Source organism: Solanum dulcamara, chromosome 9, assembly GCF_947179165.1.
Source record: "Solanum dulcamara chromosome 9, daSolDulc1.2, whole genome shotgun sequence".
NCBI classification, from domain to species: domain Eukaryota; kingdom Viridiplantae; phylum Streptophyta; class Magnoliopsida; order Solanales; family Solanaceae; genus Solanum; species Solanum dulcamara.
This window is the reverse complement of record NC_077245.1, coordinates 3452998-3516245: the sequence shown is the minus strand read 5'-3', so window position 1 is coordinate 3516245 and position 63248 is coordinate 3452998. Positions and strand designations below refer to the sequence as shown.

Sequence of the window (63248 nt, the reverse complement as noted above, 5' to 3'; positions counted from 1 at the left end):
TAAAACTTCAAAAATCTTTATATGGGCTGAAACAATCAGGGCGAATGTGGTACAATCGTCTTAGCGAATACTTGCTAAAAGAGGGATATAAAAATGATCCAATTTGCCCTTGTGTCTTTATGAAAAGGTATGGATCTGAATTTGTTATAATAGCAGTGTATATTGATGATTTGAATATTATTGAAACTCCTGAAGAACTTTCAAAGGCAGTAAAATGTCTTAAAAAGGAGTTCAAAATGAAAGACCTCAGAAAGACAAAATTTTGTCTTGGTCTACAAATTGAATATTTTTTAAATGGGATATTTGTCCATTAATCAACATATACAGAAAATATTTTAAGGAGATTTTACATGGATAAAGCACACTCACTGAGTACCCCAATGGTTGTGAGATCTCTTGATATTAATAAAGATCCATTTCGACCTCATGAAAATGATGAAGAGCTTGTTGGTGCTGAAATACCATACCTTAGTGCAATTGGTGCATTAATGTATCTTGCCAACAATTCTAGACCAGATATAGCCTTCGCAGTAAACTTGTTAGCAAGATTTAGTTCTTCCCCAACGCAAAGACACTGGAATGGAATTAAGCATATATTCAGATACCTTCGAGGACCATTGATATGAGTTTGTTTTACTCGAATGAATCCCCGTCACAATTGATTGGTTACGCAGATGCGGGATATTTGTCTGATCCCCATAAGGGTCGATCGCAAACAGGCTATTTATTTACATGTGGTGGTACAGCTATATCATAGCGTTCAACAAAGCAAACTATGGTTGCCACTTCTTCAAATCATGCAGAGATAATAGCCATTCATGAAGCAAGTCGAGAATGTGTTTGGTTAAGATCAATAACTCAATACATTCAAGAAACATGTGGCCTTTCTTTGACAAAAGACGCTCCAACAATATTATATGAAGACAATGCTGCATGTATAACTCAACTGAAGGGAGGATACATCAAAGGAGACAGAACAAAACATATTTCACCAAAATTCTTTTTCACTCATGATCTTCAAAAGAAGGGTGAAATAGATGTCCAACAAATTCGTTCAAGTGACAATTTAGCAGATATGTTTACCAAGGCATTGCCAACTTCAACCTTTGAGAAAATGAGATACAAAATTGGAATGCGTCATCTTCGAGATATTAAATGATGTCTTCATCAGGGGGAGTATAATACGCGCTGCACTCTTTTTCCCTTAGTCTAGGTTTTGTCCCACTGGGTTTTCCTAACAAGGTTTTTAATGAGGCAGCATTCAAGGCGTATTACCAGATGTGTGTACTCTTTTTCCTTTACTAGGCTTTTTCCCACTAATTTTTTTTAGTAAGGTTTTTAATGAGGCACAACATCAATGGATGTTCAGGATAACTATGTATATATATATTTTTTACTAGCATTTTTCTTTACATGTGTACATCCAAGGAGGAGTGTTAAGTAGTGGATTGTCCATTATTTGTGTGGACACACCACTTTGCAAGTTGCTCAACTTGCCTTCTTTTGTATAACTATAAATATGACCATTCTTGGCCATTGTGAATTGCTAAAAAAACACACAGAATACATATACACGCTACTTTCCTTTCTTTTCTGTTTTCTCTCCATATTCTCTTACTTTCTTTTCTGTTATAATATTGTCAACTTAGTTATTTTATAACAGTTTGTGCTTAATTAAATTTAACGGAGAAATTTGAATTTTTATATTAAAATATAAAAAAGTAAAATATATAAAATAAGGTTAAAGAAATTCAATATAATATATATATATATATATAAATATATAAATACATAAAAAATATATACATATTTTGAATTTATAATATAATTTTATATGGATAGAGAGTCGTGAACTCTTTTATTCCTATATGATTTCGTCCTTTAAGAAGTTGTTTAGCCATGAAAATTACTAACTTCTTTTCATAATAATTATAAATTAGTGATTAGTTATAAAAATTACAAATCTAATTTGGAGTTAGATTTTAAATTTGAAAAAGTACTCCAAACTTATTTTTCAACTCTAGGAACAACAACAGCCAGGGTGTATGTGTAATTTCATTAGTGAGGATCGAAAAAGATGAGTGTACACTGATTTTATTCTTATTTTGTGTGAGGTTCGATAAATTATTGGCTCAAAAATATTCTTTTCTAACTCTATCCATATGAATTCTTAATAAAGTGTTTTCTTTCCTCCTTTTTAAAAGGTATAATCAAACACATTTTCATCTTGTTCTCGTTTGAGGACTGAGCCTCTCGTTAACAGTTAAGAAGAAACATAGGAAGAAGATAAAGATGCAGAGAGAATGAAGAGATGTCTTACTTTCAACATTTGGGCTGAAATGCCCTAGTCCTCTACATTACATGATTAGCTATACATATATATATAGCTAGTTAGTGAGCTAACTAACTAACAAATGGTGGTTAGTTAGTTCTAACTGGATATGTATTAAATGACTATACTACCCTCACATCTAACCAACTCATCTAACTTCTTTAACTATTTTCTTTACATCTCAACACTCCCCTTCAAGCTAGGAGGTGCAAAAATGTTCAAAACCCCTAGCTTGGATAGGAGATGCTCATGTTGAGCTCTAGGCAGCCCTTTAGTCAATATGTCAGCTAGTTGTTCTTGGGTTGGTAGATAGTCGACTTTGATCATACCCTGTTGCAGTCTTTCCCTGATGAAATGACAGTCTATCTCTATATGTTTTGTTCTTTCGTGATACACTGGATTGGCTGCAATTTGAATTGCAGCTTTGCTATCACTATACATCTGCACTGGTACCTCCATTTCAGTCTCAACTTCTTTTAACATTCCCAACAGCCAAACAAGTTCTGACACAGTAGAAGCCATGCTTATATATTCAGCTTCAGCTGAACTCCTTGATACTGTGGTCTGTTTCTTGGCTTTTCATGATATTAATGAATTTCCCATCTTGATCAAGTAGCCTGTGACTGATTTTCTGGTGAGTGCACAAGCTGCCCAGTCTGCATCACAAAATGCTGTAATTTGGTTGTTTGGTTTACTGGATAATAGTATACCTTGTTGAGGTTGCTTTTTCAAATATCTGACTACTCTTAGTGCTGCATCCATGTGGGATTTCTTTGGCTGATTCAGGAACTGGCTTAATGTTTGGGTACTGAAAGCTATATCTGGCCTTGGCATATTTAGGTACAAAAGCTTACCTATAAGTTTTTGATATGCTGCCTGGTCTATAAGGGGATCATGTGATTCTGCTTGCTCCTTATTTACATGTTCATCATACTGCTTTGATGTAAGCTTGATGTTGGCATCTATAGGTATTCCTGCTAGCTTGGCTGCAGTCATCCCCGCTTCTGCTATGAGTTCAATAGTATACTTTCTCTGATGCATAAGTATCCCCTCTGTGGATCTTGTGAATTCAATCCCCCTAGAAGTATTTGAGCTCTCTTAGGTCTTTCATCTTGAAGTCTCTTTGTAGAGCCTTTTTTGTTTCTTCTATCAGCTTTAGGCTACTCCCAGTTATTAACATATCATCTACATATACAAGTATAAGTACAATACCTTCTGCTGACTTGTTGATGAATAAGGAGTAATCATATTAACTTTGTTTAAACCTGAGAGACAATAGAGCTTCAGTAAGTTTATGGTTCCACTGCCTTGGAGCTTGCTTGAGTCCATAGAGGGACTTTGTTAGTCTACACACCTTCTCCCCTTGACTAACAAAGCCCTGAGGTAGCTGCATATAGATTTCATCCTCTAGGTCTCCATGTAAGAAGGCATTAAAGACATCCATTTGGTGAATGTGCCATCTGCTGGAAGCTGCAATGGAGAGGATAGTTCTGACAGTCACCATCTTCACAACAGGAGAAAAAGTTTATTTGTAATCAATGCCTTCTTGTTGACTGTATCCCTTTGCAACTAACCTGGCTTTGAATCTTTCTATTTCACCTGTGGATTTGTATTTGACTTTGTATATCCATCTGCAACCAATAGGTCTTTTACCTGCAGGTAATGAAGTGATCTCCCAGGTATTGTTGGTTTCTAAGGCCTGAATCTCTGTTTGCATAGCTTCTACCCATCTTGGATCCTTGACTGCTTCTTCATAGCTGGTTGGTTCTATCACAGATGAGGTAGCAACAATAAAACACTGGTGAGAGGGTGAGAGATGGGAATAGCTTACATAATTGGACAAGGGATATTGGACATTTAGAAAAACAAAGTCCTTTAACCATAAGGGAGGCTGTTTAGATCTTGTGGATCTTCTAGTGATAGTTGGACTTCCTGAATGGGGTACCTCAGTGTCATTAGCAGCATTGTGTGGCTCAAGTTGCTGCACACATTCTTGCTCACAGCCACCTGTATCAACACATGCATCCCCTTCTGATAGCATAGATGGAACATCACCTGGAACTGATAATGGAGCCAGTTGATAAAGTTGTTGATCTGTCTCACCTAGTCTTTGCAGGTTTTGTACAAATATGTGCTGTTGGACAGACTTATCATCTTTGGAAAATGGAAATATGTTTTCTCTAAAGGTAACATCTCTGCTGACAAAGAAGGAGTTAGTGTGCAAGTCAAATAGAATATATCCTTTATGCACTTCAGAGTATCCCATGTGAGCAGCTGCCTTTGATCTGGGCATGAGTTTATCATGTTCAGTGAGATTTTTAGCTAGGGCTAGACAGCCAAGTGTCCTCAGATGAGATAGCACTGGTTTCTTACCATAAAGTCTTTCATAAGGAGTTTTGTACTCAAGTACACTACTGGAAGTCTGTTGATCAGATAAGCAGCAGCTAGGACACAATGACCCCAAAATTTGATAGGTATTTTATCTTGAAATCTGAGGGCTATTGTGACCTCTAGTAAATGTCTATGTTTTCTCTCAGCAACACCATTTTGTTAAGGAGTGTAAGGACATGATCTTTGATGTATAATTCCTAGTGATTTGAACATACTCTCACATACTGAGTTAACAAACTCAGTACCATTATCAGACCTTAGGACTTTGACTACTTTGCCAAACTGATTCTTAGTATACTGCAGAAAAAGTTTCAGAGATACACATACATCTGATTTTTGTTTAAGTAAGAACAGCCAAGTCATTCTTGAGAAATCATCAACTATTGTAAGAAAATACTTGTTGCCATCAAAAGTAGCTGTATTATAAGGTCCCCAAAGGTCAATATGTATCAAGTCAAAACAGCTAGTACTTTTGATGATGCTAGAAGGAAAAACTGGTCTGGTTTGTTTTGCAAATGGACATACTAAGCAATTAGACACCTTACACATACTGACTTTATTTATAGTAAATAGCTTGGCAAGTACAGATGAAGATACATGCCCAAGTCTTTGATGCCATAGTTCCATGTCTGCCTCATTGCTTGTTGAATGATCAGCATCAACAGTATAAGCAGAGTCTTCTGTAGTGTTACTTGCATTACCTTGAGTTAGTTGTCTCCACAACAGATATAAGCCTCTCTCTTCTCTACCAACTTCCTTCACCTTTCCAGTGTAGAGCTCCTGGAAAATACAGAAATTAGGGAAGAAGGAGACTGAGCAACCTAATTCCTTGGTTATTTTGCTGACGGACATTAAGTTATACTTGAACTCTGGTATATGGAACACATTAGTTATCACACTTCTAGATGGTAGTCTACAAGACCCCAGGTGAGTTACATGAGTTTTACCACAATTTGGTAGACACATATCCTTAGGAGTGTCAAGCTTTATTACAGACTCTTTTAGTAACATCTCCAACTTGGAAACCATATGGTTTGTTGCACCTGTATCTACAATCCACACATCACTATTTTCAGTTACAAGTAATGTTTTACCTGCATTGTTTGCCTTATTGCAGTTAGGTGCAGTGACTTTTGAATCTGACTGTTGGCTCATCATCTTTAGAATTTGTTCATACTGATCTTTTGTGAAGGTACACCCCTGAAGTAGTTGCTTGACATCTTTCTCTGCTTGACTTACAGTCTTGTTAGAAGTAGACTCTTCAGCTGGTGTTTTGATATTTCTGCCCCATACTGATTCATCCTCCACATTTGTATTCACACCATAAGTGAAATTAGCCTGAACTGCTTGATGAGGTTGACTAGTAAGACCAGTAATATCAGCAAATGCCATGTTTGCACTTTGTACCTTCCTTTTGGACTTGAAATCTGGTGGATACCCAACAACCTTGTAGCAGGACTCTTTGGTATGACCTCTATATTTACAAAACTCACAGATAAGGAATGTATTTTTCTTGAATCTATTACTGCTGCCTGAGCTGCTTCCAACTCTAGAGTACATAGCAATTGAATCTTGACTAGATGTGTGTAGTCCCAAATTATTGATGCTTGTGACCACAGCCTTTTGACTCGCATCCCCTGCTATTATAGCATATGCTTGATTGATGGTTGGTAGAGGATCTATCATGAGAATTTGACTCCTAGCTTGATGATAGGAGTCATTTAATCCCATCAGAAATTGGTATAGCTTTTGTCTGTTCATATGAGCTATAAAACCTCTAGACTTTTCACAATTGCAACAAGGTGATGGCACCAATACTTCAAACTCATCCCACAATGATTTCAGTTTTGTATAATATGCTGATACAGAAACTGTTCCTTGTTGTAGAATGGCTATTTCTTTGTGCAAGCTGTAAGTCCTCGAACCATCAATTCTGTCAAACCTCTCTTGCAGGTCTGTCCACACACTTGAAGCACTTGAAGTAAATGTAATTCCGCTAAGTAAACTCTTTGAGACTGAGTTCATTAGCCACGACAACACAATCGTATTTACCTTTTTCCATTGGCCCCATAGTTCTTCACTGAATATTTCTTTCCTGCATGTTCCATCCACTAGCCCTAATTTGTTTCTTCCTAACATAGCAAGTTTAATTGAACGATTCCATAAGGTGTAATTTTCAACACCTTGTAGCTGAAACGATATGATGCTAATACCACTCACATCTGTAGGACTAAGAAATAGGGGATGATTATAGTCAATACCTTGTCTATTGTTGCTTACAGAGCTTATAGACACAGGTATGCCAGCTCTTTGGACATTGACATGCGTTTGATTGAGCTGTTGGACTGGATATGTTGTTGTTGAACCTGTCATTTCTTTAACCTTTTTTTGAACTTTTTGTTGCTGAAGTCAGTGATGATGGCAGTTTTAGCTTCAAAGAAGCTCAGATCTGCAAAATGAACTTGACCAATTTGATGAATCTTTGACTCTACTCTTGAGTCTTTGACTCAACTCTACTCGATCTTCACAGTGATTACTGTGACGGAAGCTCTGATACCATGTTCTCGTTTGAGGACTGAGCCTCTCGTTTACAGTTAAGAAGAAACAGAGGAAGAAGATGAAGATGCAGAGAGAATGAAGAGATGTCTTACTTTCAACATTTGGGCTGAAATGCCCTAATCCTCTACATTACATGATTAGCTATACATATATATATATATAGCTAGTTAGTGAGCTAACTAACTAACAAATGGTGGTTAGTTAGTTCTAACTGGATATGTATTAAATGACTATACTACCCTCACATCTAACCAACTCCTCTAACTTCTTTAACTATTTTCTTTACATCTCAACACATCTTAAATTTCAAATAAAATAAAAAAAAATACTTGAAACTTATGGGCAAAACACTAATAAATTTGTATTTAAAAAAAATTCTATTTAAAATTTAAATTTAAAACTTCTAATTAAACATATATAAAATTATATTTACCGCGCGACGATAATCTGATTGGTGTTGACAAATGCTTCCAATTCCTATATATATATAGTTATTGTTTTGAAAGGGGAAAAGTGGGTTAATGAGTAGAGGGTTTAGTGCATTAAAAAAATTATTAATGGGAACGCGTTATAGACTTATAGTATAGTGTTTTGTAGTGTAGAATAGAAAGGAATGAAAGCAAAGATGAAGCTGAGAGTCACTGCCACTTTGACACTTCAACACTCGTCGCCGTCCTGCGGGCTGCGGTTGCCGACCCAGTCAACTGCTGCAATTTTTGTGATAAGTGATAACAATTGACACGTACCCCCTTTTGTCCCAACTGATAGTATTTCGTTTTCTTCCCGTTATATTCTTATTTGAGCCCTCATTAAATATTACTATTTGAGTTTTATATCTAAAATATTGGATAAAAAAAGTAAATAAGTGATAGTTCAGATGAGTTTTGATAAACATTTGATAATATTTCAGATAGAAAATTTACATAATCTGATAATTTAGATATAAAATTCAAGAAAATTAAAAATACTTTAATGTATTTTTGACTTTTCATTCTTTAATTTTTAAATTTTAATATATTAAATTGATCTTTTTAACTTCAAAAAATGATGAAGTTAATTCTCATATAAGTAGAAAATGTCATGTAAATTGATATGAAGAAATGCAGTAAGTTGTAGTATAGTGTTTTATGTATTAAAATATTTAAAATGTACTGGCAGGTAAATTTATTTAATAAATAGTTTTTTTGATCACGAAAGGTTATCCGTCCTGTCCATATTTTATTTTATTTTATTTTTATTTCATCTGATGTTTAGTATTCATATTAAAGTTTGATTATTCTGACTTTGTGTCGCATAGAGCTCCATTCGAGAGAAAGCGTTTCATAACAATGACTTTTTTATATCTAGAATTCGAACGTGAGAACTCTAATCGAGCGAAAAGCAATCGAAAATATTGATTGTTACACGTTCTGACCATCCGTTTCACTGTCTACTACCACGTAATGTCATTGAAATCATATTCGTTGGTTGAAGGGGACCAGTGACAAAATCTAAGAACAATAAGGAAAAGAAAAGTCTTGCGGGTTTAAAATTTTGGCGTAAGAGCTATTAAATATAAATAGTAATATCTTTTAAAAATACATTATAAAGGAAAATAATATGAATAAATTAAAACAAAGGAAATAATTGTTGATCTAGAATAAATAGTAAGAAACATACTATAAAGAGGTAAAATTACATGGATAATTGAAGAAAAATATTACATTGTTTGACAGCAATTTCTTTTTACAAAGACATTGTGTAAGTTTTTTTATAAAATCAAATCAAGTTGTCCATAAGAATACAATAATACAACAAAGCCGATATTATTATTTTAAAGATAGAGCAATGACATGTTATAATAAGGGGAGAATTGTTTTTTTAGGCCATTTATAATTACATATTATTTTTAATTTTATGACTATTTTTTATAAAAAATCTTTATTTTTACATATAAGATATCTGAAAAGACAATTTTCTTCAATTCATATTATAGTGTTCAACATATGTTAAATCCTTTTGCGTAATAAGTTACCATGTGAATAATATTTGTGATATATGTCCTTGAAACATGTGTAACACCCACATATTATTTTTGATCCTCTCTTCTTCTTTTCTTCATGTTCATACTCCCATCAAAATTCTATATGTCATACCTCGTGAGTAATGACTATCAAATGTTGTTTTTTGTGGGGAAAAGGGGGGAGAAGAAACAGAAAAAACTCTTGTTTATTTGGAATGCCATTAATTATTCTAAAAATAATTTTAGAGTATATTATTACAAGTGAACTTGTTTTGACCATTGAGGAAAAAATGACAAACTCGGTTAAATGGTTCTTTAAATATTAAATTGCTACGGTCCTTTACATTTGTCACTTGTCAGAATAATTTGGCCTCCACTAAATATTACTAATATAAACTTTAATTGTTAGATTTAATAAAACTATGAAAATAAATACAATTCGGGGAAAGTTACATTTGGGGGTGTAACTTATGCATATTCTGCTATTTCTTGGTTTATTTTATAGTGCTTGATGCAATTTTAAGGTATAGTTTCTGCTATTTTTGGTTCTTTTTGTGTAAAGCAATTTTAGGGATTTGATATGACTTTTTTGGTGTTTTTGATCAAGTCTTTTTTTCACAATTCTTGATAAATTCAACAACCATAGTTCATTAAATATTTAATAGACATCGAAATCACTCACTTTTTGTAAATGTAGAAAAAAAATGAAAAATACTCAAGGATATATCTAAAGGACTATATTTTTAAACCTACTTCCAAAACTGATTTGAGGAGTATTTCAAGCTAAATATTAATCTTCACTCACAAATCTTTTATATTTATTTTGCTCAAATAAAATTCATGTATAGACACATTTAACTTCTTAACACTCTTGTTAATTTCAATTTCCAATACTTCTTTTTTATTTTAAACTTCAAATATTTTCTTTCTACTTCATTCAAATATAGCAAAATGCCTACTATAGTAGCTACATTGTGAAAGCAATTCCAATCTACTAAAGTAAGATTTATATCCCTAATAAAATATGAAGTAAGTTACATAATTAGGTAATATAAAAACCAACAGTAGTAATTAGCCACCATAAGTATGTTTAGCTATAATTTTTTTTAATTAGAATACTGGCTATGAATTTGAAACATAAAAAATGTATATATATGATGTAAGTAGTTTGAACTAGTCAAATTAGATTGATCATTGAAATTCGTTTACATTGTTGATATAAAATTTAAGTTCTAATTTTTTTTTAACCAATTATATATTATGCAAGAATTTACATGGCCCTTTTAAAAGATTCGTATTTAATTTTTGACCTATGAAGAAAAGTTGCGAAAATATGTACATTTAGCCGGAAGCTCCCGCTATGTGCAGGATCCGAGAAAGAGCCCGACCATGAGTGTTTATTGTACGCAGCCTTACTTTGTATTTCTGCCAAAGACTGTTTTCAAAGCTTGAATCCGTGACCTCCTAGTCACATGGTAGCAACTTAACCAATTACTCCAAAACTCCCCTTCTTCATTGGGCTTGTTTGTAGGAAAAAAATAAAGTGGTCTATTGATTTTTGAAGATTTTGGCTTGAATCTAATATGTGAAAGTTATTGGGACTGGCTTTAACAAATTAAATATCAAATTTGAAGTTATTAAGAATTGATTTGAAATAATTTTGGATCATGCCACATCACCAAGTTTTCAGCCGCAAATGTTTAAAAGATCATGGTGACATATTATTATTATTATGACTGTATGTAATTGAAATTTTGATAATTCGTCAGAATTTAAAGCAAAACTCTTGAGGATCACTATAACTTTCTTCAAGGCAAGTCAGCCCAATATTGAATAAGAAATTCATACAACCCACCAAAATTTTGCTCTAATTGTTGACAAAATGAGTATTATTTTAGCAAAAAGGCCAACATTCAAATGGTGGTTATTTGTGAATATCACCCATTATTTTGTGTGTCAAAAAGGTCAAGTACGCCCAAAACTAGACCGCTGTTAATTAATGAGAAAATTTTCAAAACAATAATATTTTAATATTTAATAAGACTCTTTAATTATATTTTATTATTTATTGAAAATAGTAATAATTTGACTTGCTATTTAGATGTTTTTGTATTTTTTTTTACTTAATAGAATACAAATAATTAAAAATAGATTGGAGAAAATTATGAGAGAGTATCTTTCAAATATGGTAAATGCTAATTACATTACTTATTAGGAGATACAAATAGGCGAATTCAATGGTCAGTTTCATCTCTTTCTCCATTAAGGAGCTTCAATCTTCTTCCTCATCCTCCATTAACAACTTCAATTCTCGTATAAATGCAATTCGTTTGTTAAAATTTGTGGCTACAAAAAAGAGATCGGTCCGGAAAACACAACCAACATACTTATAGAAAAGGAATATAACTTGAGAAATGATACATAAAACAAAAAGATGGTCTAATGATAAAAAATTGAACCATAGTTCAGAAAAGAAAAAAAAATAAAATAAAATACAAAGCAGGTTGAATGGAATACATATCTACTAGCCTATAAATATTCAGAAAGGATACAAAACAATGCAATGAAATACAAATTAGTAGAATAAAATACAAATCTACTTGTCTATAAATATTCAAAAAGGATACAAAAATGTAATGAAATACAAACCATGTATAATAGAATACATATCTACTTGCCTATAAATATTCAGAAATGATACAAAAATTCAATGAAATACAATTTGCATGGAAAATATACAATACTAAATGATAAATACAAAATAAATGATAGATAAAAAATATCATTTTCGGTTAAACTATAAATATAATTAAAGAATACAATTACTATTAACAAAAATACAGATTTGTTACCTGAATCAGTGGGATTATTTTGAGGATAGATTTTGAAAATTTTGAAAAAAATAGAGAAGAAGTAAGAGAGAAGAGCGGGAATTGAAAAAAATAATTAAAGAGAGAATAGTGAATTGGGGAAATAAAGTGACCATTAAGATAGAGAAGAGTTAATGTGGAAAATAACATGTGTCAGTTTACTATTAATTTTTATTTTATTTTTTTTAAAATGTGCATAAAAAGTAGAGAAAAATTATGAATTAAATTGGGATACTTTTAATTTGCCATATAACTATATATATCTATTATTGATAATTTTTTTAAATTATAATTATTTTCACTAAATAAATTGAGAATTTTGACTAATTCACTATTTTTTTTCTTAAATCATCACGATTTAGAAGGTTAGGAACTTGGGTTTAGTTGGAGATGTAAAGAGAGTTGGGCCGGACTCAAAAATTTGGCCCGTGGGATCAGCACTGGTGCCGATCCGATTAGCGACACATCGGGACACCGATCCAATTGTTTTACATGTGGTATGAAAAATTACAATTAAAAAATTATTATAAAAAAGGAAACATTAATTTTTTAAAACGGATAAGAAAAGTAATATACAAATAGAAATGGATTGACTTATAACATTTATATAATTAAATATGATAATTAGGTTATGACAATTTAATAGATTTATGCATTTTTTTTATCTTGTATATAATCTCTGAATTAGAGCTCCAATTAAATTTCAATGCTTCCAAAAGTATTTTCTTCACGCTGACTCAAATTCTAGTATTTCATATTGAAGACTCAAACCCGATATTTTTAGTTAAAGGTGGAGTTAAATGTAGTTATTATTCCCTCCATTCTTATTTACTTGTCAAATATTTCTTAATTTGATTTTCTTTTTTAGTTGTCAGTTTTATCAAATCAAGAAAAGATAATTTTTTTCTTCATATTATATTCTCAATTTATTAATATTGAGTTAATATATTTTAAAAAAAGAGTGAATAAATATGTTTAAATTTCTATAAATTAATCGAAATAAAATATTATATCAATTATTATTTTCTTAATAAATGTGTAAAATAAAGATTTGATAAGTAAAAAGTAACCGAAAGAATGAGTACTGGGCCATGTGGCTCTTAATTAAACATGTGATTAGCGATTGTCACAGACTAAAAACACCCGCCGAAAAAAATAAGCTGCCAAAGTTCCATGGCATCAGCAGCAGCCGCCCGTTCCGTCGCTGTATTCAAAAGACCAGCTTCAACAGCCGCCCAAGTTCTCCGACACCATCACTTATCCTCAACCGCGGCGGCGGCAGAGATTCACCGGCCGGGGGATTTCTACTGTGACGATAGTGAAGCCGAAGAAAGTGCAGTGTATCAGCATACCCTCAAATTCCAACGCCCATCAAACATAAAACAACACCAGCTTCTCCAAAACTCCGTCAGTCTCATAGGAAAAATCGCTTACCCGTTCAAGAGAGTTAACACCAGAAACGGCTCTTTTGGGGTTCATACTTTACTCAGTGTCTCCGCTTCTTCTCAATTCCGTCCGTCTTTTAAGTGAGACTCTAATTTTACTGCTATTTGCAAATTAATTACTATTACTATTAATTGAGTGATCGTCTGAGGAATATTAACACAGTGCTTTTGGTGGTGTGTGCAGAGTTATGCTGAAGATGTGGGGTGAAATGGCGGAAGTGTCAATGGAGCATTTGAAATCGAATGACTTGGTATATGTTTGGGGTCATTTGGGATCATACACCAAGATTGATGAGAATGGTAAACATAAGAAGAGATACCAGGTTTGTAACTAGAAAAAAATAATTGTAAATAGAAGGGTGTAGCGAAAATTGGATAAAAATTTCATCTTTGATACAAATTTTTCTAGTATTTGTTATAGGATAACTATGATGTAGGAATCTCAATACCTCAGTTAGTTGTCTACCAGAACTTACTTTCATCTTCATCTTGTTGGTGAGGGTTCGATTCCCCGCCTTGTAATTTGTCTACAACATGCAATGACTGTTGTGAGCCTAGCTTGATCCGTAAGGGTCTATGGGCTAGAATTGGTGAAGGAGAATGATTCAGTTGGGATTATTGGGCCGAGTAAAATGTTGGAGAGTTTTATTGGGTATCCTGGCCATTTAGCAACTGGTTAAAGAGGATTGTGTGTTAGAAAGAATCGTTCTATGCCTATTATGTTGAAGCTTTGGCTCAGTCTGTTATCCCCTCGTCTCCCTTCTATGTTATAGTATCTCATCTTCTTCTGGTTACCTTCTTCCCCTGTTATTCTAAGATTTCCCCATTAGTGTTGTTCATTATTACCTTATTGCTCCAATTCTCAATTGTAATTTGGATTCAGTAGATATACTATATTTTAGTGTTGTGTTGAGAAATTCGGATTGTTACAATGACCTGGGCATGTTGGTTATCCAGCAAGCTTAGGACTGCCCTCTGGGCATTGCCCTTGTGTTATGATCCAGGACTATGACAAATTTCATCTATTTGTCAAAAAGCTCGACTGAATTGCAATAAATAGGACAAGAGTATAGGTAGTACTTGGATACAAATTTGCAAGCACCTTTCTTTTGTTTAACAAACTAAGTGACCTTCTTGGTAGGGACACCGAGGTGAGGATAAGATGATACATAAGATTGCACATAGTCTGTTTCCTCTTCATAAGATTATCATTATCTGCCTTATGGCTTATTAGTGTTTCTATAATTCATCCTCAGACACACTTCTCTTTCAAACTCAAGCTATTTTGCTCTTTAGTAGCATTGTGACATTCTATGATAACGGGGGGTGAGGGTATTATTGCAGCATAGCCAACTCATTAAGAGAAATCCAGTTGTCTTCTTATAATGTTCCATTTATTCTCTTTGACATAGCGCACAATTTTATGTTTCAGAGAAGTGATTAATTAGAATTGCATCTGCCATTTGATGTTTAGCTTTCCTGTATGAGCTGCCTTTTTTTTTTCTGGGGTGTGGGGGTGGGGGTGTGTGGATATGATCAGCTTTGAATATCTCCTTAGAGACAAAGGTTAATAGAGAAAGTTGTGACATAAGTTCACCTATTCTTTAACTTTTGATTTTTCTCTTGGATCTTCAAAGAACAAAAAGGATGGCAAATAAAATATACCCTAAAGAAAACACGATCCTGCATTAGATGTGTTCTTGTAAATTTGAGATCCCATGCTGAACAAAATGCTTTCTCATTTTCTTTTATCATATTTTTATGTAGCTTGTGCTGCACAAAAATGTTTTTTCGTTTCATGTTTTCATGTACTGATTCTTTTGTGAAGGTAGATGTCAAGGAAATAAATTTTGTGACTCCAGATGTTCAAGCCTCAGCAACCCCAGAAATTGAGAAGAAAGAATCAGGAGGTACATGTTGCCTTTCTGAGCATTTCTTATTAGTTATGATGTTAATAGATTGTAAGCAATTGACAAACATTTTCTAAATTGGAGTGGAATGGGCCTGAATAGAGCATTGTTGCGGCATTTCTGGATAATTGAAAAATAGCAGACTGCAGGAGGATAACTTCTAAATTTCTAGAACGGAACTTCAGAATTAATACAAATCAAATATTAACTTTTGACACATTCACTATAGCCTAATTTTAAAATCTAAGTATGATACTTGTTGTAGCTTCCACCTTTCAATTCTTTGAGTTAGAATGGATGGCGTGGGAATTTCTGTCCTGACAACAGAAAGAAAGAACAACTAAAGAGACTTTATAAAATGCTTCACATAATCCAGGTTTCCTCTTTTTATATTTCTCTTGCCCCCTATGACCATTCCATTTGGTTGATTGTTGGTACAAATGGGTTACTGAGACGTGAACTGAAATCTGAACTTGCTTGGACATTCCTGCTAACAATTTTGCTGCTTTGAGCGTTGTGTTGAAACATTTGATACTGAATGCTTGATTCTGCTCCTGTCCTTTGAAGTTCAATCACCACTATAATTTAGAGCTACACACAGGCACAGACTTTGATGTGCCAGAACTTTTTTTAGCACCAAACCAAAAAGCGTGGTTACCCAGTAATCCAATTAATTAAGCCTTAGAGAGATTGATGGTGACCATGCCAAGGCATATTGGGTATTGAAATTTACTGATCCGACATGTCCATGCTTCTTCAAACTCGTTAACTCATTTCTAAGTCCATTTACTTGCGTTCTCAGGTGAAGATGAATGGGAGGAGTACAGGAACCGGATCCAATTGTGGCAAATTTTCTTCGCTAGCCCTTTTGAATGGATGGACTTCAGGAAGAGTAAAGTCAATCCTAAATACCCAGACTTTAAGAACAGAGATACTGGTGAAGTTCTCTGGCTCAGAACAGACGATCCACCATGGATAAAACGGCAGTTGGATATTCTAGATTCTAGATTTGCTTACGAAAGCCGAAGACAGTCCTTTTGAAGGGATGCAGAGCAATGCTGAAACCTAGTCGAAGAGAAGTTCCACTGGTTGTTACAAACATCAAAAGGTACTGTTGGCTATGTGCATACTTCTTATAATACAACTTGCTTTGGTAAATAGAACAGGATCCACATTATAAATGAGAAGAAAGCCACTTTGTGTTTATGTCACAAGTTATGTAATCTTGGCAGTTGTACTAGTTGTTTAGTGCTGCTTCTTGAAAAATATGTCTTGTACATAATTTTCTTGTAAGATCAATACTTGTAACATGAAATATCTTGACCGTCTCCATGTTACCAACCTATGCTGGTTCGTTATCATGACCATTATGCTCAGCCCGTTGACCATGTAAACAGTAAGCTCCCCATTGATCTTGTTATTTGTCTGTATGCTTCTTAATTCTGATGATCAAGCGGTAAGGAACGAGTTCATATTGAGGATCAGTTCCTTGTCATTCAAAGAACAAGTCCCTTTTGCTAGAACCTTATAGATTGATCAGCTTGTGCAACGATTATTATTATACTCTTAAATCCCTAATAGTACAGAGCAAATTTAAGCATTTCCCCTATTTTTATATGGAGACTGGGATATTTTGAGGTATAGATAATTTTCTTTATGGTCTTCCAGAAGGATTTGGATTTAAGTGTTAATATTACACTTGTAAAACACTATTATCAGATATTTGAAGTGAGTTAGCAAATTCTTTAGAGTTGACTATGAAATAGGTCAGGTTAAATTTATCCTCGAAATCGAGATTTTTATAATATAAAATACACAGTGAAATTTTTTGATCAAAAGTTTCAAATGAACGCCTTTCGCCCTTATTAGCCTAAAGTTTGTAAGTCTAAATTAGTGGGGAACATCATTTGTTATCTCCTTGTACAATCTTTGCTTTCATCAGTGGAATACAAAATAATCAACTTACCATTTGAGTCTTCATTAAGATGACTTTTGTAGACTTTCGTATACAATTTGGACTTTTTAAAGTCCCTAATATATGTCCAAATAGTGCTAAAGAAAAGTCATGGGATGCCAATACGATAAGTTAATTTATCCATTGGTCTAAATTGACAATTATTACTATATCCTTTAATTAAGCGATAAATAGTAGTACATAAAATATCGCCTACTTTAAGAGCAATTCTGTAGTTTAATATTTTATTTCATCTTCTATATAGCACAAAGTAATACATAGATTTTTGCATAATTTAAAGCATGTATTATTAAATATTGTCAACCAAATACAAAGTAATGTAAAAATTAATTTTTTTGTATGATCAATCAATTATTATACCACTATTGTTTTATGTGAACCTTTTTTTTTCTTAATAAGTCCAACCAAAGCCCTTAGCTTTTCTCTCCTTTTCCCTTCTCCTCTTAAGAAATAAAGTACCAGTAGTTTCTACATAGGCACAACTAATTCAAAATTTAATCTTAGGAAGATGAATTTGAACTATAATATAGTACTTACAATTCCATGATATCACTTAAAGTGCAACATTAATTCTTTCCCTTCGTCTCGTAAAAATTATGATAAAATGGTAAGTATTCCTTCATTTTTAACCAGAGATTATAGGTTCAAATATTAAAAATAGAGTCACCTTTGAAAGGAAGTGGTTTATCCTCAAAATGGACTTTTCAACACAAATTTGAATCAATTTGGTCCAAAAGCGGGCCTTGATGTAAAGATTTTACAAAGTATTTTATTGAGATAAATGTCAAAAAGACATCTAAACTATCACCTTTTTTTGAGTTTCATACCTAAACTATTAGGATTACGAGTTTCATACCTAAACTATCACATTTTTTTGAGTTTCATATCTAAACTATTAAGATTATGAGTTTCATACCTAAACTATCAGTTATTAGTTTGAAAAACATACCTCAGTGGTGTGTAATACACTCTCTGTTTTATTTGAAAAAATCTTGTCACATGGTATTGCACATGAATAAAATATTCCACCTTGACAAAATAAAATAAACTTTTAATATTAGTTAAAAGTTAAAGATCAAAGTATTATTATCCCCCCAAAAATTATTTTTTTAAAAAGAAAATTTAAAATATTTTTCTTACCCAACTCTACCACCTCCTTCCTACCCCATCCACCCCACCCCCACCCCCACCTCCACCCCCCGACAATCCCCGCCCTTTTATTTTTTAAAATTTCTTTCATAAAATATTTTTGATATTTTTTGACTTCACCTCCTCCCCCACTTCTTCCTAAAATAATTGATATGATCTTTATTTTTAAAAATAATAAAATTATACCCACCCTATCAAACCTTCCGCTCCTATTTTTTTTTTTTACATTTTCTCGTTTTGTATTAGATATGTACATATATTTTTAGGAAAATATTTTTTTAATTGCATACCGAATATAACAAAAAAATATATTTTTCAAAAGTCTTGTGGCAAGTAAAAGATATTTATATATATATATATATATAAAGTTGGTGAGATAGAATTATTTCTTTTAAAAAATTAAAACAATATCTAAATTATTATATGAAGGAAGGGGAAGGGGGTAGATGAGTACGAATTCCTTTTAAAAATTTTACAAAGAAAATTAAAAATTAAACTAATTTTTTTTTTTTGGGGGGGGGGGAAGGGGTTACGGTGGGATGAAGTGGTGGAGTGAGGCAAGAAAAATATTTTATATTTTATTTTATAATATTTTTTTGAATAGTATTACTTTAGTATTTAACTTTAACTAATACTAATAATTTTTTTAATTTTTTTTAAGGTGAAATGTTTTATTCATGTAGAGTGCGATATGACAATTTTTTAATAAAAAAGAGAGTGTAATGCACACACCATGATGAGGGTATAATAAAAGAGAGATGTGTGCTTCTCAAACTAATAAATGATAGTTTAAATATGAAATTCACACTCTCACTAGTTTAAATATAAAATTCAAAAAATGTAATAATTCAAATATGTTTTTGATATTTATCTCTATTTTATTTGGACACTACTATTTAAGTTTCACTTTTTTTTAACAAAAAGTTACACATCTAGCCAATTTGGTGCAACTTCACATCCTTTGTCTGTATTAGGTTTTGTCAGGATTAGCTCCAAATACCATGTCTTGAGTCACACATATGCTAAAGTTGAGACAAAAACGACTAAAGTTCAGGCACTGACTGAATTTCAACCACATCTGTTGTAAAGGTGGACATGATAGGATATATATCAAATATTATATAGATACAAAAAATTTGACATCGCAATATAAATATTATGGTATTTTATATGAAATTTGATATGCTTTTTAATTTTTTTAAATATTTGATATGATATTTGACATTTTAAAAATAAATATCGAAATATCATATATCATATCGAAGTTTTATAGTAATACATAGATCTCATATATATTATATTTAAGATTATTATATATATACATATATATCTCCAATTAATAAAATTATATCCACCTCTATAGTTAAATTGAAAGTTGGAATATATATGCTCCTACTGTTTCTTTTGCAAAGTGATTCAAAAGCCATATTCACTACGTTTTCAAAGTATTTCAGTTTTCATGGAGCTACATATGTCAAGATATCGGCCAATGAAATTTTTGGTGAAAAATCATAGAGGACAATGCATAATTTTAGGTATTGTTATTTAAATTTTGCATTTTTGACTACTCGACTGTGATTGAAATGTTTTTTTTTGTGGAATTGTATAATAAAGATAGTTGTAAGTTTAATGTGATTGAGAAGTTTTAAATAAATTAAAATTATATATTTTTTATTTTATGACTATACGTAAGTCGAAGTCAAATAAATTATGGTTATCGAATAATCATACCACAAAATATCATAATCGAAATTAAAAATATCAAACCATACTGAGTTAATTTAGTATGAAAATAATATAGTACTTTTAAATATCGAATATCAAAATTATCATACCAAATTTTAAAATATCATATCATGCCCACTCCTATATGTCTGGACTTCAATCAGATAAAATTGTACACATGCATCTTGTCTCAACTTAGACTTTTATCAAGCTTTAACTTCAAATTCTTGCATGTCTATTTTTTGAAATAAGCAACATTATAAACTTTTAGGCACTATGAATATAATTTAAATGAGAGTCTCAAAATTGAGTATTAGTGCACGTTGGTCATCTTGGACAAAGTGAGAAACAAAAAAATAATAAAAAATACCCACTTGTAAATTAAGAAAACAATGAAAGGGAAAGTTTCCATACAAGGGAAATTGTCCTACCACGAATGTGGATGAAGTTGTTTCTCCCTAAATCAGAAGTCTTGAGTTTGAGTTTTGAATATAAAAAAATTCTTGATAAAAACTGTTTTTTCTTCAAATGAGCCCTTTTGCGGCATAAATTCAGATATAGTTGAACTCCAACGTAAACACTAAACATAAAACAATAAAAGGAAAAAAAGCAATTGTCCTTGTGGGACTGGGCAATAGTATCAGCAGCCTCAAGTAAGATGGGCCCATATAACCGTGTTGACTGGGTCGGTCTACCAATGGACCACATCTTATAATAATAGAAGTCTTTTCCCGATTTCAATTGAATTTTTAAGAAAATAATCACTCAAATTAATTATGAATTAATTCCTGTGTTCTATTTTTAGTGTCCTAAATTATCTCCGACCAAAAATTAAAGAATATGTCTTTTCAATATAATACTTGATGTGAGATGTGTAATAAATTGTCTAATTATATGTTTTAGGGCTTTAGGCCGTACTTAAGGAAATAAATTACATTGAAATTTTATAATTAAAAGAGCAACCCAGTCTTACTTTGCATTTCTGACAGATACTGTTTTCAGGGCTTGAACCCTTATTCCAAGGCTCCCCTTCTGAAATTTTATAATTATATCTGTTAAAAAGATCGTTTCAAATTTCGAAGAATATGTATTGCAAGAATCCATTTCCAAGAACTTCAATTGAATGAGACACAAGAAGGAGTTCCAGTTTTTGTTTTAACAGAAAAAGATTATCAAGAAGTTGTTTTCCATTTTTTTTAATGTGGTAAAAAAAACACAAGAGAGTTCTATGTAACACCCCAATTTTTTTCGCCAAAACTCGAACCATTTTTTATGTGCGTGTAGGATCGAACTCAGTGACTTTTAGTTGTATATATGAGTTAGGATCAATTCTTAAGTATTCGAAGTGTATTAGATGTGTTTTAGGGTCATAAGGGATCCCTAACACCAAGCTGTGTCCAAAGAATTTCTATCGGCTAAGTTTTCTGATGAGTTCGTATAAGGATCAACTTCAAATGATCATATCTCCTAAAATATAATGAATTGGGTGGCGCATGAACTATCAAATTAAAGGTCTTTGAGTCTTCTTTCCAACGCCACCAAGTTTGTCTCATTTGGAGTTCGGAGTAAAGAGTTATGACCATTTTACTGGAGATGTTTTATCTTCACAGAAGTCCGCGATGGATCCGCGACGCGGAGAGGACATAGACTCCACTGCCTAAGACGAACGATGCCCCCTTTAATTTTTAAGGATAGTTTTGCCCTATAACCCTTTGGGGAGTTATTCTAATGTTCTTAAACTAGTAGAAATCGGTTTTCCTCATTAAAAAAACCTCCCATTCACTTCTAAACATTAACGCTTAGGAATTTTCAAGAAAGCATCAAGTTAGGATTCTTTTTCAAGATTCTTCAACAAGTTAATTCCTTCATAGATTTCAAGTTTTTCAATCCAAACTTCTTCATCTATTCATGAATCGCTAAGAGAAATCTTAAATCCTAACCATAGGGTTTTCAAGAAAACAAATCCAAGAATTTCAAGAAAAGGTCTCTTGATTGTTCTTCTTCAAGTTAAGATTTTTCATCAAGATTTATATAGCTTTTAAGGCATGTAAGGCTAACCTAAAATATGGATTGAGTTCTTCCATATGCCCCATAGATGGGTTGGATAGAAATTGTGAAAGACTTGAACCCTCCATGATCGTTTTCTTGAATTTTCCAAAAAACCTAGAATATCTTCACATACTATTAATTGATTGATGATCTTCATGACTTGAATTCTTGAACAATTACTTTTCATATGTTATTTCATAAACTGTAGCCATATATATATATATATATATTGATTGTAAATAATTATGTATATGTATTGCTTGGAATGAAAAACATGAATTGGGATAGCTATGGATGTGAATTGCATAAAATAGGAACATAACTTACTGTTGTTATACAAGTATATCTAACTACTCTTGAAAGATATGATTGGAACTAATTGGATAGTACGATTTGTTGAAAGATTTGATTGTGATAAAATTGATAAATTGATAGGGGTCCACATGAGACTTGTCAATATGATTAGATTGAACTGATTGGATAGAGTTTTATGAGCATTGAGTCTTAGGGGGAGTATCGAGCACCGAATTGGATAAAAGTAAATAATAACTCGAACCCAATAACTACGTCGCCAAACGTAGGAAAGGATTGATTGTGGATCCATGATTGTTGATTTGTTCCTACCCTGGAAAGGATTGGATCGTTAAAGTCGGATGTTTCCCAAATTATTGTCCTGATATGATAAGACTTGATTGATTGTGGATCCATGATTGTTGATTTGTTCCTACCCTGGAAAGGTATGAACGGACGTGACAACAACGTCGGCTTGTTGTACTATCACTGCTCATAAGTGATAGTTGGCGGATAAGAGAAACTCCCATAATAGTCGTGATAGTACTCCGAGTTGGATTAGAATAGATTGGATTGGGTTGCATATGATTGGTCTTGTCTAAATCATATTCTTTTTTCAACTTAGGACATCTTGATTTAGTTGATCCTTCTTCTGAGTTGAGATTCTGGGTTGATTTGATCCTACCTTGATGCATGTTTTATTCTGCCATTTTACATACTCGTACATTCCACGTACTGACGCCATTTGGTCTGCATCATTTCATGATACAGAGATATGTATTAGAGATCATCAACAGGCGCACCGTTGAAGATCTATTCATTTCCAGCAGTTGGTGAGTCCTCCCTATTTTCGGAGGATACCGCCGTTATCTTTTCAACTTTGAGTTTGTTTTCTTTTATTTTGATTTACGGTAGCCATGAATCTGTTATTGGCACCTCTTAAATTGTCGATAGAGGCTTCATGGACTAGAGTGTTGATTTATTTTGTGTTGATTAGTTTCATTTCTACTAGTTGTTGATTAGATAGATGGTTGACCTTTGACTTTATTTATGCATAATATTCTTGTGAGTTGAGTCTTCCGCTGATAGAATGTGGCTGAATGAAAGTGTGATTGGACCAAGTGGTTCGCTTGAAGGCCAACAATGATTTTCGTGTGCCGGCCACGTCTAGGATATCCTTCCGGAGCGTGATAAATCATTTTATTTAATTATTTCAATAATAAAATAATAATGCTAATTAGATAATTAGTTATATTTTAATGTGAATTTGCATTGATCCACGTGAATAACCTGAGTCTAGTTTCTTTAGTAACTATGTCCCTATGAGTGGACTCAATAAAAAAGTTATTAATATCTTTGCGTACCTATTACTTCCATGTTCCATACAATCATTTGTAAACAGTCTTTTTCGTTGTCATGGATTGACATTTAGTTCAAATATAGGTGAGACACCAAGTCACTTTTAGTATGAGCCCGTTTGGATGGGATTGAAAAAAGTAGTTTTTATGTATGAAGTGCTTTTAGAATTTTGAAGTGTTGAAAGTTATTTTTATAAATAAGCAGTTGAGTGTTTGGATAAAAGTGCTTATGATGTGAATTTTAGGGTTAAAAGAATAAAAAAAGGTAGTTTGAGAATTTAGTTAAAATATAAGAGATATAAAAGTAATTTCTATGGTCAAAGAAAATGACTTTAAGCACTTTGGAAAAAAAAGTTAGGAATCCTAACTTTTCATTTTTGACTGACTTTAAGAACTTTATGGCTTAAAGTCAGCATTAGGCAAACACGTCCAAAAGCTAAAAAGGAGCTTTAAGTTGGTTTTGACCAACTTAAAGCCAATCCAAACGGGCTCTATAGCATCACTTTATCATTCACCACAATATTTGATAGATCATATTTTTTTGTTTATTTTTTTTGTCATAAATTACGATAAATCGGATCTTAAAGTGAATATCAAATATAGAATAAAAATATAAAACTTTCAAAATAAGAGAAAATGTTACGAAACATACTTCAACAGTGATCGAAATTATTGTTACATATTTCAACTTTACGGGCTCCACATATCCTATTAATATGCCATACCACATATGTATTAAAGGATGATATGCACAAGTTGCCACCTGTATATTTCATGTTTTTTATTTTGTATCTTAATTTTTTTCCTTTTTCTTTTTTCTATTCATTTTTTATTACTTTTCGTAGATTTTAGAAATAGCAGTACTTACGTCTTCTTCTCTAGATAGTGAGTTTTTTATTCGGTGACTGAGAAAAAAATTTGATAATAAAATTTTATTTTTTATTTATAGATCTCGATAAGTAAAATAAATTAAGAAAATGGTACGTGAGAGAAAAGAAGATTACAAGAAAAGTTTCACTATTACATCCGATTAGGTTCTTCACTTTTTTTAATGCAATTCTCCATCAATGTATAGCTTAAAGTTGAGTTCGAAGAAAAAAAGAGGATTTTTTAGGATAGTTGACCATCTCTAATATGCCTATAATTTTATATTTTACTCTAAAGCTCAAAAAAGAAGAAGACATACTATTTTATGAATGTTTGGCCGGACGAAGATTATCAGAATCAGTTAGTGTCACTATTTTCTATTATAATGAAAGAGGATCTCAAAAATCAATGACTTTTGAAGTGAGGAAAAGAGTGTTGAAGCAGTGTTGCGTTAGAGTGACGATCGTCGCCGCCGGTGTCGGCTCTGATGACTGCGATGGTAGCAGTGAAGAAGATAAGAGATAAGAAAAGATAGAAAGAGAAAGAAAAAAGGGAAAGTAAAAAAAAACTATGAAAATATTACATTTTTTTTGCCACCTAAGCAGTTAGTGGTATCGTAATTCTAGTTAAAAATAATCCAGGAATATCATATGATCCCTGCAAAATTGAAATATATAACATCAATTATAGCCGTAATTCTAGTTAAAAATAATCCAAGAATATCATATAATCCCGCAAAATTAAAATATGTAACATCAATTTAGGCTATAATTGAAGGATGTTTTAGCCACCCACTCCCCCACCCCCACAAAAAAAAAAGTGTAAGCATCATGAAGACTTTGAGACTTTAACATTTTAAATGTGGATCCAATTTCCAAGCTTAATGGTACCAATATATTATTCTCTCCATTTCAAAATAAGTGAATTGTTGAGCCAATACACTTTTATTAAAAAGGACATAAATTAAACATCACTTTATATTTTTATCTTTTTAATTATTCTTAAATTATTCTTGAAAAGAGAAATAATTCAAAGTAAAATCATAAATAAAAATAATTAATTTTTTTTGAAATTATCACATAAAAAATATAAATAAAAGGTAAAAAAATAAAAGAAAATTTTAATAATTTTCTTGAACTTTAAATGATTCACTTATTTTGAAATGAAGGGAGCAAAGTCTTGAAGATAATAATTTGTGATTAATGGTATGATTACACTTTTTTGAGTCTCGAATTGGTAATATGTCTCAGATTAGTATCGAATTTATTGAGCTGGACTGGAGATTAAAAAGGAGAAATCATCTGAAATTTATTTAATTATAATAGAAAATATTGATGCAAAATTACAGATTAAAGCAATTATTGTTAAATCATATAATGACAATTGACATTATGGTGGGCTCCACTAATATGGGTCCAAAATAGCCGTGTTGTTCAGGTTGCTTCTACTTACAAAACAGTTTCATTAAGTTACGTGAAAAATATTTATACTGTCACTTGTTAATGAATATAAAATAAATTATTTACATTATTAATATAATTAGTCTCAAGGAGATCTACCTAACACTGTTCTTTTAAATAAAACTAGCATCTATCAAATTTCTATTGAATAATTGTTACAATATGATTTGCCAACATGGAGAAATTTCTGACGGTTTCATTGAGTTCGAAACGTTGAATTTAGTGGGATAACATATTTGATTTGTGTGCACGGTATTCCAAACGAGTTTCGAGGATCCATTCTGTGATTTTTGGTGCTAAGATGGTTGTTGTCATCTGGTAAATGAGTTCTACCACTCGTAGGAATGTAGACAAGCCGTAGAATGTAGACTTCTTTTCACGACCCGTAAATTTGAGAATGAGTCGTTCCTTTCAGTCGTACGGCAATCACTGTCGCCACTAAAGATTATAAAAATCGTCACTAACAGTTTGCTGAAATTTCGCATTAGAAGCAACTATTGTCGCCACAAAAAGTTTAGTCATCTGAATTGATTATTTTGAATTTTTATCTTGTTGATGAGAATTTAATTTCTGCATTTGTAATCTCCTTTTCCATTTTCCTACCCCTTACTCGGCTACCCTAATAAAAATAAAAGAAATAAAAAATTTGTCAATCTAACTATAGTCTATGAGAACCTTCTTTAATTTCTAATGTTTTCAACTTTATACTACAGCCGGCTTCATTGGTTGTTTATCTTCTGGTGGACTGGACTGCTCAAGTCTTTGAGGTGATATTATTTGCTCATAGACTTGCAGTGGTGGTATATGAGTCTAATTATATTTCAACAAAAATGAACTTTGTTACGAATTACTCGCTCGGAGTTGAGTTTTATTTGTCCTATTTCATTTTGCAAAAGTCAATCTAATTAATCTTTAAATCTAAATTGAATTAAGTTGTTCAAAAGCTATACGAAAAATCTTATAAGTTGTATTATTCTTTCACATATTAATATGATGAAAAAATATATCTTAAAATATTGATCAAAATTTTATAAAATTTGACTTTCGAAAAACTAAATGTGACAAATAAAAATGAATAGATTGGAAGAGTAATTGGAGAATGACAGAATATATCTAGAATTTGTTACTTAATTTGTTGCAATTGGGTAGTAGATTTACAGACTTTATTATGATGTTGATTTTCAGTTAAGATGTACTAATCTTGTTCCTTATACACCATGAAACAACATATATATATATATGTATCAATAACAAAAGAAAGCAATTCAAAATCATTAGTCAAATTTCCTTCGTAAGAAATTTAACAGAATGGTCATTATCAGGCTTTGGTAAACCAACACGGTTGCATTAATTATTGTATTAATAGTTAAGATAAAATAAGTATTACTTCTTCACTATATATATAAAAAATAAATATTCATTTTTACTTGTCTATTTTTAAAAATCAAAAGTTAATTTACCATTTTATACCTACTTTACCCTCATTACTATGTAATAGTCATTTTCAATATTTAAATGACTTATAATAATTAGAAATAACATGGTAAAATTACCATTTTATTTAATGGTGAAATTTTTGCCACAATTCCAAATTACTTGAAATTTGAACGTAGACCCAAAAAAACACTATTTTAAAGTTCACTCTGTCTATGTTCAAAATTTCAAATGATTTGGAATTGTGAAAAAAATTATACCATTAAAAGAGGTTAAAGTTTTAAAACTTTGAAGAAATTATAAGTGTGTCTTGTTGGGTTAGGTTGAATTCGAGTTTAAAAGATATTGAGTTTTGATATCTAGCTCGGATGGATGCTACTATTGAAATTTGAGGTGATTTCGTGAAAAATTGAAGAAGTTGGAAATTTAGATTTTTGGTGTTCTTCGTGTGTTCTTGGTATTCTTGAAGAAGAAAAAGTAAAAAAGTACATTTAATTCAAAACTTCACTAGAAAAATGTTAAAAATTGTTTAGGTGGTTTTGCAAAATCAGGGTTAAAAAATAATGACATAGATGAGCCTTTCTCAAACGGCAATTGCATAGATGAGCCAAACTTTTAACGAATAGCATAAATGAGCTTTTTTTCAAAATTCGATGACATATTTGAGCCTTTTCCCGAAAAAAAATTATGGTCCAGATACTATGAAAAATGTGTGGTTCAAGATAAAGAACCTACAACATGAGTTAAAGAAGTTAAATAATATTAAATTCAAATATATTAGTCAAAAGATTGAAAAGGCGAGAGATGATCTAAAAGATGTTCAAGAGCAACTAGCCATCCATACCACTGATGAACTAATTGATCAAGAGAAGAAGATCATGATGAAACTGAAAAAGTGATCTATGATAGAGAAGAGTGCTTTAAAGCAGAAGTCAAGAACAAAATGGGTTCAATTGGGAGATGCTAACAACAAATACTTCAGTGTTGTCATAAAAGAAAGAACTCAAAAAAGCAAATAAGGAATATTACCTTGACAGAGGTTGCATAATCCTAAAGACATCCAGAATGAGTTTGTTCAGTTTTACAAAGGTCTAAAGGGTACCTCAATAACCAATTTACCTGCCATTGACATTCATGTTATGAAGAAAGGGTCAGTACTAGCTAGCCAACAAAGGATTAATTTGTGTGCTGATGTTTTAGAGGAGGGGATATACAACAACAACAACAACAACAACTCAGTGAAATCCCACATCGTAGGGTCTGGGGAGGGTAAAGTGTACGCAGACCTGACTCCTTCCAATGTAGGACGGTTGTTTCCGAAAGACCCTTGGCTCAATAGAAGCATATAAAAAGGTCAGACAAGAGTATTAAAAGTAGATAAGTAGATAACAAAATAATCAAAGCACAAAAAACAGGATGTATTATTAGATAATAACATAAATACCATAAATCAGAGTACAAGAAATGATAGTGCATTAATACGCCTACGGATAAGGGGAAAAAATGTCACTATGTGCTAGCCCTCTACCCTAATGTGTGTCCTCCACACCCTCCTATCTAAGGTCATGTCCTCGGTAAGTCGTAAATGCGTCATGTCCTGTCTGATCACCTCTCCCCAATATTTCTTCGGCCTACCCCTACCTCTTCTGAAATTATCCATGGCCAACCTCTCACATCTCCGCACTGGTGAATCTGGGACTCTCCTCTTCACATGCCCAAACCATCTCAATTGCGTCTCCCACATCTTGTCTTCCATTGAGGCCACTCCTACCTTGTCTCGAATAGCCTCATTTCTAATCCTGTCGCTTCTGGTATGCCCACACATCCATCTCAACATTCTCATCTAGGCAACTTTCATCTTTTGCACGTGGAGACCTTAACTGGCCAATACTCTGCCCCGTATAACATAGCTGGTCTAACCACCACTTTGTAGAACTTGCCCTTAAGTTGTGGTGGCACCTTCTTGTCACACAACACACCGGAGGCAAGCCTCCATTTCCTCCATCCTACCCCAATACGATGTGTGACATCCTTGTCGATCTCCCCGTTGCCTTGCATTATAGAACCAAGGTACTTAAAACTACTTTTCTTTTGGATGGCTTGGTCCCCGAGCCTAACTTCCGCGCCAACCTCCTGAGGGGTCTCACTGAACTGGCACTCTAGGTACTCTGTCTTGTTCTTACTCAGCTTAAACCCTTTAGACTCCAAGGTGCGTCTCCAATCTTCCAGCTTAGCGTTAACTCCGCTATGAGTCTCATCGATGAGGACTATGTCATCCGCAAAAAGCATACACCATGGAACCTCACCTTAAATTTGTCGCATCAATACATCCATCACCAAGGCAAATAGAAACGGACTAAGAGCTGATCCTTGATGCAACCCCATTACAATCGGGAAGTGTTCTGAGTCCCCTCCTACTGTCCTTAGCCTGGTTTTAGAACCCTCGTACATGTCCTTGATCACCCTTATATACGCTACCAGTACACCTTTAGCCTCCAAACATCTCCATAGTATCTCTTGTGGGACTTTATCGTAAGCCTTTTCTAAGTCGATGAATACCATATGCAAGTCTCTCTTCCTCTCCCTATATTGCTCCATTAGTCTCCTCATAAGATGGATGACTTCCGTAGTTGAGCGTCTCAGCATAAATCCGAACTGGTTCTCTGAAATAGACATGGCTCTCCTCATCCTCATCTCCACCACTCTTTCCTACACTTTCATAGTATGGCTTAGAAGCTTGATACCTCTATAGTTGTCGCAACTCTGGCTATCTCCCTTATTTTTGTATAGAGGGATCATGATGCTCGACCTCCATTCTACGGGCATCATTGCAGTCATAAAGATGACATTAAATACCCTAGTCAGCTATTCCAAATCTACCGAACCCACACTCTTCCAAAATTCTCCAGGGATCTCGTCAGGTCCGGTCGCTCTTCTCCAGCGCATCCTACAAACAACACCTTTAACCTCATCGACCGTAATACTTCTACAACCCCCAATATCGTGACTCCTTCCTGTATGTTCCAACCCAACACAATTTCTCTGTCCCCTCTATCATTCAAAAGTTTAGGGAAGTATGACTGCCATCTTTGTTTGATACGGGTCTCCTTTACCAATACTTTTCCGTGCTCGTCTTTAATGCACTTCACTTGATCCACATCGCGTGCCCTTCTCTCCCGGGCCCTGGCTAGCCTGAATAACTTCCTGTCCCCTCCTTTCTCTTCTAGTTCAACATAAAGGCGTTCAAAAGCTGCCATTTTTGCCGTTGCAACCGCCGACTTCGCCTCTTTCCTCGCTATCTTATACAGTTCCCCATTTGTCCACTTCTCCACCTCATCCTTGCTCTCCATCAACTTAGCATACGCCACCTTCTTTGCTTCCACTTTCCTTTGCACTTCTCCATTCCACCACCAGTCCCCTCGATGCCGTCTATGACTACATGTCGAGACTCCTAACACTTCCCTTGCTACAACCCTAATACAACTAGCTGTCCTATCCCACATACCGTTCACATCCCCACTACTATCCCAGGCCCTCATATCCTTCAATTTATCTCCCATCTCTAGGGCCCTAACCATTGTCAAACTCCCCCATCTGATCCTAGGTCGTTCTTCCCTGACCCTCCTCGTCCTCGTCATCTTAATCCCTAAATCCATTACTAAGAGCTTATGTCGGGTTGTAAGGTTGTCGATCGGGATGACCTTACAGTCTTTGCACAAACCTTTATCATCCTTCCTAAAGAGTAAAAAATCTATCTGAGTTTTAGCCACTGAGCTACGGAAGGTTACCAAATGGTCCTCCTTCTTTGGGAAACTCGAGTTGGCTATCACTAACCCGAAAGCTTTTGCGAAATCTAGAAGTGAGATTCCTCCTCTTTTTCTGTCCCCAAAGCCAAAGCCCCCATGTACATCATCATACCCTTCTGAAATAGACCCGATATGCCCATTGAAATCCCCTCTCACGAAAAGCTTCTCAATAGGTGGTATGCCTACCACTAACTCATCCAAATCCTCTCAAAAGCGCCTCTTATCCTCCTCGCATAAGCCCGCTTGCAGCGCATAAGCACTAATAACGTTCAACGTGATCCTTTCAACGACCATTTTAATCGACATCATCCTATCATTGACTCTCCTAACCTCCACCACCTGATCTCTTAAATCACTGTCTACTAAAATGCCTACCCCATTCTTATACTTCGATTTACCAAAAAATCAAAGCTTATACCCGTCTACCTCCTTAGCTTTAGAGCCTACTCATTTTATCTCCTGGACACATGCTATATTAATCTTCCTTTTCTTTAGAATCTTAACCAATTTTATGGATTTACCCGTTAACGTCCCAATCTTCCAAGAACCTATTCTCAGTCTAGACGCTCCTTTATACATGAATATAATTCATTGGGAATGAAAAAGCTCCAGATATAAATAGTTATAATGCCTTCTTCTTCAAAATACCTGGCAGATCATTAAACATAATGTTATGAAGGAAGTATATAATTTTTTATCACTGGAAAGCTTCATAAATCTGCCAATTGCACTTTAGTGTTCCTGTGTCACGCCCCGAAAGGGTACCCTAGACATGACCGGCACTGAAGACCATTGCTGGTACCCAAGCGAATCACCTAGTCCAATCACACATCCGTTCATTCAATCAATCAGCGGAAGGTTTAAAATAGAGAAATAATTTAGTGGGTAACTCAAATTATCAATCTAACTCAAATAAAGAAAGGCCATGGGCTAACAAATCAAACTCCAATCTATGTCATTAAAATAGTCTGATACGAATAATTCATGGAAATAAAATACTCAATTGACCCATCACTATCTAGTCTATGAAGTCTCTATCACTATTATTTAATGACATGTTCATGGCTACCTCAAAATAGAATGAAAAGACTAAACTTGACGCAAGAATAACATAAGTGGTGTCCTCGAATGTAAAAGAGGACTCACCAATAAGCTGAATATGAATAGATCCTCACTGGTGCTCCTATTGACGATCTCTTAAACCTGTCTCTGCATCATAAAATGATGCAGGTCCAAATGGACGTCAGTACATGGAATGTACGAGTATGTGATATGGCTGAATTAAATGTATCTCAAGGTAGAATAATATCAGTTCAGATATCTCAAATCAAAAAGATAAGAGAGACTCAATCAAGGTGTCATAAGTCTAAAGTAAGAATACATTTTAGACAAATACCAATCATATACCATCTAATCTAATCCAATCATGTACAATACAGTTCAATCAAATCATTTACAATTCGATCCCATCCAATCATATACAATCCGATCCAATCCAATCATATATCATCCGATTCAATCCAATCATATACAACTGGTTCAATCCAATCATATACAATCTGATCCAATCCAATCATATATCATCAACTCTAATTCAATCACATATCATTTAATCCAATCCAATCACATATCATCTAATCCAATCCAATCACATATTATCTAATCCAATCCATCACATATCATTTAATCCAATTCAATCATATGCAATCCGATCTAATCCAATCCAATCATATGTTATCCGATCCAATCTAATCACATATCATCCAATCAAATCCAATCATATATAATCAACTCATCTCAAGTCAAAGGACTCAATTCAATAGATATGCAAATTAAAATTTAGCAATATTTTACAATTCAAGTCAATCATCCACAATCATAATCAAACCAATCATATCATGCACAATCCACTCAATTTGGGAGTTTCTCTAACCGACAAACATCACCTATGAGCCAGTGATGTACAATAAGCCGTCATTGTTGCCACGTCCATTCATACTTTGTCAGGGTATGAACGAATCAACCAATCAACCAAATCAAGTCATATCATTTCAGTAAAATAAAATGGGAAACATCCGACTTTAACTGTCCAATCCCTTCCTACGTTGGCTACGTAGTTTATGGGGTTCGAGTATGGACTATACTCTTACCCAATTCAGTGCTCAATACTCCCTCCAAGACTCAATATGCTCATATTTATCAAGTGAGTAAAATACTCAAAATACTTATTTAGTCTCATTGGACTCTTTCAAATCAACTCATTTAGTCTTATTAGATCCTTTTCAAAACTCAATCAAATCTGGCCTCATTGGACCTTCTTTCAAATCAACTCATCTCAATCATCAAACTCTTCTTTTTAAAATTGATACCATCTCAACTCAATGAATGCAGAAAATATTAGATGCATTTAAAACATAATTTCAACTTCTCAACTCAAACTCAAAATAGACATTTTTATGTAAAAATGCTCAGATCATTTATACTCAAAATACTCATGTTCAAAATGATACTTAAGAGACTTCTCAAATTCAACTCATGCTTAAACTCTTTTTAAATCAAAGATGAAAATAATCATTCTTTAAACTCAAAATAGTGTATAAATAGTTTATGCAAAAATGTTCACAAATCATTTATTTAAAACTCCTTCTCAAACAATCATTTATACTCATATGACTCCAATCAAATCAAATTATGCAAATCACATATTATGTAGTCACATTAGACTTCAATCCATTTCACCTCAAACATCATCATCAACATACCTCTTCATTCACATCATTATCAAACATTTTGCTCCAAAATTTTTATTTAATTCTATGTTCAATTTATAAAGACAAAAGGACATTCTAGCTCTACCAAGGTGTCATTTCTTTTTATGCCATTCACATTCATAACTATCCCAATTCATTCTTTTCATTCCAATCAATTCATATATACAAAAACCATCAATCTCAACCTCAAGACAATTATGACAAAAAAAAAAGAAATCTCATTTTGGTTTTATGTGAATAAAAACATGAATTCATACTCTTAATAAAACTCAACTCGAAAACACTATCGATACGTATGAATTTATATACAAATATTCATTATAGTCAATATGTAACTACGATTTGTGAAATAAATATGAAAGATAATTATTCAAGAATTAAAGTCATGAAAATCATCAATCAATTAATAGAATATAAAAATATTCTAGAGTTTTAGGAAATTTCAAGAAAACCTTCATGGAAGTTTCTAGCCATTCACAATCTTCATCCAACACATCTATGGAGCATATGGAAGAACTCAATCCATATTTTAAGTTAGCCTTACATACCTAGAAATGAAGAACAAACCAAGGGTTTGATGGCCTTACTTGAAGAACTTGAACTCTAGCCCTCTTCCTCTTCTCTAATCTTTGCTCTCTATATTCTTGGGAATTTTGGAGAGAAAACCCTTAGAAATTGATGTGAGGGGCGGAAATAGTGATCCCTAATGTATTAGGTTTAATATAGGATAGGTGAGAAAGATCTAAAATGCCTCTTTTTCAAGAAAAATATGAAAAACGCGTCCAAAAACCTGCAAGTGCTTTAGTGGCGCGTTGCGCCAAGGGCCAAACTACATAGACTGGTTGCTAGCGCTCTAGTGGCGCCGGGAGACACTTTAGCGCCAAGTCTAAACTTTCTGCAGTTATAGTCTGTCGTAAAATAATCATAACTTTTGACTCTGAACTCCAAAAAAATACAATCTTGGTGGCGTTGGAAAGAAGATTCAAAGAACTTTAATTTGATAGGTCATGAGCCACCCAATTCATTATATTCTAGAAGATATGGTCGTTTGAAGTTGACCCTTATACGAACTCATTCGGAAACTTAGTCGATAAAAATTATTTGGACTCGGCTTGGTGATAGAGATCTCTTATGATCCTAAAACACATCTAATACTTTTCAAATAGTTAGGAATTGATCCTAACTCATATATAAAATTGCAAGTCCTTTAGTTTGAGTCTACACACACGTAAAGAAATGTTCGAGTTTTTGTAAAAAAAAAATCCGGGGTGTTACATCCTGGTTCCAAAATGAAATAGTCCCATCACAGTGAAAGAATACAGACCTATTACATGCTACACAGTTTTATATAAAATTATTTCCAAGGTATTAACTAAAATATTATATGATGTTATGCCTACTGTTATAAGTGAAAGTCAAGATGGATTCATTCTAGAGAGAAAAATCTCTGATAATATTATGCTTGCACATGAGTTGGTTAAAACATACACTAGGAAAAATATTTCACCTAGATATATGCTGAAAATTGATCTGCAAAAGGCATATGACTCAGATGGAATGAAGCTATAATGAAGGAGCTAGGATTTTTTGATATGTTCACTCAGTGGGTAATGAAATGTGTTAAAGCAGTTAGCTATGCTATTGTTGTGAATATAACTACTTCCCAAGCTTTTTCAGCTTCTAAAGGACTTAGGTAGGGTGATCTCATGTCTCCATTCCTATTTGCCATAGCAATGGAGTATCTCAGCACATCTCTCCATTGTCTTAAGGATGTTAAGAATTTCAAATTCCATCCAAAATGCTCTAAACAAGGAATTATTCATCTATATTTTACAGATGACCTCCTTAAATTTTCCAGGGGTGATATGAACTCCATCAAAGCCCTCCAGTAATGTTTCTCTCAATTTTCTCAGGCTTCAGGTCTCCAGGCTAATCTTAATAAAAACTCCATTTACTTTGGAGGGGTGGCACCAGGGGATAGGAAACTAATCACACCACAACTTGGAAATTCAGTAGAAGAACTACCTTTAAAGTATCTTGGGATCCCATTGTCTACAAAGAAATTATCAGTACTTAAATGACACTCTCTTATAAATAAGATAATGGCTAGAATCAACTCTTTGACAATAAGAAAACTGTCTTATGCTGGTAGAACATAACCGGTTCAAACTATGTTATTTAGGGTACAATAATATTGGGCACAACTGTTCATTATACCTACAAAGATTATCAAGCTAATTGAAGATTTATGTAGAAGTTATCTGTAGTCTGGGGAATGCGATATAACCAAAAAAGTTCTGATGGCATGGGATAGAGTCTGTTGTCCTAAATTTACTGAAGGCTTAAGACTAATTAATATGCACGTGTGGAGCAAGACACTAGTGATCAAAATATGTTGGGATCTAGCAAGCAAAACAGATAAGCTATGAATCAAATTGATTCATAAATATTACATAAAAGGTTAAAACATATGGCAAACACCAAAATAAGTCAGTTGGATGATTAAGAAAGTCATAGAGGCCAAGAATATGGCGGATCAAATACAGCTGATTGAAAACAAAAAAAATAGCTTGATCAGAAAATAGTACCTCCACATAATAGAAGACCAACCAAGAATGGAATGAAAATGTCTTATGTTCAAGAATGCAACCAAACCTAAAACCTACTTTACTATGTGGCTTATGTTCTATAAGAGATTGTCAACTACAGATAAATTAGCTAAATGGGAAATGAGAGTGCCTCAGATGTGTGTAGTGTGTCAAAATGCAAATGAAATTATAGAGCACTTGTTTGTCCAATGCCAATTTGGCCAATGCCTATGGAACATGTTGCTATTATGGAGTCATAATCATATTTGTAACTATAAAAACTGGGAGCAATTTCTAAGATGGAGCATATAACATAGGAAAGAAAAGTCATCGGCAACTCAAATATTCAAGATTATCCTGGCAGAATGTATCTATGCAATATAGATTGAGAGAAACAATCAAATTTTTGTAAAGAAGTGTAGCAATATAGAACACATAGCAAAAGAGATAGTTTATACTACTAATGTTAGATCTAAGTCCAGCATAAGAAATGCTCTGAGTAACTTTAAGTTTTGAGCAATAGGTATATTAGAGTTCCTGTTTAATGGGTGTTTCAACTGAGAACAAAGCATGTTGTTATAGCTACTTGCTTATAATGATTTGCTCTTGATAATTAAATAACAAAGCTAGTTATCAAAAAATGAGGATTGTGAGTCGGATTAATACTCCTTTGTTGATAACTACACAGATTATTATGATTAGTTACATAGACATTTGATGATGAATAAATGTTATGTGATTATGGTATATCAAAGTCTTGGTGGAATAAGATAAGTGTCATGATGCTTGATTTTCGATAGTGACAAAATTTATTTTCGAAAAGCAACATGTCATGATTTGTGTACACTCTATCGTCTTCAATTATTTTGTTTTCTTTGTGAGGGTTAATTTTGTCATTTACATAGTCTCGAGTAGCTTTATAACATCACTCAAAAGTCCAAGTTCTTCAAGCCTAATGTGAAAATCAAAATCACCAAGTCCCCAACATGGCGGTGACTGACTTTTTTGCCGGCGAAATCGCCACCGAACTCCTAAAATACCTCCTAGCCGTAGTTAAAAAATCCACCTTATGCCGTTCAAGCGCCGAGAATCTCATTGACAGCATCAATGGCCTCCTCCCAATCATCCAAGAAATCAAACAAACCGGTGTTGAACTTCCACAAATACGTCAAACCCAGCTCGACGATTTCTCCAAAATTCTCCGTGATGGCTACGAACTCGCCGGAAAAGTTCTCAACTCCGGCCGTTGGAACATGTACAGGTGTCTCCATCTCATTCGACATAATTACAATGAATTGGTTATTGGTTATTTGAATTGAACCTTATTGAATTGTGCGAATCTCATCTAAAAGTTTAAGCTATTAGAAATTATTACTTAGTTTATATTATGCCTTGATAACAGGAACCTACAGTTGGCTAGGAAAATGGAGAGGCTTGAGAAAAGAGTAGCGAGATTCATGCAAGTTACAATGCAAGCTCATGTACTAGCTGATGTTCATCACGTTAGGTTTAACATGGAGCAGAGATTTGATGTTCTTGAGCATAGGCTTAAAGCTATAAAAATCGGAGTTGACGACAGCGGTGGTGGCGGTGGAGGAGGAGGGTGTTTAGGGGAAGCTGTGAAAAGAATGGAAGAGGATGAGAAATGGTTTGAGGGTAGTTTTGTAAATTTAGGTGCTGGGATTGAATTGGGGAAGAGGAAAGTGAAGGAGATGCTGATGGGTGAACAGGATAGGGGTGTGTTTGAGATTTGTGGAATTGGGGGTAGCGGCAAAACTACCTTGGCTAAAGAGATTTGTAAAGATGATCAAGTTAAAAGTAAGTAATTAATCCCAAAAATTTCTCATGTAGAGCACTTTAGTGTTTTGCGGGGTTGTTTTCTCAAATGTTCGCTTAACTAATAGTTATTATATCAGAAAATTACTTTTTTCCTGATTCCAATTTTGACTTATGAGATATGAACTATTAGTTGAATGATTATCTGTGAAATCGAACTCCTGTTTTCGTTGCTGATGATCGAGTTTGAAGTAATAGTTATTATATCAGAAAATTACTTTTTTCTTGATTCCAATTTTGACTTATGAGATATGAACTATTAGTTGAATGACTATATGTGAAATCGAACTCCTGTTTTCGTTGCTGATGATCGAGTTAGAAGTAAAAAACACGAAAGAGTTTCTCATTTCTCTTTGTTTTTATTTACTCTTCTGTTTATGAAACAGAGGATAAAAGGAGAAAACTTTATTGGCTATTAGCTCTATTTTATCAGTTGAATTCTAATAGACATAAGAGACTTTATTACAGCTTCATTCAATTTTGCATAATGACTCAACAAAAGTTTTGATTGGAGTAGAGTCTGAATTGGTCATAAAACTTTTTTTTTTAAATGACGGTGATGTCTGGGCCATGTTGTTCTAGGTTATTTCAAGGACAGGATTTTCTCTTTCACTGTTTCTCAATCTCCAAATGTGGAGCAATTGAGGAAAATGATTTGGGAAAAGATATCAGGGTGCAATCTTCATGGTTACGGATACGGGGAGATGTTACCCCAGTGGAACCTACAGTACCAATGGAATACTAAATCTGCATCCCCGGTACTCTTGATTCTTGATGATGTGTGGTCTGTACCTGTTCTAGAGTCGCTAATTTTCAAGATCCCTGGCTGCAAGATCCTAGTTGTATCGCGCATCAAGTTTCCTCCATCGATCATCGATTTTGTTTATGATTTGGAGTTGTTAAGGGAAGATGAAGCTATGTCCTTATTTTGCCATTTTGCTTTTGGACACAATTCCTTTCCGCGTGGTTTCAGTCAAAAGCTTGTCAAAGAGGTATTTGTGTATATTTTTGGCAGCATATCTGTTGTTCTTTGCAAAAACTTCTAGTTATACTCGAGTGGTAAGCAAACTAAAGCTTCTTGGACTTTTTAGGTTGTGGATGAATGTGAAGGGCTTCCTTTGGCTCTTAAGGTCATTGGATCTTCATTAAAAGGAAAGCCTGAGATGTTCTGGACAAGTGCAAAAAACAGATTATCACGAAGCCAACCTGTCTGTGAGTCTCATGAACTGCAGTTGCTTGAGCGAATGAAATTGAGTATTGACTGTTTGCCTGGGAAGGTGAGAGAGTGTTTCCTGGACTTGGGTACTTTCCCAGAAGACAAAAGGATTCCTCTTGATGTTCTAATTAACATGTGGGTGGAGCTACATGATATTGACGAGGAAGAGGCTTTTCACATTCTTGTTGAACTTTCAGACAAAAATCTCCTAAATCTAGTCAAAGATACACGGTAAGTGGTGGATTCAAATCTCCTCAAACAATCTTTTAATTTTATATGTTGATAGTCTTCAATGTGTTGTTCATGTGTCAGAGCTGGAGACATGTATACAAGTTACTATGAGATATCGGTGTTTCAACATGATGTCTTACGAGACCTAGCAATTCATATGAGCAACCGTGATGATGTAAATCAGAGAAAGCGATTGGTTATGCCGAGAAGAGACACAAGGTTTCCAAAAGAATGGGAAAGAAATGTGGACGAACCTTTCCATGCACGAGTTATCTCTGTGCATACAGGTATTACAGATCCTTGGTTACTGCTGATTGCTTGATAATGAAAAGTTTATCTTGTGGTATAAACATAAATATTTCTCTTTAATGCAGATGAAATGAGAGAAATGGACTGGTTCAGAATGGATTGCCCAAAAGCTGAAGTACTGATTCTCAATTTTGCCTCATCTGAGTACTTCTTACCTCCTTTCCTAGAGAACATGCCAAAGCTAAGGGCATTGATAATCATAAACTATAGTACTGGCAATGCAATTCTCCATAACATGTCTGTATTCAGTCATTTAACCAACTTGAGGAGCCTTTGGTTCGAGAAGATATCCGTCACTCACTTATCCGACTCCACAAATCCTCTCAGTAACTTGCGAAAGATATCCCTAATGCTTTGTGACATGAAAAACAGCTTAGATGAGTCAGATGTTGACCTCCCTGGTTTGTTCCCACAGCTCTCGGAGTTCACAATGGATCATTGCATCAACTTCAATAAGCTGCCATCAAGTATTTGCCGGTTGCATAAGCTCAACAGCCTCAGTATCACTAATTGTGATAGTCTTTATGAACTTCCATCTGCTCTAGGTGAATTACAAACTCTACAAATTTTAAGGATATATGCCTGCCCACATCTGAAAAGGCTTCCCCCCGGAATTGGTCGTCTGGTTAAGCTGAAATATCTTGACATTTCACAATGTGTTGGTTTGAGAGGTCTCCCTGAGGCCATTGGGTGCTGTAGAAACTTAGAGAAGATTGATATGAGGGAGTGCCCTCAAATTGAGAGTTTGCCAAGCGCTCTAGCTTTCCTTGAATCATTACGTTGTGTAATTTGTGACGATGAAATTTTTTGTCGATGGAAAGATGTTGAGAAGGCTGTACCAGGTCTCTGTGTACAGATTGCCGAGGAGAGCTATACTCTTGACTGGCTATCTCAGTAATCAAGTTTCCAATTCTCTGTTTTCCCTTAACCTAGGGGTTTCGTTCGTGTAAATGTAAGTTTTTTTTCCTGCAGGCTGCTGAGGACTGCTCAGTAGTCAATTTTCCAGTTCTGTATTTCCCCCTTTACATGTGGTTCCTTATTTCTCTTGTAAATAGCATATAGCTATATGTAAATATATAGATGGACTACATCTCATCAATAACTGATCTTGCTGGAAGCAAAATTACTACAGGTAATCCGTAAAAAGTGAGACCAAGGCGAGTTATCTGCTACAACATGTTAGTTTATGCTGATAGTGTAAATCCAGTGCGATGTACATTTTAGAACGCAGTCTCTCAACTCAAGATTTATAACGTCTAAATTCAGAATCCGTCACAGCAGTTTTGACTCTTTACAGTTTTGTTTACAAAGTAAAGGCAGGACTGTAACAATGAACAAACTTGTGCCCAGGACAAGCATGTATACCTGTCGAGTGCTATCAGTGAACGAGATAGTTACATGTTCTGTCAAATCCAGTAACTTGGTTCAAACTATGTATTTATAGTAAGAAATTTACCTAATATGCATTCAGTAAACAAGAAGAAGTGTGACTCAAAATCCATAAACTTAAAATTTTTAATCATGTTTTTTCATCCTGAAGCAGAAAATGAAAGTTGAAGTAAACGCGTGGGCCCTGCGTGCTAATAAGTAATCATGATCACTGAAATTGTGAAAGTAAAGACAATATTTAATATGAGGTTCATGGAACCAAATTTTTTTCAGCAAATCAAATGTGGGGACCCTTTGCTAGTTTTTCTTCAGATGATTGGGAAAGAAGTGAGGTTTGTTCAAAGAATTTGATAAATTTTCCACCAAAATTTGGTAGTGTTCACATCCAACAACATATTGCTTTCAACGAATTTTTGACGAGAAAAAGCCCAAAATAGTCCATTCGATCAATACTTAAAATCATCCTTGAGTTTTCAAATAGAGCAATAGGCACTCATATTTGCATTATTGGTGCACTTTTATTTTCCCAAAATTTTGCCTGATTTTGTCCACAATTTCATGTATGAAATGTTCAATTGTCTTTTTATATATTTAGTAGAAGTAATAATTCCATGTGAGAGAAGGTGAGAAGAAAACCATTAGTAGAAATATTATTGCAGCTATAATCGAGAAGTTTATCACGTCGATTTAACATGAAATAATATAAAATTTTCTTTTCTTGCAACGTCATATATCAAGGTTTTCTTAATTTAGCTATAATAATATTCCTTTTGAACAGAATAAGGCATTCTTCTTCTCACCTTCTCCCACATGGAGTTATTATACTACTAAATATATATAAAAAGACGATTGAATATTTCATACATAAAATTGTGGACAAAATTAATTTTAAAAAATATGCAAAAATTTGAGGGAGGGCCAAAAGTGCACTAACATTGCAAATATAAGAGACTATTAGTACTCCATGCGAAAACTCAAGAATGACTTTGAGTCTTAACCCAAATATAAGAGATTATTTTGGGTTTTTTCTCAATTTTTGACCCATAGACATAGAGCACAAATGTCATTTTAAATGACCCACTCTTATGTGACTTCATTTTCATTAAGGTAAGTTGGCAAAGGAATCACATTCTCATTAGATCAATTTGATCTTCATAGAGTTTTCGACATATTCTTAAAAAAGTTCTATAATAGCACTTGTAACCTTTTCCGATTTAAGTGGACAGCCTAGTAGATGTACGTTTATATGAATTAACTTATTGACTTTCCCAACAGTACTACAAGAACTGTTACTGAACATTCCATTAGCAATTATAGTCCCGTAGTAATAACATATTCATGGTTAATATTCCAGCTGTCCAAAATTATATTTGTTTGTCCATGGCTCAATTTTGGTACAAGTCGAAACGTGAGCTAACTAATAAAACAAATTCAATGAAATGATAACTCATGCCATAAGGGAAGACCATAAACTAGAGAATCTCGACCAATATAAGAAGTTTCATCATAAATTAATAAGTTTTACATTGACTGTCAGACTTATCCAACCCTCCTTTTTATCCGAACCTAGGACTGATGGAATAAACAAAGCTCACACAGGCAGAGTTCAACCAATTTCAAACATCTTTTGAAATGTTAGATCAAGTAAAGGAAATGAATGGAATTGTAACATCTCGGTCGCGTTTTTTCCATTGTCTAACTATCCAGGAGCTAAGACCATTCTAATGCCCGACAACAACAAACACAGTATAATCCCAATAATCCCACAGGTGAAGCCTACTTATGTAGGAGTTAAGACCATTCTAATGCCAGTCTCGCTTTATTTATACTGTACAATTATATAACTTAAAGCCATAATATAAACTTTGCTTAATAACATGAGAAACACAAACTTAAATCCTACTGGCTATGATGCATCATTAAAGCTTGCAGGCCGCAGATGTCTGTTGTTCACAAATTTCATGTGACAAGAATTGAAAAGGAAGAGATAATGGACTAAAGTTTTTAGCCCAAAAGAAATTTTGTCATACAGCTTTGATACAGTCATATACATGGATGTATAAGTTATCACAGAAATCTACTTGGGATGTACTCATTGATTCTAAGAGGGTAACTATAAAACTCATCATTTCTACTATCTCCTTTCCTCCTCTGGAAGGGAACCAACCAAGGAACACCCCTATCGTTGACCGAGTGTCTTGCTTCGAGTGTGTTGTCTAGGAATGTTCCGACAATCATTGCAACAGTTGGAGATGAAGAGAATATCGTGTTCAATATGTCGTTGAACTGCAAGAAACATTAGACAAGTTTTAAGTTGTAAAAGAATGCCTACACAATCAGATCACTTATAAGGTAGTTGCAAGTATATCTTTGATAAGCATTAATTTGTAATCTAGGAAGTAGTATAATTCAACTTCACTATCAAATGCACATCGCCAAACTATAACGAGGGATCGTGTGAAGTTATGTTTCTTACCCATCCAGCTGGAGTTCTAACAGGTCCATGACCAGCAATATCTGTGTTCATCACGAAGTATTGAGGTATAGATATACCGAGGAATAAAGTGATTCCGAGCACGTATAGATTCCTCATGGAGTTTTTGTTTGCGAATTGGATGAAGGAAATACCAATAGCAGCTGCAGAATTTTTTTACATTCTTTAGTTACTGTTAATAAGACGACGAGAAGATCAACAAGCTTAAGGGAGAAAAGCACTTACCTACTATACTGTATAAGATGCAGTAGATAGCTGCAAATATAGGTAAAGGAATTTGAGCAAAAAATGCTCCAAATTTTCCTGGATAATAACAACTTACGTTAATCATTGCTAGTCGTAAAACATAATGTGGGATGAAGAAAGCAAGCGGCAAAACGAGTGAGAGATGGAGGGAGAGAAAATGTCAAACCAAATATGGAGAAGAAGATCATGAAAGCAGTAGAAATCTGAACAACTCTTCTACTCCCAACACGAGTTAGTCCCAGAAGGCCGACATTTTCGCTGCAGTTTTGTATCATCGTAAATTAGGAATGAAGCTCAAAAATAGTGATTTTTTTTTTAGAACTTTTCACGGATTCTTTTCAAGGATTGGAAAACTTAAGTACCTTTAAGCAGTAGCCTACTACACCTAAGTACCCGGATGTTATGTAGTGCAAAAGACTCGATACAATATAAACTAAATCTAACTGAAAAGCATGCCATTGATACTATTTATCAGCCAAATTGACCAATCAAACCCTTACACAGATGCAGTTTTGCCAACAACAGCACCAAAGAACCCATCAAAGAGCTGTCCTATACCCTGGACAAGAAGCAAAGCACAATTGAACGACTTTCTAATGCTAAAAGTAAATCAGAGGGACAAATTAGTCAGAAGGATTGTCTCAAGTGAAAAGCCATCGCTGAATCACTTGGTGGATGTAGCACCTGTAAGCCAATGCTTCTACTCACAACATGCGCTGGAGGGGGCGTCGCCCCTGCAAGCCTTGATGCAGCATAGAAAGTTGCGGTTGACTGCAAATATATTTTTGGTAAATTTGAAAGAGATCATAACAACAGCAACTCCTTTAAGTGGATGCCATAAACAATTTGGATTTCGATCGGTACAAGATCAAGAAGAATATACACAAGACTTAAAGGTGAACAAAATAGAAAAAGGGAAATGGCAATCAAGTGATTATAGCAGAAACCAATCATGGGGTGCAGTTAGAACTCAAGACCTCAGTAAGATCTTCAATCCAATCCGACATATTCTTTAAACCACAGGCGAATTACAACTTCTAGCAGTTATTAAATTAACTAGACATTTTCTTTATTTTAATAACCTTTTACAACTACAACAACAAATACGCCTCAATTCCAAGCTAGTTGGGATTTGGCTGTATGAATCCTCAATATCATAAATGCTCTGTATGGATCTATGATATTTCAAAGGATTATCTAACATTGAGGATCTCTAATATATTCTTGTGGTTAAATCTCCATTATACTACTTAATTTCCGTTTCAACTCAAATAAGAAAATGAAATTCTTTCTTCTTCACTTTAGTGCTACATATCTTTTCCTTTGTTTTGGTAGGATAATTTAATTCATGGATCTTCTCCACGCTCAAACTAAACTAAATGAAATGCAGAATGATTGCTCAACTTTACTTAATTATATTTTGAGTATTTCTCAATCAGAACTGTTTGGCACTGTATTAATAAAACTACTATCAAACGATAATTAGACATTTAGTAGGATCACTTGAACCCTTTACCTTTGTGGCATCCTCACAGGTCCACAGAAAATAAAATGTGTTACTAGCTCTCCAAGCGCCAAGAACTAGTTCTCTTCTAAACCCAGAATTTGTTAATGGAACCAAATACTAGAACTCATGTTTCTAAAAGCAAATTTAATTCAAAGGGCAAGGAACAAAATTTGAAATGATAAGTGAACCTCTGCTGATGAGACAAGTGCAGCGCCCATCATACCAAAGACATGACTAGCTCTGAATATGGGAGTCCCCCACTGGAAAGGGTAAGGGACTTTGATCCTACACGCAACCAAACATACACGTCAGAAGAAGATAAACATTGAGGACATTGTCATTATTGTATCCATCAGCTGAGTACCATGGAGCCGATGACAAGAGGAATGAATGGTCAATTCGGCAGCTCAGCTTAGTTTGCTCCTTTACATGGTTGTAAGCACCGGCAACAGTAAGAATAGCAGCAAAAGCCCAGATAAGCCCAATGCAGAGGAGCAAAGCAAACCTTTCAAGTATGGATTGGGCAACTGGATGAACATATTGCATATACTGCAGATGACTTGACCAACATTACAATCTTCCAGTAAAGTAAAAGAAAAATAGAAAATATAGTCAATGAAATAATATATTACCTGCTGGGAAATGACAAGTAGAATTAACATGGGTAGGCCAATCTCTATACAATCAACCACCTGATAAAATTATAGGATCATCAAGAAAACTGGATGAGGTTTACGAAACTCTTCGAGCAATGAAGTTTTTAGATATTTGGGATAATACCTGAGGAAAGCCCCTACCAAACAAACCAAGACCTACAAGACAGACAAGTGGTGTAATGACAACAGGACTGAAAAACCTGCAGACAAGAAGGATGACATGTCATTCCTTCAACAGGAGAAGTAATAAAACAGTGAAACATAATCGGAAGACAGGAAGACCATTTAAAAGTTCCCAACCAAAACTAATGATCCTTATAATAAGTATTCAGAAGCAGCAAACACATTTTACCTAGTAAGATTTCCCCAGGCTTGGCCATATCCAAATATTATGTTGATAAAGGAAGACACTATCAGCGACCCTTGAATAGCTCTCATAGTGTGCTCGAATCTCTAAAAACAACAAAAGGGTAATGCATCAGAAATATCATCAGCAATTATGCAACATCCATTGTTTTGAGATTTCTATGCATAGTCACAAACCCAAGATTAGGTGTACCCCCAGTCAGCATTGACAACATACTTCACATTAACAACACAAAGCCCCAAACATCGAGATAAACACGGAGGAAGTAAAATCCAGAATCTTAAACCAGGGTGCTCAATCAATATGCAGGCATGTTGAATCTGAAAAGTAGATTAAAGTAACTTTCCTGTTGCTTCTACTAGAGAAGTAAATCCATAGTAGCAGCATGCTTCAACTGTAAGCTTTGTGCACTCTACGTAATTCCAAGAACACCCACTAAAGGACTTCTAAGACACCATGTCTATTTGATTCTTCAAACTGTGGCTTTGACTTATCCTAATTAGCAAACAAGATTATGATATCATCAGCATTTCTGCATATAATCTTGTCTACTACTATGATGCTTCTACTCAAATTATAAGTGAAGCACTTACCAGCTTTTTTTGTACAGGAGAACATCTTGTTTTCGAATATCATCTATAAACAAAGTATTTATCTCTGAACAAACAACTTATCCAATAAAAAGTAGTCATCTGGATCTCGGTCATGCAAAACATAAGCTTATCCCCCAAGTAAGGGCTTGCTTATTTTAAATTGATACGACTATGATTTCATCAGCAGTTTGTATTGAACTTCTGCTTTCCACCAACCTCGCTTTAGCACAAGTGAAGGAAAAGCTATATTATTAGATTAAACTTCCCCACTAAGATCTAGAAATGAAAGCTTTGCCTTTATATCAGCAGAGAGCGCTTTAGATATCCACTTTTTTTTATTTAAACCTATGATTCTAGCTGACTTACATTGGATCTTATCAGTATAATTTGAGAATGCAAAAATAAAATCCACCATACAGTATCAAAGAGTTAATATTAGAGTAATAAAGATAAGGTGACTTATGCTTTAGATGAATTTATGTCTCAAGAATAATCAATGATCTTAGAAGAAATAGAACAAGACCAGACAAGAAGAGAAATGACTTTCTAAGTTGGAGGTAGGAGCCGACTACTTCAACAAAAACAGGAGGTTGGTGAACAAGTGCATCAACAATTGAAAGTTGGAGAGAAGTGCTCCACTTCAACACAAAAATGAAAGCTGGTGAGAATGCATTAACTAAAAGTTGAAGAGAAGTGCTTCAACAATTGGAGGTTGATGAGAAGTGCTTCAACAATTGAAAGTTGATGAGAAGTCAAAATAGGACAAACAAGTTGAAACGGAGGGAGTATTATACAAGTAATAAAGATAATACCTAAACAGAAACTTTATTACCTCATGCTCACTCCTGAAATTACTGTCAGAGAGATCATTAATGACAGACAGGGCCGATATAATGTAAGCAAATGACGGACCCATCACAGTGGGAAGTCTTGTGCCAAAAAGCGTTTGCAGAAGAGTATTCACTCCTGAAGTGAAAAGCAAAGCCTGGATGACTCGAGCTTTGTCACCCTGATCATAAAGATAAAGAGCTCACGATGTCAATATTACATCGAAAAGGTATCTCCAATACTCAACAAGGGAAATGCTAGAGATATACCGGACCCCCACCCATCTGAGGTACCAGCACGGTGGCAATCATTACTGTAGTTCCAAGCATAACTATGTAGTGTTGGAAAGCCAGCAAAACAGTTTGTGCTGCAAAATGTAGAATCATGCAACTGATTAGAGAAAAAGACCAATACGATAATTAGGTTTCAGAATCTGCAACTCAGTTACAGGTGGTGAAAACTTCAAATCGTAAAATCATTTTTCTGGGAGGATAAGTTAGATCCTGAAATTGTTACGCCCGGGGTTTTCTGGAATTCTTTTATTTCTTTATTTAATAACAAAGTAAGAATTCCAATTTTCAGGAACAAGGCAAATAATCAAAAGTGATTGCTTCAAGTGGCCATAGGCGACATAAACAAGGAAACTGCAAACCAGATCTTAATGTTCAATACGGAAACCTTTGATCTATCAAAAGTATATTCCTTCGGACGGTAAAATACAAGAATTGTCCTTTAGCTGAATAGCAGGTGATGTTGAGACAATCTAGCAATGGTTAAGAGGATCTTTTGTCTTTATCAGGATTTAGTCATTTCATGGAGAGACTGCAACTCCTTTTGGTTGGGAAATTATTTATTGGATGAATGCAAATTTTACATTTATGGAAAGCCTTTCATGATACATTCCATACATCTGCATCTTAAACAAGAAGCTTGACACCACTCAACTACCCATAAACAGTTTGATTCTTAAGTCTTCCGATGATAGTCAGCTTCCCCAAGAAAAAAAGAGAACATGTTTCAACTTGATATCAGAAACAAAAGCATTTTACTCGGAGGTCAGAGCAATCTCAACTCCAAACATTGGAGGAATGGGGAGCTTTTGTAAAGTCACCATGCCTACTATGATTACGATTCCTTCACCTGACCATTGCCGTAAAAGCATAAGCATCAACTGACTCACATGAAGGGATCATCACATTGTCTCGTATCATTCAGAAGCTATAATGAATTTTAAGTCGATAACGTCTGCAGAGACTTTTCCTTTTGACAAGTGATTTATAAGAGTTCAGCTGAAATCCAGCCTCCCCATCATTTGAATTACTCACAGTAATTCATTTAGACTTGCCAAATGCACTTCCACTTTTGAGGCATAAATTAAATAAAGCCAAGAAACTAACTCCACCAACCTGCGCATAAAACTCCTCATTATCCTTGAACCCCACTACCCTTGGAAGTGATTAAGCTCATTAAGAAGGTCTACGCTGTTTGAGCAAGTGCCTCCCTCATCCTCTACTCTTTTTGGAAGGTAGTGGCCTTTTCGTCTATCTAATCTTTGGCTCATCTGAATATCTTTAAATTTATTTGTATGTATATTATTCACCATGCCACATTAAAATTTGCAACGAAGATGCATCAGAAAGTGAAGATCCAATCATGCGACGTCACATTCCATGCAAAAGAAGAAAACTTATGACCGGCTTATCTAATTCTATTATCGCACTCGCACATGAAAGGGACTCTTCACTGAATACATAGCTCACGTTAAAAATCGATGACCAAAATGAGTAAGCTGAGTAATGGCATAGAAGCTTGGCAAGCGATATCAATATAGGTTCACAGAATGGGGATTAGCACAATTTGGCAACATTATTGGAGTATTCTGATCAATCCCATTCCATTGCCATCCTGCTATAGGAAACCTCAAAGTTTCAATTCTCCCAGTTGGAAGGGAGACATAACTCTTCAGCAATTCATTATTCTCACAGTTAATCTTACTATAACCTGAAAAATTTAACCTCTCTTGTTTTCGTGATTGTCTTGCAATAAGAGCAAACAGAACAAGACTCCAGACAATTAGAATCTAATTTGCACTTAAGAAAAGAACACAAAAAGGACTGCTGGAAAGAAGCTTTACTTTCTCAAAGATAACAAAAGCACAGAAACTCCAACAACAGTCAGAAAACTAAAACATAGATATGTTTTTCAAAAAAAAAAAGAAGACTTTTTCCAAGTTGATTCTTGTTCAGCAAAAAGGTTATTCAGTAGGAATACTTTTAGATTTTAAAATTCACTCAAACCATGAAAGCGAAAACACAAACTTCACAAAAAGGACTCTGTCAATTTTTCATTTTTCTTTAGAAGTAGATTCTTGTTCAGCAAAAAAAATACATCAATACTTCTAGCTTTTAAAATTCACCCCAACCAAAAAATTAAAAACACAAACTTTACAACAAAAAACATCAATTTCAATGGGAATACTTTAAGATTATAAAATTCACCCAAAACAAAAGTGAAAAAGACACAAACTTTAAAAAAACAAAGTGTCAATTTTTCATCTTTGTTTTTTCAGTAAAGTATATATTTTACTATAAATAGATGAAAAAGAATACTAACGCCAAGAAGGATTTGAGTGTATGCAGTAGTGAAGCTGAAGAAGTTGCTCTGCAGGAGGAAACAAAGGTCCTTTGGCAGAACCAAGTGGAATGGCTGACGGAGCCGCCGCTTGTGGCAGCGGTGGTTGGTGTTGGTGTTGGTGTTGGTGTTGGTGGTTGTGGTCATGATTATGTGTCTCCCCCATAATTCTCTTTCTGCTCCTCTCAAAAAAATATCTAAAAAATAGGGCTTAAAAAAGGTTAAACTTCCAAACTTTAGTTTTCAAGAACCAGCTACCGACATGACACTATAGATTTGGGAAAAAAAGAAAATGAAATCTGAGCTTAAAAATTGTCTTCTTTTTTTTCTTTCCCTTTTCTTGAAATGACTAGCATTAATTACAACAGTAAATGAAATTTTGAATACCCCAGATTAGATTTTTTTAAAATTATTAAGTTCTGAAACATGCAGATAGATAGACAACCCATATTATAATTATTATTTTTAATATATAGTTTTTATTTTTTTTCTGACAAGAAGAAAGTGAGAGGAGATGGTAGGGATAAGGTTGTGTGGGATTACATTTTTAACGTAAACTGGTTAAGGTATTTGGTATTTTCGAGGAACATAACGCATAGCATGGGAACGAAAGGGTACAAACCGCGTGGGTCCACGAATTTCGATGTTCTACTTCATAAATACCCCTTCATTCTTATGTTATTTACGAATTTGACATTCTTGTACTTTCTTTTAAGTGTGTTTGTTTTACCGTAACTGTGGAAAGCTAGATTTTTTTTTTTAATAGTTACATATATGAATGTAATGAAATAGTTAATAAAATTTTGTTTGATTTTTATGAATATAATAATATTTTACTTAACTTCATCAATTTTGATTTGTATGTCTAATAGGACTAAGGATGAAAATATTATTTTATATGGTACGAGATGAGATTGTTGTTTTAAATTTATAGATGTAGACATACCTCTGCACTGGAATAAAGAAAAGGCAAGTATTGTAATAGCAAATTAGCAACTATGGATAGTTGTGGTCATTTGCTTCATGTTTTTGGTATTTTTATTTAATTTGTGAGAAAGATTGTTATTGCTGAAATACTAACAATTTGATAAACATTGAAAAGAGCATTACAGAATGGTTGGTCAAAGGTTCATATACTATCAGATGTAAAAAATATTGTACAAATGCTACAAAAAAATAATAGTGTCATGAAAAATAGATATATGCTACTTGTGAGAAAATATATAGAGATTGATGAATTCCTTTAAAGCAATCAACTTTGTACTTAGAGGTGTAAAATAGTACTCCCTCGTTGCTTTCTTTCTTGTTACACGTCTTTTCGAAAGTTAAATAATATGAATTGTAATTAATATTTTAAAATATTTTTTATTATGTTTAAATAAAAATAATTGTAATTTATTATATTTTTAATATTATTTTTAAAATATTAAATTAATTAATTTTAAATTTATTTATTTATTCTCATAAAACAAAACAAGTAAAAAAAATGGTGAGAGTATGAAAAAAAAATTAATTTAGACTTGAATAATCTAGTTTGAATTGAAATGATAATGGTGTAAGGACTAAGGAGAATATAGGATCAATAATTAAAGCCAAGGAAAATGAGAAGAAAACAAATTAAAGTGTCTGCCATTAGCAAATAAAGACAAACAGACCAATGTCTAATTCATAACCTTGCTAACTCTTCCATTAAATTCTCAAAAAATATCAACCTAGCTTAATTGAATTACACTCTAGTTCCTAATGATTCAATATTTGATGTGACACATGAAATGAAAATGAACAATGGAAAAAAGGAGAAAAAAAATAAAATAAAATTTAGTTTGTCATCTCACGGTAGGTCATGGGATTAAAAACGAAAAGAAACTTTTTTTTTTAATATTTATATATAATTTACTCCCATATCCTTTTGAGTTAGTAGACTAGTGATGGCATCTTTAAGCAATTTTTGTGGCACAAAAGAGGGATCATAAGGATATTATTTACATTTGTATAGTTTCTAATAGAGTAAGGGCTTCTTAAGAAGCCAGCCTGAGATAAATCCAACACAGAATAATGGGGATAATCGTTCATCTTTGTGTACTTGGTCAATTTATTGGGTCGCACACACAGAGAAGTGCACATGGAGATATGAAAGATTCCCTCTTCATTTGTCTCTTCGAGTTCAACTAATAAGTAGCGTCATATCTTATTTAATCATCTCTCTCCAATATTTTGATAAATATAATAATACAATAATATTAGTTGATATCAAATGCAAAACACCAAAAATTATATGAAAAAGCTAATATTCTACAACCCCTAGCTATATACTAACCGTCTATCTGTATTCACAGTTTTCAAACCTTCTTTTTTAAGATTATGTCTTTAGTAAACTGAAAATACATCATATCCTCTCTAATCCACAAATGCAATTACCATTTATGATTGTTATGATCGTATTCATTACTATTGTAGCCATTACAATGATGGTAGTGGCATTAAATGGTAAATATGAAATAAGAATAGGTCCAAATTGGGAAAATAATACGGTTTGAAACTTCGCGCCAGCACGCGGTATTCGTATGGTAGGGTGTGTGGCCTTGTGGGAACATCTGTGGCAAAGTGTTAAATATATTATAGGAAAAAATCATATTTTATTATTCATTCATTGTTTGATTAGAGATATATATTAGTATTTTACCCTTTTACCAATTTTTGCTATTTTCACTCAATTCGTATATAAAAAGCAAATGTAACTTCAAAAGTTGGAGCACTAAAAGGTCGGCACCGGCCTTTGTTCACATACACATGCACCCAGATTTTATGAGTTCTGAAATAATAACCACTGGTTGAATAAGAAATCAACTTTGTGATCATAAGATTACGAGCTACATACATAGCCTTTTTCATAAATATAAGATAAGACTATGTACATGAAATCTAATGTGGTTCATCTTTTTCCCAAACTCCACGCACAATAAAAGATTAGTGCAACGAGTTATCCTTTTTAAAGTTTAAAGGAAGCCAACATTCACCGATTTCTAGTAATGACCATTTTGAAATAAATATTATACATCTAAATGAGATGCATAATATTCTAACAGGTGTGTGCTAGTAGCAATTTCTAACTTGCTTTAGATGAGATCATTTTGAAATAAATATTACACATCTAAATTGAAGTATCAGACAGAACTTTGATGTCAATTATTTCATAGTACACTGTATGTCATACAAGTCGCACTGATATCAACCGTACAAAGAGCAGTTGGTAAATTTTACTCAGAGTGTCGTAAAAAAGTATGATACTTGAAGGATACGTGAAACCACTATCCCATAAGATGGAAGGGCTTGAAAGGCGATTTGAGCTAACTCTGGGTACCAAAAATTAGTCCAAGTGATACAAAGAAGACACAAACAACATACATCAACCTCCATATAGTGGAATACGGACTTAGTCTGAGAGAGGATTAAGCACGCTACCAACAAAGAGTACCACGCCTGTTGCATCTTCTCTAATCAGGAAGAGATATGGATGATCAGCAACAAAGTCTACTTTCTCTTCGACCAGCAATCCTCTTAGTTTAACAACACCAGCAGTTGCAGCTGCAGCTTCTGTTCCCTCTTCATTTACCTCAATAAAGGACTTGTGAAAGATGCTAGAAACATAAAGGTTACTGCCAACAGGGGAGTCCACCATCTCTGTGAGGCCATTACCAGAGAAAGGCAATACCAGGCCAAGCCCTTTCAGAACGTTAGAAGCTTCAAACCCAAATGATATTTTAAATTTGGGGATACGAAATTCACCAACTCCAACCTTCTGATATGGAAGGTGTCGCTCCAAGAATTGGGATTCGGAACTGACCTTGTCTACCAAGGCTGGCAGTCCATCATTGGCATCAGGAAGAAAGAAGTACATGGAGAAACGACGCCTATCCTCACCCTGTTTATACGGAAGTCCCAACACCTTGAAACCATCAAAAGCTTTTACATATTGCTTCTTCCTGCTAGTCATGAAGGGCACTTGAATAGATGTACCATTGAGAAGGTGGAACTCACTTTCCTTGGTCACTGATGCATCGAACTTCTCATCCCAGGCTCCTTTAAAGTACAATGCATTTGCAAACACAAGTCTTGTTGAATTGTCAACTGAGTCAGCTGGAAGTATTTCTTTGATAAGCCCGCTTGTTTCCTTTTCAGCCCATTGATTCACTTGACTAGCAACCTCAACAGCCTACAAATCATCCAAAATTTTGTAATAAAAATTTATTCAAAAAGATTCTTTTTAATTTTCAATTACCCCAATGCTATCCTTTTAATCTGAGTACAGCTTCCACTGCTGGGTGACTAATGTTCATATAGGTCAGTAAAACTATCCATGCTAAGGCTGCAGAGAAATAGAAATGTTTGAAGAGTATAGCCAGTTTTTTTAAGCAATGAAAGTAGAACTTCATCAATCTCCAATGAAGGTAGCAATACATCAGTATTTGAGATTATAGTGAAAATGATAAGCATAGGGAAAATGTATGAGGCACCATTTATTGGCCTGCTGTTTATCAGCAATGTAAATGCATAACCCCATCTGTTCATAGTTCAATCTCCAGCTAATAGGAAAAGGTACAGATAAAGATAAAAGACGAAGCTGAAAAATTTCCAATGTCAAAAAGATGAAGTGCACTAAAAGTTTTATCTTCGCTAAAAGTAGAAATGACAATCCCTCGAGCATAAACATTAAGTGCACTGACTTTCATATGTAACAAAATGAGAAACAGATATTTCTTACTCGATGAACAAATTGTCTCATTTTATGTATGTCCCACTCACAGGAAGACTGTTAAACACCTCATTCGATATCTCAAAAGCCCCGCTAACTACGGCCTTCGAATTGTTCCAAGCACCAGTCATAATCACGGTGTTTTCTGATGCTGACTGGGCAGGCAAACTCACCGATCAAAGTTCCACCACAGGTTATGTTATTTTTCTAGGCCTTACTCCAGTTAGTTGATCATCAAAAGAACAACTTACTATTGTCCACTCGTCTACTGAAGTAGAGCATCGAGCTGTTGCTAGTGCCATTGATGAGACCACTTGGGTGAAAAATCTTCTCAAGGAACTCCACATCCATATCCCCACACCACCGACAACTCACCTGCTTATGTGAGAACAAAAATCTTCAGAGCCGCATGAAGCATATAGCTGTTGACTTCCACTATGTTCGCCAACAAGTTAACGATAAACACCTTGTCTTCAAGCACATTCCTAGTTCCGACCAGTTGACTGACCTCTCACCAAACGGCTTCCAAGCTCCTTTCATTGCCATTTGTTACTGCTTACTGTTACTACTTGTTTTATTTTATAGGTTGTTATTTTTGTTTCACCATTTTAGGAGTTTGTTATTTTATTTCCTTGTTTATTAGTTCAGTTTCCACCGTAGGAGGAGCTCTCTCACATAGACTCGGTTATTTGATTTTGTATATATATCAGTTCTTCATCCATTAACAAAATTATCTTTTGCGTCATCTTGCTCAATTAATTATACTACTCATCAAAAGATATTTGAATGTCTAGCAATTGACAACAACCAAAACCTTTAGCTCCTTTGGAGTAGGAAGATTCCACAATGAAATTGTTATTTCCAGTATCCTAGTTCATATTCCATTCACCACATTACTTCACTAAAAAATGGCGATACTGCAATAGTATTTCAATTTATACTGTATCCACCTCCTAACTGGTTATCAACTTCTAAATAAAACCCAATCTTCGCGCTAAGTATGAAAAATCCACAAGATTTAATGACATATTTATATTCAACGTATCTTTAATTTTTAAGACCATAAGATTCAAAAGTTTGGAGGAAGTACTTGGAAATTAATGGCATCAAAATTTGCCCATAACTACTCATAAACTCAAATACAACATATTTCCTCATAAAACAATTATCCCATCAAGCATTTCATAACTGAATCGATCAATTATGTTTGAAATAACTAAGTATAAATCGGGTGTTAAAAATCTAACCTTTTTCAGAAAATCAACAGAAGAAGAAGACGCCTTATAAACATTGTCCACAATCTGTTTGAAAGAATGCTTAAGAGGCAAAGTCTGTTCAACCCAGACGCTATTAGCAACAGAAAGACGAGGCCCACCACTAGGGCTACCATCAGCAAAGACAACATCAACAATCTGAGAAGAAAGAGAGTTTAGTTCATCAGTAGACTTCGATTTGAGGAAACAGAGCAACTGGTCACGGGTCGGACCATTTGAACCCGCTACGATGAGACCCAACACTACATGGATCGACAAAGGGGAGAAGACCATGTTGGTGGTGTCCCCTTTAACCTCGGTGGAGAAAACATGTTTGGCTAGAGTTAAGGATACGCCTGTTTGGTTGCTGATCGATTCTTGAAGGTCCATTGCTATGGAGATTTTTGGGTTTGTGTGTGAAGAATTTTAAGAGTCAACAATAAAGAGATGGTGCAGGAGAGACACGTTTTGAAGTTTGAAAAAGTATTGACAGTCAATACAAAAACAGTCAATACTTAGCATAGAAGTAGGGAATTTGTACCACGTTATGATCAAAAGAAAAAAAAATTGTTTATTGAGTTTGAGCATAATGATTCTTATAATGATGGTGTTGGATTAGTTTATCGACTTATACATATTCCAATTTTGGGAAGGTGCATAAATAGTTGATTCCAATTTTATTGTTATTTCTTTTGTTTTTTTAGTTGTCACTAATTATTTTTTAAGTCAAACAATATAAATTTTGATTAATATTTTAAAAAATATTTTTAATCATATTATTATGAAAGAAATTATAATTTATGGTATTTTTTCTATAGTTTTTGAATATCTAATTTTTTATTGTAAAATATCGAATTAATGTAATTTAATTTATCCTTGGAAGTTAATCAAATTGACTCTCGAAAAGTACAACGTGACAACTAAAAAAAAACAAAGAGAATATTATTTACTAAGTTATATCTTTAAAGGATCGTTTGATTTGCAGATTAAATTATCTTGAGATTTTAACTTTTACGTTAATTTATCTTATCTTGTAAGTTGGATGATATAAGGTGTAATATGATTAAGTTTGTGATTAAATTTATACTCGGTTTGATTGACCGTAAACAAGGTCATGTTGCAGTAATTTGACAATTTAAGTAAAAATAATTAAACATAATGGCATTAAATTTTGATGACAGTTACAAATTAATAAAATGCAATAGATTGAGGAGCAGATATTATACTACTTTTTCATATTTTCTGGCTATGGAGAGTAATTTTCAATTCTACAATAATGTACAATTTTCAATGAGTTTATGAAGGTAAGCAAATCACTAGAGTCTAGACTACAGACTTTAATCCCATTTCCAGGTGAAGGTATTTCCACCACAATCTACATTTGTGTTTTTTTTATCTGCCTTTTTATTTTTGTTAAAGAAACATCAACCTTACTCCCAACTCCTAAGTAAAGCATGAGGGATTGAAGTGTAAACTAACCCTTAATTTTTCAGTTTAAATATTCTTTTGCCGAATTGACTTGTATGCTACACACATCTGCCAATTATTCATTAGTTTTGTCACAACCCAAAACATGACATATGTATTTTACATTTTTCTTACAATTACATCGAAGCTTGCACTTGACCGCCCTTGGTCAGGGGTGTCATCAAATACCATAACAAATGACAACGGAAGAGAAAAATGAGAACTTGACTATAAACAAACTGAGACACAACTGCTGTAGTTAAGATAATATGAAATTCATACTAAAAAAAATTTAACATCAACTGACTAACTAAAATTGATTAATGAAAGCAATTGAAAAAGCGAAGAAACATGCTAAACAGCAAGAGGATTCAATAGAGTCCCCATGAACAAAACAGCACCAGCAGTCTCATCTTTCACAAGGAACAAGAAGGGATGATCAGCAACAAAGTCTATCTCCTCCTCTTTAACTATTGTCATTGAGCACCCGAACGTCATCGTAGCTACAGTAACAGCTGCAGCTTCCGTACCTTCCTCGTTTACTTCAATAAACGACTTGTGAAAAACTTCTGAAACTGCCAGAGGGAAATTCCCGCCCACCATCTCAGTGAGACCGCCAATAAAAGGTAATGTGAGGCCGAGTCCCTTTAGAACCTTAGAAGCTTCAATTGCAAAAGATATTGTGAACTTAGGGATAAGAAACTTGCGCACTCTAACTTTTGTTAAGGGAATATGTTGATCTAAGAATTCGGGTTCCGAACTAATTTTCTCCAGTAAAGTTGACAATCCGTCTCGTGCATTTGGGAGAAACATATACATGCTGAGAACACGCTTGTCCTCTCCCTGCTTATAAGGAAGACGTAACACTTTGAATCCATCAAACACCTTCACGTATTGCCATTTGTTGCTGGTCATTAAGGGTGCTTGAACAGATCCTCCATTGAGGAGATGGAACTCGTGGTCTTTCGTATCTGAAGCATTCAATTTCTCATTCCAGGCTCCTTTGAAATATAGTGCATTCGCCAAGATCAGCTGTGTGCCAGTGACTGCACAAGGAGAAAGAATCTGTTTGATGAGACCATTTGTTTTCTCTTCAGCCCACTTATTGACTTCAGCAGCAACCTCATCAGCCTTAATTGAAAAAAATTAAAACAAACAGAGAGCATAAAATCAGCAGCCTATTAACAGAATAAGTTGAAATTAAAAGTAATAAACAAGATGTCCTATATGCACATTACGTTCATTTGTTCATAAATCTTATTTGGAAAATATCCTGTATACCAACATGCTCATAACACACTTTCTATATTGAGAGTCAAACTTCTCAATTTTAATGTGAATTTGGACATGTAATTATGAAATGTTTTGACATAAAATTTGCATATTCATCAGGCATGTAAAGAAATTGAGGTAAAGAAAAACTTGTCCGAAAGATGGCATAAATAGGGACGAAGGGGAGTATTATTACGTAATATCAAGCATTTCTAATGTGCTTAAATCTAATTACCAACATGCTCATCGAGAGTCCAACTTTTCAATTTGGATTTTGAATTTGGACATAAAATTGTGAATTCGGACATGTAAGTCACATTAACTAATCGAAAAACTTGTTTGATTTTTCAAAATTCAAAAAATGCCACATAAATTGGTAACGGAGGCCGGAGGAGAATATCACATTCAAACATTACATGTATGCAATTTTTTTCTAGTGAGTGAAGGATTAAGATTTAAGATTAATTACCTTGTGCAGAAGATCAACAGAAGCCGCAGCAGCCTTATAAACATTGTCCATAACATGTTTGAAAGAATGCTTAAAAGAGAGAGTTTGATCAATCCAAGCCCCATTAGCAACGGACAAACGAGGACCTCCCATGGGGCTTCCATCGGCTAAAACATTAGCGATAACCCGAGCATAAGCAGAGTTAAGTTCTTCAACGGAGTTGAATTTGAGAAAACTCAACAATTGATCCAATGTAGAACCACTAGAGCCAGCAGCAATAATGCCGAGAACAATTTGAATGGATAGTGGAGAAAACACCATATTTGCTTTTTTAGACACGTCGTCATCAGGTTTTCCATAGTTGTTGAAGAATACATGTTTTGCGAGAATGGAAGAAACGTCGCTCTGCTTTTGAAGCAATGCTCGGAGATGCATAAATTCGAACTGAGAACGGAAATCCATAATTGTTTTGTGTGATGAGTTAAATTATTGAAGTTGAGAGAGACGACTCCTTATATAGAGGAGTTGGTTAGGGACGTGCTCGTAATACTTACGCTACTGTTTATTTCTTACTGTAATTAAGTAAGGTATGTGTTAATTATTTGCTTTTAACATACGCAGGCTTGATAGACGTCTCTAATCAACTGTTTTTGCCCCAAAAGCTACGCGTGTTACACGCTTGTTGACTGTTGACCGCGCATTGGCCACGAGTTGATCGCGGTCAACTTACACCACAGCCCTTCAACACATGTTTTTGACCCTCAAAACTCATTCGAAATCCTATAAATATGAACCAATAAAGCAAATTGATTAGAAAACACATTTCAGAGCCAATGGAACTAGCAGAATCACCATCCGACACTCGAAATTCAATTTTTTGACCAAAGTCAAACTTAGCTCATTAAAATCAACTTTCCAACTCAAGACCTCAAATCCATGTATTAACCCCAAATGTGATTCCGACAACTCTCCTAGACCAATTCTCACATTTCGAAACTGATGGAACGGACGAAACCCCGTTCCGAGACCCGTAGCTTTAGTTGGTATCGAAAACCATTTTTTAAAACTTAAAACTTATGAAAACTAAAAAACTTACACAATTCACAACCTATTAAGATTTTAACAAAACCAACAACACAAACCGATCAAATAACATTCGGGGGCATTAAAGATAGGGATCAAATGATAATTTTGCACAAATTTTCGAAAAATGACCCTCAAGGTGATTATAATTAATTACGTTTTATTCATGTCCATAGCACCTGCCACAATAAGAACAGTATCAATCTACACAAATCTGAAATTAATTGGCATTTAATTTCCTAAATTTGTCCCCCAAGACTTCGATAGATTAAAGAAATTATCTAAATTTTTTTTTCCTCGACTAGAATTTAAACTTGAGGCCTCGTAATTCTCTTCCCACTTCATTGACTATTTGACCACACCGTCAGAGGCACTTCAATGTAAAAGTTCAAAGATGTTCTACGAACATTCCAACCATTGCATTGATGTAAATTTATCAGCTAGAGTCGGTGAACAATCAAAGTAGTAACCTTTTTCTGAAAATCAACAGATGTTGAAGCAGCCTTGTAAACTTATTAGTAGTTTATTATTATATGATGCATGCGGTCAAACCAAACAAAATTCAAAATTCTCCCATTTTTTCTTAAAATTTATGCTAAGACAGTGTTACATAAATTGGAACAGAGGCATTATTATTATGTATGCACTAACAATAAAGACGTAATTTAACCACAACAAACAATACAAATTTATCCAAACTTTCTATTCACGTAACAATACAATACAGTTTAAAACAATCATATTATGGAACAACGGGTAGCAACCATCCAAACAAGCTGAAGGACTAACCTTGATCTGAAAATCAACAGATTTTGAAGTAGCCTTGTAAACCTTCTTCACAATCTTCTTAAAAGAAGGTTTAAAAGGCATTGATCGGACGATCCAAACACCATTAGCAACGGACAAAATGGGACCACCACTGGGGCTTTCATCAGCAAATACGTTGCTGATAATATGAGAATACAGAGAATTGAGTTCGTCCATGGATTTCGACTTGAGGAAACAGAGTAGCTGGTCCTTAGTTGTTCCCTTTGAGCCGGAGGCGATTAAGCCAAGAATTATTTGAATTGACAGAGGAGAGAACACCAGGTTCGAATCACCTTTAACTTCTTCAGACAAAACTTGTTTAGTTAGCATCAAAGAAACGTCTATTTGGTTTGTGTTTAACTCTTCCATATACATATTTGCCTGCGAAGAAGATGACTCAAAGTGACTGAGTTTTCTTTTTCTTTTTCTCATCATGGCTTCAAAGTTGAAAGCTTTGCAAGAATTTGATGTGAATAATAAGTAATTTGATGAATATGTCCGGTGGTGACGTCAGAAATTTCATTAAAGATCTCCAAGAATTAATATATATGTTAAAAAAATTATTAAGGATATCCAAAATTTAATATATATGCTAGAAAAATAATTTTTGACCTATTTATTTAGTACAATTTTTTTATATAAATAATATAATTTTTCGATGAATGGTGTCCAATTAGCCGACTCAAACCCATTGTCGAATCCTACTCAGCGGAATATGGAGGTACTTATGGCAGAACGGGCCAATCTGGTCTTTCACAATAAAGCGATAGACGGAACTACCCTGGGCTATATGTGGCTATGCCTCTGAATATTGCACACTAAATATGATTGTAGTTTCTTGTAGCCCAAGAAACTTATTTTGAACTATTTTAGGAGAATA

At 34.1% G+C, this 63248-nt stretch overlaps 6 protein-coding genes across 6 annotated transcripts; 2 read left to right on the top strand and 4 right to left on the bottom strand.

Annotated features, from left to right (window-relative positions):
• Window positions 1–2911: 2911 nt before the first annotated feature.
• On the bottom strand, window positions 2912–3328 carry LOC129902398 (uncharacterized mitochondrial protein AtMg00240-like). Its single transcript, XM_055977622.1, has one exon. It carries the CDS (start codon window positions 3326–3328, stop codon window positions 2912–2914), a length of 417 nt encoding a protein of 138 aa, XP_055833597.1.
• Window positions 3329–13246: 9918 nt separating this feature from the next.
• Window positions 13247–16885, top strand: LOC129904156 (protein OSB1, mitochondrial-like). Its single transcript, XM_055979701.1, has 4 exons — window positions 13247–13680; window positions 13784–13922; window positions 15428–15509; window positions 16312–16885. Exons 1-4 carry the CDS (start codon window positions 13328–13330, stop codon window positions 16548–16550), a joined length of 813 nt encoding a protein of 270 aa, XP_055835676.1. The 5' UTR covers window positions 13247–13327; the 3' UTR covers window positions 16551–16885.
• Window positions 16886–37916: 21031 nt separating this feature from the next.
• Window positions 37917–41749, top strand: LOC129902334 (probable disease resistance protein At4g33300). The gene is made up of 6 exons (XM_055977554.1): window positions 37917–38243; window positions 38385–38800; window positions 39401–39810; window positions 39910–40265; window positions 40347–40552; window positions 40640–41749. The coding sequence occupies exons 1-6, from the start codon at window positions 37969–37971 to the stop codon at window positions 41470–41472; spliced, it is 2496 nt and encodes an 831-aa protein (XP_055833529.1). The 5' UTR covers window positions 37917–37968; the 3' UTR covers window positions 41473–41749.
• A 2106-nt stretch (window positions 41750–43855) lies between these two features.
• LOC129904614 (nucleobase-ascorbate transporter 3) lies at window positions 43856–51726 on the bottom strand. The gene is made up of 14 exons (XM_055980180.1): window positions 51268–51726; window positions 48924–49021; window positions 48659–48835; window positions 47219–47319; window positions 46991–47066; window positions 46843–46902; window positions 46575–46759; window positions 46399–46495; window positions 45388–45474; window positions 45204–45262; window positions 44870–44961; window positions 44683–44760; window positions 44440–44600; window positions 43856–44249 (listed from the first exon to the last, which is right to left on the bottom strand). Exons 1-14 carry the CDS (start codon window positions 51449–51451, stop codon window positions 44031–44033), a joined length of 1674 nt encoding a protein of 557 aa, XP_055836155.1. The 5' UTR covers window positions 51452–51726; the 3' UTR covers window positions 43856–44030.
• A 2653-nt stretch (window positions 51727–54379) lies between these two features.
• On the bottom strand, window positions 54380–61066 carry LOC129902151 (serpin-ZX-like). The gene is made up of 3 exons (XM_055977215.1): window positions 60500–61066; window positions 59122–59889; window positions 54380–55498 (listed from the first exon to the last, which is right to left on the bottom strand). The coding sequence occupies exons 1-3, from the start codon at window positions 60938–60940 to the stop codon at window positions 54719–54721; spliced, it is 1989 nt and encodes a 662-aa protein (XP_055833190.1). The 5' UTR covers window positions 60941–61066; the 3' UTR covers window positions 54380–54718.
• Window positions 61067–61806: 740 nt separating this feature from the next.
• LOC129902150 (serpin-ZX-like) lies at window positions 61807–62810 on the bottom strand. The gene has a single exon (XM_055977214.1). It carries the CDS (start codon window positions 62801–62803, stop codon window positions 62264–62266), a length of 540 nt encoding a protein of 179 aa, XP_055833189.1. The 5' UTR covers window positions 62804–62810; the 3' UTR covers window positions 61807–62263.
• Between the last annotated feature and the right edge of the window lie 438 nt (window positions 62811–63248).

What these genes read in the sequence shown, in the direction of transcription:
- LOC129902334 (XM_055977554.1), top strand. Translation starts at nt 37,969, where the DNA reads ATGGCGGTGACTGACTTTTTTGCCGGCGAAATCGCCACCGAACTCCTA. An exon ending in TAAAGATGATCAAGTTAAAA is followed by an intron (nt 38,801 to 39,400) that starts GTAAGTAATTAA and finishes ATGTTGTTCTAG; the next exon opens with GTTATTTCAAGGACAGGATT. An exon ending in GTCAAAAGCTTGTCAAAGAG is followed by an intron (nt 39,811 to 39,909) that starts GTATTTGTGTAT and finishes TGGACTTTTTAG; the next exon opens with GTTGTGGATGAATGTGAAGG.
- LOC129904614 (XM_055980180.1), bottom strand. Translation starts at nt 51,451, where the DNA reads ATGGGGGAGACACATAATCATGACCACAACCACCAACACCAACACCAA. An exon ending in GCCTGGGGAAATCTTACTAG is followed by an intron (nt 47,067 to 47,218) that starts GTAAAATGTGTT and finishes TCTTGTCTGCAG; the next exon opens with GTTTTTCAGTCCTGTTGTCA. An exon ending in TTAGAACTCCAGCTGGATGG is followed by an intron (nt 44,250 to 44,439) that starts GTAAGAAACATA and finishes TGTTTCTTGCAG; the next exon opens with TTCAACGACATATTGAACAC.
- LOC129902150 (XM_055977214.1), bottom strand. Translation starts at nt 62,803, where the DNA reads ATGATGAGAAAAAGAAAAAGAAAACTCAGTCACTTTGAGTCATCTTCT.
- LOC129904156 (XM_055979701.1), top strand. Translation starts at nt 13,328, where the DNA reads ATGGCATCAGCAGCAGCCGCCCGTTCCGTCGCTGTATTCAAAAGACCA. An exon ending in AACATAAGAAGAGATACCAG is followed by an intron (nt 13,923 to 15,427) that starts GTTTGTAACTAG and finishes TCTTTTGTGAAG; the next exon opens with GTAGATGTCAAGGAAATAAA. An exon ending in TGAGAAGAAAGAATCAGGAG is followed by an intron (nt 15,510 to 16,311) that starts GTACATGTTGCC and finishes TTGCGTTCTCAG; the next exon opens with GTGAAGATGAATGGGAGGAG.
- LOC129902398 (XM_055977622.1), bottom strand. Translation starts at nt 3,328, where the DNA reads ATGACTGCAGCCAAGCTAGCAGGAATACCTATAGATGCCAACATCAAG.
- LOC129902151 (XM_055977215.1), bottom strand. Translation starts at nt 60,940, where the DNA reads ATGGATTTCCGTTCTCAGTTCGAATTTATGCATCTCCGAGCATTGCTT. An exon ending in CTGTTGATCTTCTGCACAAG is followed by an intron (nt 59,890 to 60,499) that starts GTAATTAATCTT and finishes TTTTCAATTAAG; the next exon opens with GCTGATGAGGTTGCTGCTGA. An exon ending in GGACTCTATTGAATCCTCTT is followed by an intron (nt 55,499 to 59,121) that starts GCTGTTTAGCAT and finishes GATGATTTGTAG; the next exon opens with GCTGTTGAGGTTGCTAGTCA.